The sequence below is a fragment of the Chionomys nivalis genome, chromosome 19 (genome assembly GCF_950005125.1).
Source record: "Chionomys nivalis chromosome 19, mChiNiv1.1, whole genome shotgun sequence".
Lineage (NCBI taxonomy): Eukaryota > Metazoa > Chordata > Mammalia > Rodentia > Cricetidae > Chionomys > Chionomys nivalis.
Genome location: NC_080104.1, coordinates 9,609,534 through 9,679,887, shown reverse-complemented (window position 1 = coordinate 9,679,887; position 70,354 = coordinate 9,609,534). Strand labels below are relative to the sequence as shown.

Genomic DNA, 70,354 nt, shown 5'->3' with positions numbered 1-70,354 from the left:
GGAACCCTGATAGGCTGGCTGCCTGTATCTACTCTGCAGAAACCCAGTCAACTCCCTGGTCAGTTTCGGGTCACTCCCTGTAAGTTCCTCATTTAAACATCAGACATAGGTACAGTCTGTTCACAGGTGGGGCTATGGTTGGAAGAGTTTGGCTTTCTAATGTCTTGTGTCAAAGCCCTCATTTCCTATGAACACACCCTCCCACACTCACCCACACTTCTAAATGAAAACCCAGTGAGAATATGTGTGCCGGGTCTGGGCATGTCCCTGATCCTATGTTGTTTTCTAAAATGTCACAGTGACCCACTGAACTGATTGCATGACATTTGGAAACCAAGCATATAGAATTCTGAGATTCTCTCTTCCCTAAGGATTTTTTATAGAGCTTGAAAAGTCAACACTCCTAAGCTCCAGGAGCTCTTGTTCCACTCACACAGTCGAACCTTGTTGTCCAGAACTGTCTGGAGGGCGCGTGGAGAACAAATGTGTGTGCACAGAGGGCAGAACAAAGCAGCAAAGGAGGCAGAAGCCAGCTGAAGGCCACGGAGTTCATGTGGGATTAGTGCTAAAACCCAAAACTTGGAAGACTGACAAATCCCTCAAGAACCAGAAGAAAGCTGGGTGTGGGGGTGTCACATGCCTTTTTTTATTACTTTATAAATAATACCAATCAAAATTCCCACTTCCTCCCCTCCTCTTATTTCCCTCCCACTCCCCCACACACCCTCCCCCTTCTCCAGTTCTAAGAGAGGGCAAGGCACTTTGCCCTGTGGAAAGTCCAAGGCCCTCCTCCCTATATCCAGGCTCTTGAATATCACCATAGAATAGACAGAGACCCACATCGGAGCCCTGGACTGAGCTCCCAGTTGAAGAGCAGAAGGAGGGAGAATATGAGCAAGGTGTCACGTATCTTTAATCCTGGCACACAGGAGGCAGAGGTGGGCAGATCTGAGGCCAGCCCGGTCTACACAGTGAGTTTCAGGACAGCTCGTGCTACACAGAGAAACCCTGTCTGGAAAAAAAAAAAAAAAACTTAAAAAATAAAAATCCTGAGGGAAAACAATTTTCCATTTGTACCACATTCACTTTTGGGGGTATAAGTATGTAAGTGTGAGGGGTGCATGTTCATGGGCATGTGTAAGTGTGTGCACATGTGTATAGAAGCCAAGGGACAATCCTCAGGAGCTGTCCACGTTGTTGTCCCAGTCTCTCGCTGGGACCTGCACTTGCTGTTTCAGGGAAGCTGGTGTGGAAGATGGTGAGCCTGTCTCCACCTCGCCAAGGCTGGCAGTACAAGTGTGTGTTCCGATTTCTATACAGGTGCCGGATGTCGAATTCAGGTCCTCATGTTTACACAGCAAACACTTTACCCAGTGAGCCATACCCCAGCCCCTCAATGTTTACTGAGGGCATAGTTCAGTGGTAGAGTGTGTGTTTAACATGCCTGGGGCCTTGGGTCTTTTCTTAGTACCACAAAGGGAAACATTATTGTGTATACTTTGAAATGTGTTTATGTAATAATATATATTACATTTTTGACAGAGGTTTCTGTCCCACCAGGTCCTGCAGTCCTTCAGTTCCAAAGAAATGCACAGAGGTCTACACTAATCATAAACTGGTTGGCCTATTAGCTCAAGCTTCTTGTTAATGAATTCTTACATCTTAACCCATAATTCTTGTCTGTGTCAGCCACGTGGCTTGCTACCTTTCATCAGCGAGGCATTCTTATCTGCATCCTCTAAGTCTGAATCATGACTGCAGACTGACTTTTCCTCTTCTCAGAATTCTCCTGTTCTTGTCACCCTACCTCTACTTCCTGTCTGGCTATTGGCCAATTAGCATTTTATTATAAATGATACAAGTGGCAGGATAAAAGACAATTGTCCTATAGCACTCCCCCCCCCCGTTTAAAAAAAACAAGAGCTCTGAATCTTGTTTAGCTTTTTGTCCAGACCATTATTCATAACATCTTGTAACCAACACTCTAAACAAAGATAAATATCCATAATCCATTTTGGGGAAATGTGGGCATATTTTTCCAGGCTACTTCCTGCTGGTTGGGGGCACTGATAATCCCTAAAGAAAATTTAAGATTATGGTCAAGTACTGACTGGAAAATTCTGTGAGGCGTGATCACCTCAGCCCGCAGTCTTGAAACTGTTCTGGATGCAGAACTCAGAGGAAACTCCAATAGAAATCCTCTGAAATGTTGGATATCTGGACCATCTGCTCCTATTGGAGATTCTTCAGGGGGTCTTCCTTGATCAAACCTGATTTTTCTTAGCACAGAATGAGTCCGCAGCCTCTCATTTCCTGTGGAAACAAAAGCAAAACCTCTTCTCCAAAGTAACATACCTTTTGACTTCAATTTTGAAGTCAAGGCATTTTCAAAATATATATGTTAGATTAATCCAGCAGCATTTATAATCAAATATCTTTCAGCCACTCTTGCTCCTTCCTCAGCCATCAAACAATTTAAATACAACACAATAACATACAGTATCCAGACTCTATGTGTATTTTTCATCTTTATATAGCTTTATTTTAAACTCTATTTCTTTTATGTTTATTTTTAATTTGGGCTTTTTGAGACATGATTTATCTGTGTATCTTTGGCTGTCCTGGAACTCACTTTGTAGACCAGGCTGAACTTGAATTCACAGAGCTCTGCCAACCTCTGCTTTCCAAGTGTTGGGATTAAAGGTTTGTGCCAGCAAACCAACTACTTTCTTTCTTTCTTATTTTATTTTTTATTTTTTTCTTTTTTCTCAAAAGCCTACATATATTTTTAAACACAATGTAAAGCATTTAGAGGTTTTCTTCATCTGAATCTATCTTTACTGTATATCTCTCTTTTTCTGACCACATGAGTCTTTAATTTGCTAAACAATATGGCTAGGATTAAAGCTGTGGTTTTGATGGCTGGATCCAACCCATTGCTTGCTTTCTGAGAGCCTAGTTTCATGGCATAGGTACTGGCTGGTGCCATGTTTATTGCCACAACTCTATGGAATGTCAAGGTCCCTGACACCACCAAGAAGCATGATGTCAGCAATTCATAAACACCATTTAAGTGTTTGGTGGCAGGACCTCTTAAAACAATTGCAATGTTTAGCAGCTAAAGCTGAGTCAGGAAGCCTCTCTTAAATGAAATGCGCTTGTCTCTAGCAAAGAGAGCTAACCCGAGAAATTACTGCTACTAAGAAGCCAAGCTTAATGCTGTTGTTTTTTTGTCTAGAATTGTTTTTTAAGCTCTCTCAGGTTTTCTGTGGATGCAGTTGCCCACACGTTGGGCACCAATTGTTGACAGAGGTTCTGTCCCACCAGGTCCTGCAGTCTTTCAGATCCAAAGAAATACACAGAGGTCTACATTAATCATAAACTGGTTGGCCTATTAGCTCAGGCTTCTTGTTAATTAATTCTTACATCTTAACCTATAATTCTTGTCTGTGTCAGCCACATGGCTGGGTACCTTTTATCAGCGAGGCATTCTCATCTGTATCCTCTATGCCTGGGTGATGACTGCAGACTGACTTTTCGTCTTCCTAGAATTCTCCTGTTTTTCTCATCCTGCCTCTACTTCCTGTCTGGCTATTGGCCAGTCAGCATTCTCTTAAAAATAATACAAGTGACAGGATAAAAGACCATTGTCCCACAGCATTCCATATTATATGATGCTGAATATATAATATGGTTAATAATGTAGAACAATGAATTGGCCTGCTTTTATCCCTGTTGCCAAGACAAACACCCTGACAGAAAAGCAGCTCAGGAGAGGGAAGGCTCATCTGCTAACAATTACAAGTTACAATCCATCATTTCAGGAAGAACTCAAGCAGCTAGACAAACCACACCCACAGCCAAGAGCAAAGAGAAGACACATTGTGCTTGCCTGCTCTCAGCTAACTCCTTCCTTACACTGTTTATAAGCCCCTGTGTGGGGGAATGGTGCTGCCTGCATGGTAGGTTTACCACATCAGCTAACAATCATGCTAATCCCCTCCTGCTGCAGCCATGCTTGCGGACTAACCTGATCTAGAGAGTTCTCCATTAAGACTGTCTTCCCAGGTGATTCTACATGTGTCAAGTTGACAATGAAAAACCTAACAGCACACCCGTATCCTTACTTTGACAAGAACAGTCATAAGCCACTCATGTGGCCAAAATATAGGGTATGACGTATTATTCTTACCCATAATCTTCGTGTTGTGCATTAAATCCATTGTCTCATTCACTCTGCATAGTTGCTACTTTGTATTTCTTGACCTACATACATCTCTGCATTTCCTTCCTCATACTGAGAAAGGCAAAATTTTAGAAAAATAATATGAACATGCATTTCAATATCATTAACCAGAAAATTCTTTATGTAGACTTAACAAGTCCATGCTCACAAAGTTGAAAAAAGTAGGGCCTAGAGAGATGGTTTGGAGCACTGGCTGCTCTTCAAGATAACCCAGGTTCAATTCCCAGGCCCCACACAGTAGTTGACAACTCTCTGTGACTCTAGTTTCAGGTGGTCTGAAAAGACCACCAGGTCTGCCACCTTGTGAAGGGAAAGGGAGCCAGTTGGACACTTTGCTTTTCAGGTCAGTTTCCTTGATGGGAAAAAAAAACAACATGGGCTCACCTTTCTGGGCTCTTCCTCGAGCATTCCTGAGGTACAGGACCACAAGGACAACAAATAGGAGCAGTAGCAGGACGGCCACTGCCACACCAGCAATGATGCCCTTCCACATCCAGTTATCCGGAGGGCTGTGGAAGAAGGGTTAGCGGGGTGAGGAGAGTCAGAGCCCAGAACACTGCCTGCCAGAGAACCTTGTTCCCCAGGCGCCCAGTTCCCACAGGCCCTCCCACAACCCAGCCTCTTCTGGGGCCCCCTGCTCAGCTGGTCAGGGGACAGCTTCACTGTGCAGTGAGCCTGCCTTGTAGGCCCTGCGATCTCCATTGTAGGGGAACGCTGAAAATGTCACAAGCCATTGCTCCTTTTCTGTCGCCTGCTCCTGACTTCCTTTTCAATCCTGAACTTGCCAGTTCCAGCCTCCTTCCTACAGGGATCTTTGTCCCCATCAATCACTAACTAAGAGATTGTCCTATAGGTTTACCTCTAGCCCTGTCTTCTGGAGGCATCTTCTCAGTCAAGGTTTCCTCATCTCAGGTGACTGTAGCCTGTGTCAAGTTGACATAAAACTTTGCAGCACACTTATGTAAGGCTCTAAGTTCGTTCATACAGTCAGAGCTAGGATGCTGGAGAAAGATAAAGGCTGCTGACGCACCTTCAAGGAGACATAAGGTGAGGACCAGTGATGCTTAGTCTCACCTTGGGCTATTCTAACTCTTAAACAAGCCCCCAGTCTATGGTCTGACATCCTTTAAGGGATGGGCACAAATATAATTCCAGTAAGACAAAAGCTAGGTGGCAAATGTCTTTAAAAGCTTTCAGAAGGTAGGTTTGGTGATGCCAAACTATAATTTGCAATGAGTAGTACTTTATTATGTAAATGTAACACATTTTCTTTATCCGTTTTTTGGTTGAGGGGCATCTAGGCTGTTTCCAGGTTCTAGCTACTACAAGTAATGCTGCTATGAACACAGTTGAGCAAATATCCTTGTGGTGTGAGTGTGCATCCTTTGGGTGTATGCTCAAGAGTGATATTGCTGGGCCTTGATGTAGATTGATTCCCAATTTTCTGATAAACTGCCACACTGATTTGCAAAGTGACTGTAAAAGTTTGCACTCCCACCAGCAATGGAGGAGTGTTTCCCTTACTCCACATCCTCTATAGCATAAGCTGTCATCCCTGTTTATTATCTTAGCCATTCCTACAGGTGTAAGATTGGTAGCTCAGAGTCATTTTGATTTGTGTTTTCCTGATCTCTAAGAATGTTGAGCAACTCTTTAAGTATCTTTTGGGTATTTGAGATTCTTCTGTTAAGAATTCTCTATTTAGGACTGTACCCTGTTTTTAATTGAATTATTTGATATTTTGATGTCTAGTTTCTTGAGTTCTCTTATATTTAGCCCTCTGTCCAATGTGAAGTTGGTGAAGATTTTTTTTCCCATTCTGTAGGCTGCCACTTTGTCTTACTGACTGTGTCCTTTGCTTTACAGAGGCTTCTCAGTTTCCGGAGGTCCCATTTATTAATTGTTTCTCTCTGTGTCTATGCTACTGGGGTTATATTTAGGACGTGATCATCTGTGCCCATGCATTCTAGGCTATTTCCCACTTTCTCTTCTATCAGGTTCAGTGTGGCTTGGTTTGTGCTGAGGTCTTGACCCATTTGGACTTGAGTTTGTGCATGGCGATAGATATGGATCTAATTTCATTCTTTTACATGTTGGTATGTAGTTATACCAGCACCATTTGTTGAAGATGCTTTCTTTTTTCCATTTTATAATTTTAGCTTCTTTATCAAAAATCAGGTGTTCATAGGTGAGTGGGTTGCTATCCAGATCTTCAATTCAATTCCATTGGTCCACCTGTCTGTTTTTATGCCAATAACAAGCTATTTTCATTATTATAGCTCTATAATAGAGCTTGAAGTCAGGGATGGTGATGCTTCCAGAAGTTCCTTTATTGTATGGGATTGTTTTGGCTACCATGGATTTTTTTGTTTTCGCATATAAAATTGAGTATTGTTTTTTCAAGGTCTGTAGAGAATTGTGCTGGGATTTTGAGGGTCATTGCATTGAATCTGTAGATTGCTTTTGGTAAGACTGCCATTTTTATTATGTTGATCATACCTACCCAAGAGCATGGGCAATCTTTCCATTTTCTGATATCTTCTTCAATTTCTTTCTTCAAAGACTTAAAGTTCTTGTCATACAGTCTTTCACTTCTTTGGTAAGTGTTACCTCAAGGTATTTTATTTTATGGTTTTTTGTGGCTGTTGTAAAGGCTGATGTTTCTCTGACTTCTTTCTTAGCCTTTTATCATTTGTATATAGGAGGGCTACTATTTTTTTTTTGCAGGCAAATGGATGGAACTAGAAAAGAGCCATCCTGAGTCAGGTAACACAGACCCAGAAAGACAAACACGAACTTTCATTCAGCAAGTGATGGAAGCAGATGCAGAGATTTACAGCTAAATCTGGGCTGAGCTCTCAGAGTCCAGTCAAAGAGAGGGAGGAGCAATAATGTGAACAAAGGGTTCAAGACCACACTGGGGATACCCACAAAACAGCTGACCTGAGCTAGTGGGAGCTCACAGACTCTAGATTGACAACAGGGGGAAATAGGACCAAACTAGGCCCTCTGAATGTGGGGGACAGTTATGTGGTGTGGGCAGTCTGTGGGACCACTGGCAGTGGGAATAGAATTTATTCCTAATGCATGAACTGACTTTTTGGAGCCCATTCCCTATGGAGGGATACCTTGCTCAGCCTGGATATAAGGGGGAGGACCTTGGTCCTTCCTGCCTTAAAGTGATGTGCCAGACTGTGTTGACTCCCCATGAGAAGCCTTGCCCTCTCTGAGGAGTGGATGGGGGGTGAGGTGGAGGAAAGGTTGGGGGAGAGGGAGGAGAAGAAGGAGTGGGAATTGGGATTGGTATGTAAAATGAGAAAAGATTATCTTTAAAGAATAGAAACCCAACACACACACAATATATTTGATCACGTTTTCCCCTCCCTTAACTCCTGCCAGATCGTTCCCCAAATCTCTACCCATCTGTCTCAGTTAGGGTTTCCACTGCTGTGAAGAGACACAATGACCAGGGCAACTCTCATAAATGAAAACATTTAATTGGGTGGCTTACAGTTCGTTATCATCATGGAGAACATGTGGTACATGGCCAATATGGTGCTGGAGATGGAGCTGGGAATTCTACATCATTGATCTGAAGGTGACAGAAAGTGAACTGAGACACTGGGCATGGTTTAAGCATAGATGAGATTTCAGTCTACCCTCACAACGACACACTTCCTGAACAAGGCCGCATCTACTCCAACAAAGCCACACCTCCTTATAGGGGCCAATTACATTCAAACTACCATATCACCCAACTTCATGCTTATTTTTTAAAAAAAGAAAAGAAAACAAAATGAACAAGCAAAAAAAAAATACCAAAAAACAGCTGGGCAGTGGTGGCACATGAGAGGCAGAGACAGGAGGATCTCTGAGTTCGAGACCAGCCTGGTCTACAAAGCAAGTTCCAAGACAGTCAGGGCCATTACAATGATAAACCCTGTCTCAAAAGAACTCCCTAAAAAAAATAAAACCAAGCAAACCAAAAGTAAAACAACCACAAAACCAAAACATCCCCACCAAAATAAAAACCAAAACAAGAAAAATCCAAACAACAAAAAAATGTTCCAAAAGTTTTGTTTGTTAAGATTTACTTTCCTTATAAAGCAGCAAGTCTAAACAAGCAGAGAAGTGGGTCAGGTCAAGGACATCATGACCTTGGAGGGTGTATGTCCGTCAACTTTCCTGCACATGAAACAGAACAAGTTTGCTGAGCTGCCAGAGAGACAAAGAAACTGGTCCAGGAGAAGCGGGGGAATCTTACACTTTCAAAGCAATCTAACATCCTCAAGATCTCATCACAGCTCTATTTATACAGAGAACATCTGTGCCTAGGATCAGGACTGCGTCTAGGCAAAGGTGGAAAAATGTCTGCGGTAGTGTGTGAGATGGAACACTGCTGCTTTCTACTTTCCTGCAAGCAAATGGCTTGGGAGGGGGCACAGAAGTTATTAGTAAGTTCCAAATAAGCTCTTGTTTCCTTTTCACTCCAGATACCCTGCCCTTAATATGCTGCTTCTTGAGTGAGTCTACTGGAGGCAGAGGCAGACACATATGAATAGATACTGGGGGGTAGAGCAAGAAGATGGTGAAGACAAGAGTGTGGGGTAGCATCAACCAAAACTAGGGTTGTGAGAAAATTCCACAGGAAATTGGATACTTTGTGTTGGTGTACAAAAGAGTTCCACAATAGCCTGAAATAGAGTATAACAAAGGTTTATTTATCTGGGAATAAACTCACAGAAACAGTAGTGACCCAAAGTCCTCTGAGTAAGCTGGGAACTAGAAGCAAATCCAGCAGCTAAGAGGCCCTTGTATGCTTTTCAGCCGCATTTATAGTACATGTGACAATACCCAAAGTGGGTCTCTGAGTAGTCAGTAGGGTTTTTCTGAAGTTCTTATTTGAAGTTCTGGCCAGAACATTGTAAGAAGGTGCACCATGTCAACTAGTCTTGAGCAGTTTGTAACCCCAAACTGATCTTAAAGTGATGCTATTAGCATAATGACAACGTATCAACCAGGTGGAATCGTTGTTGTGGGGACCCATCTCCTTCCTGGAAACTTCAAAGATTACTGGAGGAAAATTTATTGTTCATTGTGGAAAACTTAAACATCATTCACATACACATATATTAAAAGAAAGGTATCATAGAGACAATAATAGGTATGGGGAGAAATAAAATAGTAGTCCCTAGATTTTTTTCCCCTTCTGTCCTACACCAGATGTCTCCTGATATGAGACAGAAACTCTATTTTTTTTCTTTTAACAGCATGCTTGGATTTAGAGAATAGCCAGTGTCCAACTCCAAAGCCAGATTTGATTTTTAATAAATGAAGAGTGCTATTATATGTATGTTTAGGTATTGATATCTTACCCACAGAGGATATTGGTATCATAAGTCAGATTTCTCTTTACTTGGTGATTCTTTCTGAAGAAGATTCTTTTCTTCTCTAGGCATCCAGATGTCCAAGGTCTCTCAACATTTTGAAGATGAATATTTACCTGCAAAGACAAGAACAGAACCCTGCCCCAACCCTTATGGGGTTTCCTTACCACCTGTAGGATTGTCACCTCTGTGGATGAGCTGTCATTTCTCTTTATCAAGAAGTTTCTCTTTTCAAACTGAATCTTCATTAATTTTGATGGTACCCATAACATTAAGAAAATTCAAGGCAAATAAAGAATTGTGCAATCTATTTCTGAGAGTATTTCACATCCCTTTCTGTTGGCTTAACAGAACCTTTATAGTTCAGTTTGTTCTTTCTATAACTGCCTGAACTGTAGGATTGTGTGGTACACCTATAATATGCTTTATATTTTAATAAGCAAAAAAACTTTTATTTTCTTAGAGACATATGCTGGACCATTGTCTGCCTTTATTTGTGTGGGTATACCCATCATTTCCATAACTTCTAGTAAATGTGTGAATACCAAATCAACCTTTTCCAAACTCAAAACAGTTGACCATTGAAAACCTGAATAGGTGTCAGTGGTGTGGTGTACATATTTTAATTTTCCAAATTCTACATCCATCTGCCAAATTTTATTCCTTTGAGTACCCTTTGGATTACTTCCTTCAGGAAGTGGTATTTGGTTATAGAAAGAGCAAGTAGGACATCTCCTTATAATCTCCTTAGCTTGTTGTCATGTAATAGAAAACTCCTTTTTTATTTGTTTTGTTTTTTTGAGACAGGGTTTCTCTGTGGTTTTGGAGCCTGTCCTGGAACTAGCTCTTGTACCAGGCTGGTCTCGAACTCACAGAGAGTCACCTGCCTCTGCTTCCCGAGTGCTGGGATTAAAGGCGTGCGCCACCACCGCCCGGCTTGAAAACTCTTTTTTAAACCTTTGCCATTGATGTGATTTTTTAAATGGAATTCTAAGGACTTCAGCACATTTCCAATCAATAATCAATCAATTTCTACATTGCCTTGTGCTAGAGGACCTGGCAGACCCATATGCGATCAGATGTGCAATATGTATATTGGACAAAGCCTATTCCTGGTTATATCTTGAACCTGGATAAATAATGAAGTCAATCTGGTATAAATTAAGTGGTTTCAATATGTAAAACAACTCTTTCTACATATTGTGAATCAGTAACTACATTGAGAGGTTCTTTAAAATCCCTTAGTATCAAGAGAATAGCATATAATTCTGACTTTTGGACAGTCCAACATTTGTCTTGAGACTCAGGATGTAGATTTGTTGTGGGAAGTTCTTCTGTCTATGTGTCGCATTTACTGGTCAATGAATAAATCTGCTTCAGCCAGTGGCTTAGCAGAATAGGGCAAGGCAGGAGTCCAAGCAGCTAGAGGAGGAGAGAGTAGGCGGAGCTGGCACCTTACAGGTAGGCCACGAGCCTCATGATAAAATATAAAATAATGGAAATGGGTTAATTCTAGATGTAAGAGCTAGCTAGCAATATGCTTAAGCTATTGGCCAAACAGTATTGCAATTAATATAGTTTCTGGGTGATTATTTTGTGGTCTAGGCAGCCGGGAACAAACAAGCGGCCTCCCCCAACATAGATCTTGGATTGTCATTGACTGTTGTTCTGGTATGATAAGCACACATCAGAACAGGATCACAAGTGAATATCGCTAGCTCTGTCTAGACAACAAGGTCCCCTTCCCACTCTGTCGCTATCATGGTCTTTGCCACTCATTGTCTGGCTGTAGTAGCCTCCTGACTGGTCTCTCTTCTTCCTTCTTTGCCTGTTTCAGATTGCTCTCAATAGAGAATCCAGAATGGACTGAGGAGATGCTTATGGGGGTAAAGGACTTGCTGTGCAAGCAAGCGCGAGAACCCGAGTTCAAGCCCCCAGAATTCACGCGAAAGCTGGAGGCTGGAACAAATGCACACCTGTGATTCTAGCGTTAGTTATGATGCACACCTGTGACTCTAGTGTTAGTTATGATGCACACCTGTGACTCTAGTGTTAGTTAATATGCACACCTGTGACTCTAGTGTTAGTTAATATGCACACCTGTGACTCTAGTGTTAGTTAATATGCACACCTGTGACTCTAGTGTTAGTTAATATGCACACCTGTGACTCTAGTATTAGTTAATATGCACACCTGTGACTCTAGTGTTAGTTAATATCCATACCTGTGACTCTAGTATTAGTTAATATGCACACCTATGTGCCCAGTGTTAGTTAATATGCACACCTGTGACTCTAGTATTAGTTAATATGCACACCTGTGACTCTAGTGTTAGTTAATATCCACACCTGTGACTCTAGTACTAGTTAATATGCACACCTATGTGCCCAGTGTTAGTTAATATCCACACCAGTGATTCTAGTGTTAGTTAATAAAGTGAGATGGGAAACTGGAAAGGAGCATTGTGGACGTTCCTGGGCCAACTGCCTTGAAAGCCACAGTGACAAACAGCAAAGAGGCCCCGTGTCAAACTGGTGACGACAACACTGGGAAGCCATGGCAACACTTCCACATACAATAAAAGTAAACCTTGCTCTCTTTGTAGACTCCACCAGTGGCTTCCCATTTCTTTTAGAGCAAAAACCCAGCCCTTCAGTGTCTTAGGAGACCCACAGTATCTGCCAATCAATCCCTCCTGCTTCTTTGAGCTCATCTCCTACGCTCACCATCCCTCCTACACAGAAGGCCTGAGCATGCTGCCCCCCACAGTGTCCTCCTACACAGAAGGCCTGAGCATGCAGCCCCCCACAGTGCCCATCCATTCTCGTCCTAGACAGCCTTCATCTCTTCAGGCACTGCCTCTAACACCACTCCTCTGCGAGACATTCTCTGAGCACTTGGTTAAAACTGACTTCCCAGAATCCCACATCCCCTGTTACTACTTCATTTTTATCCTCCATGTTTATTACCACCTAACATACATGTGCTTTCCTATATCCTAACATGCTCCAGGGTTCCGCAGAGCCACAACCAGTGTCTGGCATCAGGGTGCTTTTATAAAACACAGACTGGCCGGTGAAAGGTAATGGTGGCCACTAAAACTAGAACAGCCTATTTCCTTTCCTTTTCCCTAAGTTAGTTCCTTTTAAGAAGACGGACTCTAGGTGAAAGCTTTGATTTCCCTCAACAAGGGCTCCTTTTTATTAGCCCATGTGTTGATGGGATGCTTCAAGGCATTTGGTGTTTGATTGTTACAGTTTGTGTAAAGCATCTCTTGGATACATTTTTTTTTTTCCCCAAGCCGCCATCCCTACCCAGCTTTGATGTGAGTGGTGGGAATTTCACAGCCAGGGCTCCTACCTGCTGAGCCATCTCCCTTATCTCCTACATCCTGGACATGAATCTTGTACACTGGACAGAGACTTTCTCCTCATTCTGAAGGCTGTCTCTTCATCCTGGTGACATTTTCCTTTGTTGGGCAGACAGCTATGCTTTGTTGACATGGTTACTTACAATACATATAGTCAGACTGAATAACTGAATATCTCCCATCATTCCCTTCCTTCTAATAGAGTCTCCACCATGTATAGCCAAAGCCTTCCCCAAATGCTCTTTTGAAAACACACACACACACACACACGAAAGCCCATCTGTGAGCTGTGAACGAGAAACCCTACTCAGACACATGAGAAATGGTGTCCAGTTAAGACTAGTTTATTGGAAATCCAAGCTAGTACAGGAGCATGGCATCATTTGGCACCATTCTCCCTAGTGCTCCATGTTTCTGAGAAATGCCTAGGATGGCTCACTCTCACTTCTGCATCAGAGGAACCATGCAGATAAATTTGTGACTGTTGCTGTGGTCTCCAAGCGACGGTGTCCAGACAATATACCCAGTTTCTCTCTGCTGTGAAGCACAGGTGGTCACAGTCTACCCCTCTGCTGTGAAGCACACACAGGTGGTCACAGCCTACCCCTCTGCTGGGAAGCACACACAGGTGGTCACAGCCTACCCCTCTGCTGGGAAGCACACACAGGTGGTCACAGCTACCCCTCTGCTGTGAAGCACAGGTGGTCACAGCCTACCCCTTTGCTGTGAAGCACACACAGGTGGTCACAGCCTACCCCTCTGCTGTGAAGCACACACAGGTGGTCACAGCCTACCCCTCTGCTGGGAAGCACACACAGGTGGTCACAGCTACCCCTCTGCTGTGAAGCACAGGTGGTCACAGCCTACCCCTTTGCTGTGAAGCACACACAGGTGGTCACAGCCTACCCCTCTGCTGTGAAGCACACACAGGTGGTCATAGCCTACTCCTCTGCTGTGAAGCACAGGTGGTCACAGCCTACTCTGCCAGTGTCCAATTTTCCTTCCCCTGAAAAAAAAATCTACTCTCATGGGACCACGATAGTCTTTCAATCCCAGAAATGTCTCAAGCTTCCTGCTTTGAACCCCGTGTATCATCTTAAGCCATTTCTGTCAATTAGGAAACAATATTTTTCAGTGTTCAGTCTACGGTGGTGGTTTAGTGGCTCAAGTGCCTGCTGTGACATCAGGAGGGCCCGAGTTTGGATCCCCAACGCCCATGTAAAAACCCAGGCATGGAGGTGCACACCTGTGATCCAGCAATGGGAGGCAGAGGCGGGGGGATCCCTGGAGCTCACTGGCCAGTTAGTTAGTCTATGGCCCTTAGGAGAACCATGACAATTTGGCTAGGCTTCTCATTTCTCCTGGGGGTTGTTAGAAGGCTAGCTCAGGAAACAGGACTACTGAATTTTTCCAGAAATGTTTGAAAAAGACACCAGACCAGGTCCAGAGGAAATTCCTTTTCAGAAGTTGAAAGGTTTGCATAGCAAATTGTAGACAGATTTTTCTTTGGGCTGCCAGTTCACAAAAAAACGACATGGACATTAATTATGAAAGCTCGGCCTTAGCTTAAGTTTGTTCCTAACTAGTTCTTATAACTTGTATTAACCCATATCTTTTAATCTGCATTCTTTTATGTGGCTCAGTTACCTTTATTCTGTTCCTGCCCATCCTGTTTCAACTTATGGCTGGCAACTCTGCCTTCTTCTCAGCTTTCTCTCTCTGCTAAAGTTCCGCCTATCTCTCCTGCCTAGCTATTGGCTGTCCAGCTTTTTATTACACCAATTCACAGCCATACACCTTCACAGAGTAGAGTTGAGAGCATGAGAGTTCTGCAAAGGTGGCTGGGAGCGTGGAGAAGGTCTGGACACAGCCTGTGACTCCTTGGCTATGAACTGTGAGGCTGTGATACGGTCAGATTTTCTCCACTCATTTAAGAAAAGCAAGGTCTCAATACCAATTTTGTTGTGACACACAACACACTCTCCCCATACAGGATTTGGGCACAGAGGGTAGTAGAGGGGAACTGTTAACTATGTCTGAATCTGAGGGTTGGGGCTCCCTTATCTTTAGAGGTGGTATGGGTTCCCATTCTCCCTCTGAATTGGGATATCCCCAGGGATTGGGTTGTCCAAAGGGGGAAGCTGATTGGCCCTGAGACAGGAGCCCATCAGTGGGAAATTTTACACACACACACATACACACACACACAGTGTGTGTGGGGGCACATCATAGTCTTGAAGAACTGGCCTTCTTACATGTTTAAGTGGAAAATACACTAACCTGCCTGAGCATTTTTTCCCTGCCTGCATTGGGTGGGAGGAGCTATCTGACTCTTAGCCCCTCAGCTGGGGTCACCTTGGTGCCAGAGGGAGCTGAGTACAGCATGCCTATCAGGCATGTCACAGTGGCTCTGTGTGCAGGAACGACAGAGACAAGAGCTACAGAGAAAGCAGTCTTGTCTCTCCGCACCCAGACATCTGTGGGCAGCAGAGGAAGGCTGTGAGCCTAGATGCAGAGGCTCAGCTTCCTGGGAGCACTGAATCTCACTAAGCCCTTCACCGCTCCTTCCTAAGACATGGAGGTGCATGCTGAAATTATCCTGTACCGTCACATTCTAAAGTTAAGTCCTAAGTGTGGTGGGGGGTCATTGCTCTGCGACTGTAGTGGCCTGGAGTGGGGGAAGGGAAAGCGAGCAGGGAGCGTGCTGTAAATCGCCTTCCTGAGCTCAGGTAACTAGCCGGGAAAGGTGGAGCTTGCGCCCCCCCTGTGCCGGGTCGGGGGTAAAATAGCCCCACGTTGGGCGCCAAATGTGGTGGCGCAAATGAATGTAGACAGATTATATAGATATATAAAGCTTTAATAAGGAAATAGACTTACAGGACCACAGGTTCCCGCGGAGCACTGGAAAAGCGGAGCAAAAGAAAAGGGCTGCTGGGCTCACGCCCGGCAGATTTATCCGTAAACATTAGCCCGAGGCAAACACGCCCCCAATGGGTGGGGCTATGTCCCTACACCTAAGAGGGTAAGTCTGATTCTGGAACAAACCTTAATTGCATGGGGAGTGGGTGGGTGGGCTTCCCACACCCAATCCAACCCTCATGGGCTTTCTAGAAGCCACACTCAAGGAACACAGCATCATGTTGGTTCCTGAAATGTAAAACAATCATTTCCTAAGAAGGGAGCACACCCAGGAGAAACTGGTCCTCTGGAGCACGATTTATAACTTGCTGAATGACCTTGGCGGAGACACTGGAGTTCTTTTGGTGAAAGAGGCTATTTCTACTCAGATGATTACTTATTTTGATGTCCACTTCAGGGGGAAATTAGGAGACCACAAAGCAGAGAAGCCTGGCACCTGGTATCTTTATGTCTAAAGCCACAACTTCACCATGAATGTGTTTCCAGGCACAGGTTCTGCAGATTCCTCAGATGTCATCCATGCTGGGAGTGGGGGTGCACACCTGGCAAGGCAGGAAGATCTTGAGTTGGAGGCCAGCCTGGGCTACAAAGCCAGTTCAGATCTCAGAAAACAAAACCAAAAAGCACCTCCACCAACACAATAAAAACCAAACCAATAGCAACAACCCCTCCCCCCAAAAGCCAAACAAAATAAAGTCAAACCAGTTTTTAGTATTTTTATAAATTTATTAAAAAACAGTTGCAATGACATCGATGATCATCTGTATTCCCCTTGCTGGTGGGGAGACCTACATAGTTGAGTCCCAAAGGAAAATCAAGACATTATTATCAGGCACCCTGTAGCCAGGAAAGGCTACTGGTGCAGTGTCTAGACACTGGTGTGTCCCATTACCAGTGCAATTAAAATATATACACTTAGTTATTCTGCAACAGAAGCCCTCAGGAAGTACAGAGATGCAGAGACCAGCAGCCCACTCCCCGACTCACTCTGTGTCTTTGAAGCCATCACTACAATTCCAAGAACAAGTAAAAAGAACTAAATTAAACAAACAAAAATCCATAAAAATGAGTCCCCCCATGGGTTATTACATTGTGCTAGAATAACCACAATGAAAGGGTCATGGGCTAACTGCAATGCAGTGAAAACATGAAACCCAAGCATCTATTTCAAAGGAAATAAAACTCAAATTTGCCTTCCTCAAAATGAAACTCAGCAACAATATGAGGTTAAGATTATGTACAAACTTACAGACACAAATAAATAGCGTTCTACAAGTGCTGGCTTAAACACTAGACATTAGGTCTGAGGAATCCCTGAACCCTTCCTTCCTTTAGAATCCTTACCACCACAAAGGCAGAAATCCCTCATGGAATAGCCAATAGCTCATGTCAAGAGCCAGAAGTTTTTAGTGAATTTACTAAAAAAGGATTAGTCCCCTCTTACATCTGGAAGCCAGGAGAAATGGCAAGATTCCTGGGAGAAGGGAATGATGGCTTACTTCCTGCTTCTCCGATTAAACTGGTCTACCTGTGATGTTCCTTTATAAGGTTAAAATCTTTCCCATTTTTAACACAGAACAAAGTCAAAGAGCCAGTCTTTAGACTTGACTGGTATTTTAACCAACCCCCAAAGTCTTTGGAATGACTGTTTGACTTTGATTGCAGAGCATATAGCTAACTCTTCTGAAATGTCAACCATGGCTTTCTCCTCCAGGCCTCAGCATGCACAGCAGATTCCGGGCTGGGTGTGTGTGGCTCAGTGGTAGAGTGCTTGTCCAGAAAAGATTACTGAGGCCCAACTCACCCCAGGGACTGTGAATTCCTGACCCTGCAGGAATCTTCTTCCCGATCTGTAGCTGAACCCTACAGCACAGATGTGTGTGCAATCTTGCTGCAAGGCCTCAGGGAAAGGAGAAAACAGTGGAAACTGGCACCAAGGAAATCAGCTGCCATGGGAAGAGCATTCACCCTCGGGGCCAGCACAGAGGAAGGGTGGAGCCCAGTCTCCTTCACTCTGAGCTCCAGCAGTGTTCAGTCTGTGTTCAGGACAGCTGCCTAAACAGTGCTTTTCAGACAATATAAGGAGCACACCTCCAACTTCCCTCTTATGCACGCCAGAAGGTTGTCAGTGTGAATGTGGTTTCTTCAGCTTAAGAGCCATGCCTGGTGTCCAGCCACTGGACAATCATGCTCCGTGACAGCACTCGGGCAGGCAGGACACTTGTTCTCTACACTGAAATGCACAGATCCTTCCATTCCCTGCTCACTGTCATAAAGCCCATGATTAAAAATCCTACGTTTGCCTCTGTTGAACAACTGTAAATGTCGATCCTTCAGCACAGATGTTGCAAAGTTCTCTACCTGGAAAATCTGCTGCAAGGTCCACTTACTCTCTAAACTGTCTTTAAAGTGGCCCCAGGACAAACGATAGCCCAGATGGCCTGTTAACAGGGATGAACAGACCACTGTCAGAGCTAGAAAGATTCAGTGATGTACCTTTTAGATCCTCGAGGTCTTCTATCCTTTTATCCTGAGTCCATATTATCCTCTTTGGACTTTCTTGCCGAAGTGAAAAACACTAACCTGGCATGTGGGCAGACAGGCTCTCATCACACGGACAGAAGACGGCAGCTCAGTCTGTTGCTCCATGTCGTAACATGAAGGAAACTTCTCTGCTTGGGAGCCACCCAAGTGCAAAGTGCCCATGCATCAGCCAGCCCGACATCCCACCAGGGGATGGATGCTGGTAGACTCCACAGAAAGGCATGGGCTATGGCTGCTTTGACCACAGACCAGGCTGCTCTCCCCTACTGCAATGGCTGACTGGCTGGCCTTATACCACTCAAGTGCTTGTGTACGTATCGCTTGGCTGGTAAATACCTCCTTGTATCATCCAAATTCACAAAAGATCAGTGTCACCAACAGTCTGAAACAGGTCCTGAATGAAAGGTTGAGACAAAGGCTTGCAACTTCAGTTCATCAGCCATCACTGCAGCTGTAATACTGAGCTAAGCAGTATCTGTCCTGAGAAAGGGCAGAGTGCAATCATCATTGTCCCATTTGAAGTCGGTCCATTTCCAGGAGCAGTGGAAAGAGTGGAGAGGAACTTGACTTATCAGCTCTACCACCCTCCTGTGGTTAGGAAACTCGGATGATCTGTGTCATGGCTTCTTCATCAGCTTGGTTTGGATCCTACAAAGACAGCACAACAATCCTTTACACCAGTAATAGGAGTTCCTGACTCACAACTTAACCCCCAGGGAAGCCATACAACTTTTGAGTAAACAGAAGCTCCAAAATGATCTCTATTTCTGCACACACAGTTTAAATACAACTCTCTCAGCCTAGAAGAGGCCAGCAGACCCAGTCCCTAAAAGCACTAAGACCTGGTCTGGCTCCCCATCAAGCACTGCATGGTTAATAGAGTGCCGCTTTCATAAGCATCCTGACCTGTGCTACCCTTAAGGGCATACCCAGATCAAACACTATGATATGCTGTATTTTTGGGTCATTATTTTATATATGATGATCTCAAAATAATGGAATCCTAACTACTCCACAGGTGAAGAGATGGACTAAAAGACTGAGGAACTTACCAAGATCCTCCAGTCAGCTTGGGGAATGAGAGCCTTTAACACAATGGCCTACAGCTGGCAGTTCATAATCAGCCAGGCACAGACAGCAACAAGAACAGAGAGGCTGTCATGCTGTAGGGGAATACTGGCAGTGTCACCTGTGGACAGGCCAGGCAATCCAGGCTGCCATGAGTAGACTACAAAAGCCTCACTATCTGATACAGAACAACTGAAGAGACAGTAAGAACACGGAGAATCCATGCTGATGATAGTGAAGTGAGCCAACAAAAGAAATCCATTAACTCAACCAGTATTTACTGAGCATTTGTTCAGATCTGGATCTTAAGCTACGTGTGGGGCGGGGTGTGTGTGTGAGTTGCCTTAAATGTAGGAGTTTATCGCTGCTAAAAAGAAGGCAGGCAGCAGAGAAAGAAAGGTTCTCCTTACCTGCATATGAGGACTGTCCTTTTCTTTCGGAGAGAAGAACCGTCCCCCTTCACCACGCTTCCGTGCCATGGCATGTCGATGCCGAGACTCATGAAGGTATTTCTGAAGAAAGAAAATAAGATCGTTAACAGTGAGAGCTAGCAGTTACCAAGTGCATGGATCAATTGTTAAAAGTTTCAGACAGAGGCAAAGTCAAAGGAACAATGAAGACTGAACGATGGAGAAAGCTCTGGAGAAGAGTACGGTAGCTGCTGGCCATATAACCTCTGTAAGAACATGAATGTTAAAAGAACTGGAGGGAAATAATTGTTATCGTCCTCCTACCATTGACCATTCCTCTGCTTCAGCAACAGACCGAGGTTTGCTCGAGTAAATGGCAGGTCAGGAGGAGACACCGTTTCTGTGCTATCTGTAGGTATGTTAGACTGGGTTATCAGATGTTGGCTAACGTGACAGATGGGTTCCTTTATAAAGAGAGGGCCCCTTTCCTATACCCTTTGCCTCAACAGCCATTACAGACTACAACCCACACGAGCACTGCAGCTGTAGATAAGAGAAAGTCCCGAGGACAAGTTACCTCTAGATTGCTTTTCAGGAGAAAGGGGGAAAGCCCCCTGCTTATATGCCACTATGTGTCACTGTTCTCACAGAAAATCTGTCTGCATTCTGTTGTTTGGAAGGGACAGGGAAACACACCATATTCAAGGCAATGTTACAGGCAGAACAATTGTGCTGTTTTCTGCCTGCCTGGCACTTCCCATGACATACACACCCTTCTTTCCTTTGGAATTTTCCCTTCTGCCTCTAGCTTAGCCCGTGCTTGTCTCCTCTTAAGGATGCGGTGATACTGTTTGGCATTCACATACAGTGGTTCTTCCTCCAGCATCTCTGCTCCAGGTAAAGGGATTCTTTGGATAGCAGGCACAGAGCCTGCTCCTGGCACCATCTACATGAACAAGAGACCGGACCTTATTAGTAACATAAAAATTCTAAATAAAATTACACATTCACACCTATCTTCTGCTGTATCTCCAGTGTCTAGAACAGCCTGAGACACTGGTAGGCATTAGAATGAATTATACATCTTGTGAGTGAGGCCCACTGTTAGTGCCTGAAGGATAGAGTTCAACTACAAGAAGTTAAAACCATAAGCAACTTCACAAGAAACAACAACTTACAATTCAGAGACAGAACCTATGGAAAGTTTCAGTGTCAGAGAACAGAAATGGGGAACCACTTTCCTTACCATGACCATTCCTCCTGAGTTGACCACATTGCCTGCCACTGGCAGTGTCACAGTGACAGTCCCTTGTCCACTGCTGGTTGTGTTGGTATTGGCTCCTGTCTGAACAATCTGTGCTCCTGCCAAACTGGCTGCTGGGATGGTGATCATGCCTGAAACAGGGACTGTAACTTTAAGAAAACAAAAAACAAAACAAAACAAAACAAAAAACCAAACCAAACAAAACAAAAAAAACAGGCACACGGGAACAGAAAGAAGGGAAGACAGTTAGTCCCTTCCACCTGGCTCTCGTATACTCTCCTGGAAAAATGCACTAACAAACACCAGAGAGAAAGCAAACAGCCTCTCCTGCCCCTTTACTCCATTTTGCTAATGCAGTCTGTGTGAGTTCATTTTTGGAAGTCTCTGTTAATGGCCTAGGACCCAGGTCTATATAAATTATACTTCAACCTCCCATACTGTACATCCCAACAAGGGTATCAAAAGGGCACGAAGATGTGGAGGCCTCCCTACTGCAGCACCATTCCCACTACCAACACAGCTGCCACTGCTGCTTTTCTATGCTCTTCCTTCCACACGGGAAGAGGCCTCGCCAGGGCTCAGTCCAGCCTGGCTCCCTCCTATATGAATAACACACAGCTAGTGCACCCTCTGCATCTAGTACACTGCAAAGTCTTGGTCTCGACCAAACCATTGTGGAATCTGACTGAGATGACTTCTCTGGACTTAAAGTATTGCAGTCTATTGTGAGCATGACTCTGCCCAAGCCAAGTCTAGACTTCTTATGTGTATGCATCTCTTCCTAGGGCACACTTCTGTGTGTTTACATGGCCTTAGCTAGGAGAGAGGTCCTCTTAAACAACTATATGATCAGATCAGAGGCCTAGAACTAAACTGTAGGAATGCTGACCAATAAGCATCAATGGGTTGGTCATATATGGTGACAAGAACTGACAATCACCGGAGGTGGTGGGAACCCTGCTGTTTAAATGTGGTGTGGACTTCACAACAACTCTGAAGCACTCACAGGTCTCTAAGGCTCAAACGAATGCCCTGCAAAGTTCCAGGGCAATAACAGCAGCTTACCTTGCTGGAGAATTGTGCCATCTGCATTAACTGGCTGGTAGACAATAGTCTGCCCTTCAGCAGTCTGGGCCACTTGCTGTCCCTGGACAGCAATTTGCTGCTGTGTCTGTAGAAAACAATGACATACTCAACAGATGCCAAAGACTCAAGAGAACCCAAGCATGTTTTTGATAGCTTTCTTCTGCATTCATGTTTTTTTTTTCAAGACAGGGTTTCTCTGTGACCTTGAAGCCTGTCCTGAAACTAGTTCTTGTAAACCAGGCTGGCCTCCAACTCACTGAGATCCGCCTGCCTTTGCCTCTCGAGTGCTGGGATTAAAGGCATGTACCACCATCACCCAGCCCCTGCATTCACATTTGATGTGAACTAGGTAGCTTACTGCTCAACTCACCTGAGTCTGCCCCGCAGTGACTGCAGTCTGTGGCTGCTGAATGATAATCTGCTGGGTCTGACCCTGCTGTCCTTGTACCTGCACAGCCTGCCCACCCTGGATCTGGATCTGACCAGGAGGGACCAACTGTATCTGTGGAATACAATACACAAAAAGATTGGCATCAACATGACTCCTTTGGTTCCTTATTTTTGCTTTTATTTTTAATTTTTATTTTATGTATATGGATGTTTGGTCTGCATGCATATATTCACCATGTACGTGCCTAGTGCCACTGAGGCCAGAAGAGGGAGTCAGATACTCTGGAAATGGAATTACAGATAGTTATGAGCCACTATGTGGGTACTGGAAATCAAATCTGAGTCCTCTGGAAGAACACCTAGTATTCATTCCTGCTGAGCCATCTCTCAGACTCACACATTAGGTTTCTGCAAACTAGCTGAATAAATTCCTGTAGAGACCAGGAAGTATGTGGAGGCACACGCCTGTAATTCTACAACTTGGGAGGCAGAAGCAAAATGATCAGGAATACAAGGCCAGCCTCAGGATCACAGTGAGTTTGAGGCTAGTGTTTGAGCTACACGAGACCCTATCTCCCAAAATTACAACAGAGTAATAAATACTTTGAAGGACAGGAGTCTTGTTCTAATATCAGCTATCAATTATTGAAAAGTTTATTTCTATTTTTCTGATTATCAAATAATATTGAACACTGTTTGGGATATCAATAATTACAGAATTGGTATTCATTAAAAAAAATGTTGGCATGGTTATTTTTTTTAAAAGTACATTTGCTTAAATACTTCAGTGCTCTACAAATGAATAAAAGAACTTTCAAAAATATATTCTTTCCAAGGCAAGTGTTAAGCTAATGGCAGTCAAGGTCAACACTTTGATCAGGTTCTTAAGAGAGACAGAGATAGGCTGTCAAGATTCTTGATCCACAGAAACTGAAATGTACAATCATTAATTTGATTGGATAAAGAATCACTATGGAAACAAGCACTACGCATGCCGCTTAAGGGATTTCTAGCTTAGATTAACTGAGGTGGGAAAACCTATCCTAACTGCAAGTGGCATTCCATGAGTTGGGGTCCTGAACTGAGTGAAAACAGAATAAAGTCAGCTGACCAACAGCATCCATTACTCTGCCTCCCGACTGCAGATGCTACATAAGGCGTTTTTGTGCTCCTGCTGCCATGTCTTCCCCACCATGGACTGGTACCCTTAAACTGTGAGCCAGAAAAAGGTGACAAAATGCTTCTTGTTGTAATCATTGTGTTACACGGCAGTAGATAGATAAGGTGATGTGACATATTATATTCCTATTCAGTTCCAAACCCCTCACCATCACTTAGCACTGCCATTAGTTCATCTACCTCTTCCCGCTTTCTTTGCTTACAGGTTTTGGAGTGCCAGACCTCACAGAGCAAATATGGAAAGCACAAGATCATATGTGGTACCTGAACCTAGTTCCCCTTCTTAACTGCTATCGTCACTTACCAAGAGTATTATCAGAAACTTGACAAGTTTTAAAAGGTTTTCTTTGAAATCTTGTAAATTGACAAAAGGGGAAAAAGCCTTAACAGTTTGCTCAATGTACAGAATCCTATTTTCCTTGACTACTGGATACAAAACCTCTAAAGATTCAATGAGAAAGCATTTAGGAATGCCCTACAACTCAAAATTTCAAGTACTTTATACTCAAGAATACCCCCAACCCAAAAGTCAGAGTGCCCAGATACTTAAACCAAGTTATCACCCTGGCCCACCTGCAGACCCCATCTCCCTTCCCACCAGCTTTGTTATCATTCGGTCACTGTTCCTTGACCTCTTGAGCTTTGCTTCACAGATCTAGCAGCCGGGAAGTTACTTTCAGCTAGGTGGGTTTCAGTTTCTACCCACTGAGTCTGTAAAGGACATGCCTACAGCCTCAAGTTTCCGCAACTCTCCAGGTGACTAACTGCTGAACACAGCCCCCGTCTTAGAGACATTCTTGGATCTTTCTGTTAGGCTATATACTGCCCAAGTTTTCTTAAGGACTCTCAAATACTACAAAACTCAGTTAAAAACGTTGGAAGCTGGCTAAACCAATGTGAAGACACGTGACACTGACCCCTGGCCCCCATTCGTAATGTAAACCTGTACACACACAGATATATACACCACCCATAGTCATACCAGACTTCACTGGTGTACAGTCTAAGTACTTTAAAAAGACCCTCACCTGCTGTAAACCTTGTGTTCCAGACACAGGTACCTGCATGATAGTTTGGCCTTGTCCACCCGGCACAGCCTGGACCATGATGGGCTGGCCAGTTGATGTAATTAGCTGGCCTCCACTGACTTGTACCATTAATGGCTGCCCCTGAACCTAGAATGGAATAAAACACCAACAATGAAACAGTGCAAGACACAACTGGCTTTACCAAGACAATCACTGTCACTGGAACTGTCCTGTTTGGCAAGACAGACTTAGGAAAATCAGTTCTTTTTTTCTTCCCAAGGCAGGGTCTTTCTATGTAGTGCTAGCTGGCCTTGAACTCAGATCCTCCTGCCTCTGACTTCCAAGTAGAGATTAAGCCTGGTCCTGAAAGTCAGCCTTTTTTACCCACCCCCCCCCGCCAGCCCCACCATGTCTGTTTGAATGTGAGTGTGAGTATAGATTATATGCATATGCTGCAGAGGGTGGGGTGTGAGATCCCCGGGGCTTGAGTTCCAGGTGATTAAGAGCTGCCACGTGGGCGCTAGAACTAACTTCAGACGCTCTGCTTAATGGAACCTATCTATAGAGTCTGGAAAATCTCAATAAATCAGGTATTAATCACCAAAACCAGGCTGAATTTAAAACCAAGACTAGTTTTCCTTCTCAAACAGATACCCAGGAATGGTTTCTGGTAAAGGCTGGGAAAGCAGCAATGAGAGAGGTAATGATGGTGAGAACTGAGAAGTGAATCAAAGTACAGCCTCTAGAGACTGAATAGGAAGAGTTCTGAAAGCTCACTTGAAGGTTCCTCCTGGGCCTCACACAAAAGGGAAACCTAAACACTCACCTTCACTTGACTCCAAGGAGCCCAAGAATGGCTGCTACTTAAGGAGTCTACTACTAAAGACTCATGGACTGGGCAGGCTAGTAATTCCAGCACTCAGGAAGCTGAGGCAGAAGCATGGGTTTGAGAACAGATGAGTTGCACAGTAAGCTCTAGGTAAGCCTGATAAAAGACCCTGCCTCAAAATCAAGCCAAGCAAGACTCTCCAGAAATAGGTTCTAGTCAGTCTGTGATCATCATAGTAGAGTTCTGCATCTTAAATATCTGCATACTTATTTTAATTATCAGAAGCAATGAGACTGAAATCAGATAGCTATGGTGTGTGATGATTTCCACTCTTCAAGTCTTCTGCTTCAAAAGACCACTCCAGAAAGAAGTCACTGCACGTGCTGTCACCTCTTGAACCCCAATGTGTAAACTCAGAGAGAACGGTCCAGACAGAAGTTGCTTTGGAATTGGGGATGAGTAACAGGACAAACTCAAAAACTCTTGCTGCAGACTGTCTTTGCTTGAAGGAACTATTGTAACCCAGCAGACTAAAATACTCGTTCTTAGTTCCAGTAGCAGTCCATTCCAACAGTATCAGTGAACTGTTCAGTTGATTAATCTGCCCTAGATAAAATGGTTAGGCTCTCCCACTACCAATCTCCATCAGAACCATCAGGAGTAGTTCAACCTCAGGGCTATCCCCTGAGAAACTGGTGATTTTTAAAGACTTTATGGCTTATCTGCTCACATTCTCTTCTATTAATTCCCCATTTAAAACCCCCTTTGCTACACCAATGCTGTCAGGTGCTGTGTTATGAAATGTATCAGAAGCCTTACTGGAGGAGTAAGAGAGAGAACTATTTAAAATCCTTCTAAAATGATGAGACTTACAGAGGAAAATTCCCATCACTTCCATTGCAATGCAATCTAGAGCTTCTTTAGCCGACATGGCTGTGCTGTTACTGTGGGCTGTTCCCCTGTGTGAAAGTGGATGCCACAAGCTGACACTGGTTATCATCTCTTACTGCATGCCACCTTGTTGCTTTGAGACAGTCTCCCCTGATTTAGCCAGCTAGCCCCAGGTTCTGCCTGTTTCTGCCACCCAGTTCTTGGGTTATAGGGGCAAACTCACATATTTATGTGAATTCTATGGATCCAAACTTATGTCTCTACACTTGCATAGCCAACAATCCCCAAAGGTGACATAAATTTAAGACAATAAATTTCTGATTATCCATCACCCCCCCCCCACTAACATGCTATATATGCATGCGATAAAGGATTTGAGACTCTGAAGAGCTCACTGTGTCTACAACAGATAATCACAAGGACTCATGCATGAGACAGAAGCCACACAGTTAAGAGCATGTCACATTCCCATTCTATGGTAGTTAATGACAATCCCAGACACCATTTCATGTATTACAAGGATGAAGCAAGCAGGAATAGAAAGCTGCTACACCCACTGAAATTCAACTGTTCAGGAAGACAGACAAAATCAACTTCTTAATTTATGTGTAGAACTGGCCACGTGACATCACCAAACACTACTAAGTGGCAGGGTTGAAAGGGTCAAGTCCTTACAGCAGTGGCTCTCAACTTGTGGGGTCACGACCCCATGGGGTCAAATGACTTTCACAGAGGTCACGTAAGACTATCAGAAAACACAGATATTTACATTATGATTCATAGTAGTAATAAAGTTACAGTTATGAAGTAGCAACAAAATAATTTTATGGTTGGGGTCACCATAGCTTGAGGAGCTATAGTAAAGGTCACAGCATCAGGAAGTTGAGAACCACTGGTTTACAGGAAGGAGTGGTCATCTCCAAAAGGATCTCAGCAGCACTTGCTATAAAGTGAGATGCTAGTTTGACTTTGGAAGTCCCACTTAAGTCATTCCAATTCCGGGAAGGAAGACAGGGAAAGCAGGCATCTGAATCTTGCCAACTTCTCAAAACCTTCAGCTCTCAATGGACCCAAAAGCGACCAATGCTGCTACTCTCAAAAGAATCTGGGCTATTTAATTGACCATGCATGGTGTTGAAGAACAGCATCAGCATTGGTTAACTCCAGTCTGTTTTAGATTTTTAGCTTATCAATGTAACCTGTGCTTTGTTTTTTTTAAAAGAGCCCAACCTGGTCCCAAACTCTCACTCTTTCTGCCTCCATATCCCAAGCACTGGGACAGGAGGCATTACCACCATGACCTATGCTAGCACTTAAATATGCCCATCAAAAAGATAAGCAATCATCTCTGCAGAGCTCCTAATGATACAGGAAAGGTTATTCAGTTCTCAGAAAAACTTTGCTCAGTGCAATGGATGTTTAACAGTCAAGCTGCACTTTTAACGAAAACAAAACATAATAGTGCAGTCAAGTCTGTCCATGTGTGTACCCACTTCTCCAGTGCAGTACAATCCATGAAACTTTACCAAGTGGTGGGATAGGCATCTGAGTATTGAGTAAGCTCCAAAGCCACCTGTATAAGGCCTTCCTGTTGCTTGCTTCCTGGTACTTCTAAAGCAACACACTTAGCACATACTTCTCAGAAAACAGACACAGCAGTCACCAGACTTATCTTGGCATGGGACACTGGCATGCTGGCCCGAGAGACAGGTTAGCAGCACAAAAGGCATGCGACTTTGCCATTCAACTTGAGATCCAAACATAAACAGCAGCAGACAGGCAATGTTCATGCAGTGCTCACAGAGAATCAGAGAGGGCACCACTACCTGGAGGGTCTGGACTTGCTGGCCTGAGGCGGATGCCACTTGGGCCTCAGTCTGCAACTGGACAGCAGTGACACCACCCTGCTGCTGAGAACAGGAACATGAAGAGCTTGAAATGTATCAGAATGGGAACGTACAGCTCAAGACTTGAGATCACTTGAGGGAGGGGGAAGTGTCTCTGAAAAGCTTCACCCCACATAGGAGCTTTCAGAGTTCTAGACTCTTCAAGCTGTCCCCAGAGTGGGTCTTACAACACACTTCTGTGACTTACAATACAAATTTATAATGCAGTCCTTCTTCCCAGAAACAGGAACTCTACCACATTGCTAGACATTTATGTTAAATATTTCTACATTTTCTTAGGGTCACAAGAACAAAACCAGCAGGTCTTAAAGGCTTGAAACTACAACAAAGAATTTCAGGTGCTATTAAAGTTATTAAAGCATCACCAAGGAAGAACTAGTCATGGTGATCCAAATTCTAGTCTTGGTAAGCTACTCTTCTACATCCCCAAACGAAGACTTATTCCCACTCAACTGACTGACCACTTTACAGGCAATGTTTTCAGAAAGCCACCTCACTTCCTTCTTATCCTGGGGAATGCCTCCCAGGAAGAAAGCCACCAAAAACCACCCTGCCCCTGAAGAAGGCCTCACCAAGACCCATTTCCTAAGGAGGCTGCCAGTGCCTCAGCAGACTGAGGACAAGGAGGAGGCTAGCAAGGCTGGGGAGCTACCAGGCTCAGCTAATCTCCGCAATGTGGAGGAGCCCCCCCGCCAACCAGTGGGTTGGAACTCACCACCAATACTTCCTCTATTCTGTCTTAGTGAACCTCTATTCTGAGGAAAAAACACGCCCAGGACAACAGTATTTGGCTTGTGATCAAATAAAAACAATATCTTTTTTTCCCCAAAGCTCAGGAATGGGGAGAAAAAGAGAAGGTTCGCTATTATAAACCCAGATAAAAGCACGGCAAATGCTTTATGTGCACTAATTCAAACATCTGGTAGACTGTACTGTGGGAAAAGGCAGCAGCAGGAGCTCCTTTTCAATATGTACTCACCCAGAGTATCACACCAAATATTATTCTAATATTAAACTACAGCTGTCCAGAATAAACTCTGGCAGAACAGGCCAGCAGACTGCCTGAAACCTGACTATTGGTGTGTCTATTGTGACACACCTTTGCTTTACCACAAGTCAGCATAAACAAGGGGAACAGTAGACTGAACCCAGGGTAAAGCAGGTGTCCTGACTTTCCTTCAGTAAGTTACAAAGGGCCAATCTACTTTTAAAGTGATCTTCACAAAGAAGAGATGCCAAGGGGCAACAGACTGGTTCCCAGTACAGCACAAGTCATGAGATCTAGACTTACAGGGTTTGATAGGGCCCACAGAGTAACCAGAGAAAACCCGCCGCTGCACCACCAGCCGCAGTACTGTGATGGTCAAAGCACACTCGCTCCCATACCTGCTGCTGAATCTGGCCAGCCTGCACCACGATCTGCTCTGTGGAACTATTGCTGTTTGTTGTATACTGCTCCATGGCCCGGCCACGTTAAGAGTTCTGTAGCTTCACTCTACAGATTCCAGGCAGCTGCAGGTAAGGACTCCTATTACAAAGGGAAGGAGAAAACCTAAATGAGTCAATTAGTAAAGGCTCTCTTATGACACAATAATTTATTTTCTAACTATATGCCACATTAATATGAAAGTCAACAAAAGATGTTTATATATTCAATTTAAAAAAGAGGACTATATAGCACAGTCATAAAACATTATAGTTAGGCTGGTGGTAAACATCTGCCATCCCAGCACTGAAGAGGCTGAGGCAGAAGGCTGAGAGTTTGAACTAGCTAGCCTGGGCTATAAAAAATTTCCTCAAAAAGACTAACCAACCAAACAAACAAAACACATGGTATTGTATTTTCACATTTAAAAAATGCTTCTACTTATTTTTTCCTGGCAACTTACCTTGTATATTAGACATCTCTGTGATGCTGTGACCGAAAATTAGTTTTTTAGGCCCAGTTTTAGTGGATTTTAGTCCACTGTGGGTGTGTGTGAGGTTGAGAAGCATATTTCACACCATGGTGGACAGGACACAGAAATGAATACTCTTAAAAGGCCAGGGTAAGATATAGTTCCCAAGAACACATACTCCCCTCAGTAACCCACTTCTTCCAACTAGGCCCCATCTACCAATAATGGCATCATATAAATGTACCAAGAGCCCTTAGGATGCAATCCCCTATAAGCAACACGCCCAGACACACTAATTTGTTGTTTCTCAATCCAGTTAAGCATGTAAAAGTGATCACCTTTCAATATTACCAGAGTAATGCTGTCTGAGGTTTTCTGTCCTGCCTGGATCCTGCAATTGTTAAGTCCCAAAGAAATCACACAGAGGTCTACATTAGTTATAAACTGATTGGCCCTTTAGCTCAGGCTTCTGATTTCCTCTTATAACTTATATTAGCCCAACATTCTTGTCTATGCTAGCCATGTAGCTCAGTACCTTTTCCAGCAAGGTAGTCACATCTTGCTTCTTCTGTGGCTGAGTAAGGAAACTGCAGAAAGAACTTTCCTTTACCTAGAATTCTCGTTGCCCCACCTCTACTTCCTGCCTGGCTACTGGCCAATCAGCGTTAATTTAGAATATAATTGACAGGACACAGACCATTGTCCCACAGCAGAGTAACACTCAGAAGCACTGTTAAGCCATCTTTTGTTGCAAGGCCTGCTCTCAAGGCAGCAGATCAACCTTAGAGAATTTGTATCACACACTTGCATCCAAATATGCTACTCTCCTGAGCTACATATACCAAAAACGACCTCAAGCTGGAGGTTTGTTACTTACTGAGAAAGTAGTTCAAATATTTTGCTTACCAAAATCTCCACTGAGGTAAGACTACTGATGTCTTACATAGTATATTCCAGGACAACCTAGCTAGAGTGAGACTGGCTACAAACAAACACATAAACATATACAGCATCATGACTACTAAAAACATAATCTCAAAACTTCCTGGGCACCATGATGCCTTTAACCCAGCAGATAGGTTTGAGTTCAAGGACAGGTGTTCTCTTTTCAGAATTCCAGCCAGGATACACAGTGAGACCCTGTTTCAAACTCCATCAAGTAGCACTAAGTAGGAAAGCTCTAGCAAAGCTTTGAGAGTTATGCTGTAGTCCATAATTAACACAAAGAAATGGTACCACCACAACAGTTTAAAAATTGGTATAGCAGAGCCTATTTACATGGGGTGTTCCATGGCCTATACCAGTGTCTAAAACTTCTTTAGCACCAAATCCTATATATACTATTCTTTGTATACTCATTCTGCAGCACAGCCTAAATGGTTAGCCCGAACGACCCTTTCCTGGCTCATTACTTCAGGAGTTTCTTAGAAACGGAACAGTACCTAACAATATTCAGTGTGCCCAAATGCTGACATTTAGCACCGCTTCTACCCCTCTTGTGCCCTTCCCAGTTATATGATCTCTACCCACACAAACATTCTCTTATCCATATTCACAAGCAAAGGTAGGACTGCCTACGGTCTAGGACGGAGAACGTATGGGTTTTCTTGAGTTAGACTTCTCTTGTGTAATGCATTAGTCAGGTTTCTCTGGAGAACAGAGTGGAACGAATCCATACATGGTAGGAGGTTTATTAGAGTGGCTTATAGGTCGTGGCCCAATTAGTCCAACAATGGTTGTCTACCAACAAGAAGCCCAAGAATCTAGTAGTTACTCAGTCCATGAGGATGGACATCTCAGCTGGTCTTCAGTATAGGTTAGGAATTTTAGAGAAGTAGACTCCATGTCAGCGAAGGAGCAAGAGCAAGCAGGCAAAGAACAGGCAAAAGCTCCCTTCTTCCATGTCCTTTATATAGGCTACCACCAGCAGAAGGTGTGGCCTAGATTGAAGTTGGCTCTTCCTACCTCAAAAGATCTGGATTTCAAATGATTCAGGCAAGAAAAATTCCTAACAGGTGTACCCACTCACTTGGGTTTTAGTTAATTCTAGACACAGTCAAGTTGATAAACAAGAATATCCATCACAAAACACTTTCCAGATTTATCTGCTTTTCTTGCAGATTTCATTTTTTTATTGCTGCATAAAATTCTATGCTGCATATGCATGGGATTTTCATTATCCATTCTGTTGGTGGCCCATCTAGGTTGGTTTCATTTCCTTGTTATTATACACAGAACAGCAGTAAATATGAATGTGCAAGTATCTCTGAGATAGCATAGAGTCCTTTGGTCCATGCCTAGAAGTGGTATAGCTGGGACACATGCTAGATCTTTTTAATCCTGAGATACCCCCACACTCATTTCCACAAACAGCAGTGTCAATAAATAAGGTTCTTCTTCCCTATATCCTCAAGGGCATTTGTGGGTCTTTATTTTCTGGATGTGAGCCATTCTGACTCAGGTGAGAAGGAGGGATGGGGTAAGTTTTAATTTACATTACCCTGGTGGCTAAGGAAACTGTTGGTCACGTTGAAAAACCTTGGCCCTCTGTTCTGAGAACTGTAGAGACTACCTACTGACTGGCAGTTCTTTTCTTCTGGTGTTTAATTGTTGTAACTCTTGGGCTGGGGAGAGGGTTCAGTTGGTAAAGTATTGGCCTCATGAGCATGAGACCTGAGCTTGATCCCAGAATGTCCAGAACTCTGGGTGTGGTGGTGAGTTTATAAAGCCAGAGCTGGGAAGGCAGGGACAGCACAACCCCTGGGGCTCTAGTCCAGCCTAATTGGTGAGCCCTATACCAATGAGAGACCTTGCCTCAAAGGAGGACAGCAACCCTAAGGATGAGCAATTGCCTCTGACAAACAAATAATTTTGCAGATATTAACCCCCTATCTGAAGTAGTATGCTAAAACTTTCATTCTGCAGGGTATTTACTTTGCTAAACCTTAATTTCACATAACCCCATTTGTCAATTCTTAAGATTACTTCCAATGCCACTGGGGTCCTATTCAGAATGTTCTTATCCATACCGGTAGCCCTGGACATACCTGATCTTGTCTGATCTCAGAAGGCAAGCAAGGTTGGGACTGATCAGTCCCCAGTACTTAGTAATGGAAAGCCATTCTTTTCTATGTCTATATCCTAAGTGTTTTCCTCCAGTAGTAACTTACTCAAAAGAATAAGCCAGGTGGCTGGTGGCACATGCCTTAATACCAGCACTCGGAGGCAGAGGCAGGCGGATTTCTGTGAGTACAAAGCCAGCCTGGCTTGCAGAGTGGGTTCCAGGCTGTTACAGAGAAACCCTATCTCAAAAAAGAAACTAACAAAATAGGTGGAAATGACTCAGCATTTAATACGGCAGATGCTAATGATAGAATGTAAGTAATAGGTACACGAGTATTCATCATAATACTCTTCCAATTTACTGTCTAGAAATTTCAACACTAGAATGTTGGGGAAAATACTCAACATATAATCAGGCATACACCTTTAATCCCAGTGCTCAAGAGACTGAAGCAGGCGGAGCTCGTGAGTTCGAGGACAGCCTGGTTTACAGAGCCGAGTTCCAGGACAGTCAGAACTGTTACACACAGAAACTCTGTCTCGAAAAACCAAGGAATAACCAAAATAGAGCACTTACGCCTTTAGTGTGGGTTACAGTGGACTTACAATGGGAATATAAATAGCAACTTAACTAAATTTAATCCCTACTTTATTAGCATGTGTTCATTGTATAAAACAATGGTTTTTAAACACTGACCCCATGTTTCTCTTTACAAATAATCCCCCTCTTTTTGTCTTTGACTTTATCTAGAGTATGCACATGAGAGAACATATTTGGTATTTGTGGTTCTGAATATGCCTTCTTTCCCTTACTGTGATGTTCCAATTCCAGTCATTTCCTTTAAAACATAATTCTGTTCTTAATGTATAATATTCTATTGAGTATACAAACGCTTTTCTTTATCCAATTACTCACTGATTGGCACCTACAGGGATTCCTTAACTTGGAGGTTGTGAAAGAAGGCACAGCAATAAAGTACAGCGCCTTTAGTATCTGCCGATTCTGCTTTCTTCAGGTGTACCCCCAAGAGTGGTATAGCAGGATCATGTAGTTCTATTCTTAGTTTTTCAAGAACTTACACACTGTGATAGCTATTCTTTGCATCAACTTGATTACATCTGGCATTAACTAAAATCAAAGCAACTGGGTACATCTGTGAGATTTCTAAATTAAATCATTTGAAGTGGGAAGAGCCACCTTTAATCTGGACCACACCTTCTAGTGGCAGCCTATATGAATGACACGGAAGAAGAAAGCTTTGTTCTTTGTCTGCTTGGCCTTGCTAGCAAGTCCATTCCTTCATTGGCGTTACAGCCTACTTCTCGGAGATTCTGGCATATATGAAGCCCATCTGAAATGCAGCTTTGAGGACTCACTAACCCCACTGGTAGGCAGTCATTGTTGGACTAGCTGGACTACCTGTAAGCCCACCTTCTCACATACTCTCTCACACGCACAGACACATCTCTCAGTGGCTGAATTAGTTTATATTCCCATCTATGATGTTTAAGAGCTGCTCCCATCCTCAACATTCTCTTCTTTTCCTTTTTTTTTTTTTTTTTTTTTGAGACAGGGTTCCCAGGCTGTCCCGGAACTCACTCTATAGACGAGGCTGGCTTCCGCTGGCCTCTGCCTCCCGAGTGCTGGGATTAAAGGTGCATGGTAGCATCCTCTATTTTCTTCGTTGACAGCTACTCTGATTGGAGTGAAAAGATTTTTTTTTTTTCTTTCTCGAGACAGGGTTTCTCTGTAGCTTTGGAGCCTGTCCTGGAACTAGCTTTTGTAGACCAGGTTGGTCTCGAACTCACAGAGATCCACCTGCCTCTGTCTCCTTGAGTGCTGGGATTAAAGGTGTGCGCCACCACCGCCCGGCTCGGAGTGAAAGAAATTACAGTATAGTTTTGATCTGCATTTTCCTGGCAGCTCAGTATGGTTTTTGTTTTGTTTTTTTATGCATACAGCATACATCTACAGGCTATTTGTAATCTTTGGAGAACTATATCTTAGATTATTTTGGTTTTTAATTTCTGAGTTCTTTCTACATTCAGGATATTGATGTCATCAGATGAAAAGATGTTTACATTTGCAGATTTTTACACCAGGCTTTTCTGAGCCAGTTGAATGAGTTGTTTCTTTAGAGACCTCAGGCGCAATAGGAAATCAGTCAAAATAAGTGGCTCTACTAGGGAAAGTGACATTTCCCCTTTTGGTATGTGTGCATGCACTTGTGTGTGTAGAGCTTTTAAAACTCACCAAAAATATAGACATATACGGTGCTTACACTTTGATGTGGAAAACAGAGATATTAACATTCTCTGTATTTCAATACATCCACTGGCCCTAAATCCCCTTCCCATAAGGCTTTCTTCTTGGCTAAGTATCCATAAATCTTCATCTTATCAGATTAAAATGCAAAACAGAGCTTTGATGGGCAAGAATGGTTAACAAGTATCATTCAGACCTCACTAGTTTATCCTGCTGATACAAATGCTTCCCTCTTAAGCCATTGGAGCCTACTGTACTTTGAAGGGCAAAAGCAGATGAGGCTCCAAATATAGTAGCCATTCTGCATTAATAAGGGAGCAATGGAGCTTGGAGCATGACATTCAGGCTGCGCATGGTGTCTGCTTCCTGGCCCCAGTGGAGCTTCAGGCACCTGCTTTTGCCACTTCAGCCAGCAGAACTGTTCTGCAATCTGACACACTACCTTCCTCAAGCACTTCTTTGCCCAAGATTATGACAAAAGTGAGCCAGCTGGATTTAGTCTGTCTAGCTCTTCCACAAAATTTTGAATGTGTTTTTGAAAGTGAGAATATAAATGAATATGGATGAGAATGGATTCATTCTGGTCTCTGAAGCATTCTTCCATAGCATATACCCTGCCCATTTAGAAGGCAAAGATGCAGTTGGCCAGCACTTAGAAAGGTAATCTATCTGAAGTTATTCAAAAGCTGAAACATTCAGAAATGCAACTACAATAAGCATAACATCAACACAGGCCGTGAGACTTGACAATCACAGGCAAAGACCAGACTAAGGCCTTTGAAGGCTCCAAATATGCTCCTTTTCTCCACTAACAATATACCATGAACTTAGATAATAAAACATGATTCTAACTTTGAGTCTTGACTTCCCTTCATGGACTGGGAAATGAAATAAGCCTCCCCAGGCTGCTTTTGGTGTGGTGCTTATCACAGTAATAGAAAAGCCGACTAGAACATAAAGAAATAAACAACTTAAACAAAGAAAAACTTCCTCGAAAGTGAATTACAGGTTGTTTCACTTCAGAAGGAAGACTCAAACCCACCAGTTAAGAGCTCAGCAAATGTGCTAAAGAAGCCACACCCAGAAGGCTGGCTCCACCTAAGCTAAGAACAACTGATGTTTGGCCTGAGTAAGAACGTCCCTCTCCCAGAGAAAAATTTCCTTTTCTTCCCCATCCGCTCCCCAGCCCCAATCAGTTATTATTATGAGATTAAATCATTAGGTCGGGAACGTTTTCTCCCCAACGTTGGGGAGAAAAGTCCCTCTCCAACACTTCTAAGCTCCAGTCAGAAGTGTTTCCAAAGACTCCTTTGTGATATCTGCAAGAGCTTTACAAACTGGACTTTCCCGCCTAAACTCTCAGTGCTACTGGCCCTTTCTTCACCCAACAGCACTATCTGCTGCCTGCATACGCTCTCCTAGCGGAGGACAACCCTCCACCGCCCAACCAAAGCGTGCGGATGAAAACTGGCTGGCTTCTTCGTGCAAACAGCATTTCCCGGTATTGCACTAGACCCCGACAGAACACTAACCCCTAAGTATTGATTTTCACCAGCCAATCTCCGCCGAGCGGGCGTGCTTCCTACCTCTCCCCTCTCTCCCTTATAGTACTTGGGTGATGCCCGCCAAAGACTACAGGCTGGCAGCACACCGAAGACTGCTGCCCGATGGAAAAATAATCGGCATGTAAGTTTTTAAACAACTGTTGAGAAAACGTTCACACGGGATTCGAAAGTGTGGTAGAAAAACCAGACACAAATGGGCTGAGCTGAGTGGACCCTCACACGAACTGCCACAAAAGGCTAAAGAAAATCGGAACCAGAGAGCATCAAAGGGAGGGAGCTCACAGGACACACGGACGTGGGTCCGGTCATTAAGAATGCATGAGGTTGTCAGTCTCACAAGAGCGAGGTTCCAAACACTAAGGCGCCAAGCGAAAAGAGGAAGAGCGCTTGGTCAGGCTCCAGCACGAAGGTGTGCCGGCACGGGCAGCCGAGCGGGGCGGGAGGAGAGGAAATGACGAGCAGAAAGGGGTGGTAACGGCGGCGGGCCGGAGCCCCGGGGTGGCGGGCCGGGAGGAGGGGCGCGGCGAGCGCGCTAACGGCCCCGGGAAGGGTCTCGGAGGCCGCGCTGCGCGTCCCCGACTGGCCGCGCTCAGACCTGCCGTCCCGACCGCCTCGGGGCTCAGGGGATGCGGGCCTCACCGGGGCCCGGAACGTGGGGACACAAGGACGGGTAGTAGGATAAGGCTGGAACGACCCGTAGAAACTGCCACGGACCGTGGCGGGTCGGTCGGCCACCTGCCCTCCCGGGACCCGAGGATCGGGGAGCAGCGGTGCATCCGCCACCCGCACCCGGAGAGGAGCCTGGCTCCAAGGTGCCATCCCTACGCCAGGCCGCCCCTGCGGGCCTCCACCGGCTCCGAGCCGGGGCTGCCGGCTGCCCAGCTCCGGCAGCCTCGGCTCGACTCCCGGGCTCGGCGGACGCCTGGGCCTCTCCTGAGTGGTCAGCGAGACCCGCCAATCGGGGCGCTGGGGCCGGCTCTGGGCCGCTGGATATTGGCTCCTCATACTCACCGTGCCTCGCTCCCCCGGTTCGCTGCCCGCGCTGATTGGCTCCAGTACCGGACCCCGAAACCCAATCAGAGGCTCCAGCCGCCGCCGCCGCCGCCACTGCCGCTGCCTCGCAAAATGGCGAATCTGAACAAAGGGGAATCGGGCCTCCCTCCAACCGCCTTCGCGCAAGCGCCTTCGAGACCACGCCCCATAACCCCGGCCAGCCTGGCCCCGCCCCCTAGAGGGAGCACTGCGCAGGCGTCCCAGGGACCACACTCACTTCCTAGCTTGGACTCCGCCTTCCGCTGGAGGACTACGCAAGCGCGTTCTAGAGGCGCCATACTCGTTTCTCAAACACTGCCCTGAGTGGTGTACCACGCAGGCGCTAATACGCCCCCCTTTTCTTTCCCCCAACTGCAAACCCATTTCTAAGCGGCTACCGGGACACACCCCCTGAGGCCAAATGCGCAAGCGCTCCTCTTCTCAAGGCGGGGTCGGCTTCTTGGTACGCACGCCTGAGCGGCGGCGGCGGACTACGGAGATAACCGCCGGAAATTCTGAAACCTTTACCATTGAGAGCGGGCTCGGCTAGCTAGCTAGCTAGAGAGGCTCACTTCCGCCCCGTTAAAGGGTGGGGGCCGCCATCTTGTGTGCGTGCAAAGTCCTTGGCGGGATTGGTTCCGCGTGCGGGTTCTTCTGTAACTCCCCACCTACCAGGGTTTCATCTCAGACACTTCCCTGCGTGCAGGAGGGCCTGCTGACGGCCGATTCCTTTGCAGGTGAAGGATGGCCCCTGCCCTCTCCTACGGGATCCCAGGGTAGGAGGAGAGGATGGGTAGCTCGTTGCAGACTTCCTGCACCTCTAGGAGAGGTGATCTTTCACTGAGCGGCTGTCCTCTCCGCCTGCGCTCAGCACACCTCAGTTCGGTTCACTCTGATTGCAGCTCAGTGGAACTGTGCCAAAGTCCCTCCTATCTTATTCTAAGCCATATCCCCTGGGAAAATACCAGACTCTGCTAAACCTACCGTGATAGGAGAGGGTTTGGAGTAAGGAGGTGTGTCTTGGGATCTCCCTGGAAAGCTATTTCTGTGTTGCCTCTTAAAGGCTGAGTGAACTCACAGTCAGAGGTACAAGTAGAGGAGGTGGGGGAAACTAAGTGGGTTGGCAGGGTGATCTGAACGTGCTGTGCTCAGGCTGCCTGAGCGTTTTTACTTGCTTTCCCTTTTAGCAGAAGAAACTCTTTAAATTTTGGAAATAGCGACTCAGTAGCATGGCCGGCCGCCTTAATGAAGATCCAGAAGGAAGTCGAGTGCGTGACTGCTATTAACTTTATCGGTGAAGTGAAATTCAGAATAATTGAGGTCAAAAGCATAAACACTTTCTAATTAAACCAATAATTGGATTGTCGCACCCCCTTCCCCCGCTTGTTTATTTCTAGCCAATTTACTTAGGAAAGGCTAATACAATCTTAGCAGAGATCATCCGTCGCTTTCCCTTTACAGAGGATATATATATATATATATATATATATATATATATATATGTTAATTCTGTAAAGTAGGAAGGTTTGGATTTAATTCCGAGTGGTGGAGAAGCAGGGAAGAGGCGGGGTAGGGGGTTTTATTGAAGATCTGAAAGGCGTACTCTTTTTCTGTTTTTAACAAACGGGTTGTTTCCCTTTGAACGTTTTAGATCACTTATGTGAAAGGAGATCTTTTCGAATGTTCCAAAACCGACTCTCTAGCCCACTGTATCAGTGAAGACTGTCGGATGGGTGCTGGAATAGCTGTTCTCTTCAAGAAGAAATTTGGAGGGGTGCAGGAACTGTTAAACCAACGTGAGTTCTGAGTTTCTATCGCAGCCTAGTTCGTCCTGGTGGAGCATAATTTGCTCTTCATTGTACCCTGTTTACTTGTCCATTAAACTAGATTTCTCACCGAGTACCTTTAACTTTTTCTCACAAGAATGGCCTCTGGTTTGAATCTTTACCACACCAAATCAGAGTTCTTGTAAAAGTTTCCAGTCTCTTTGTCTTGTGTGTGTGTGTGTGTGTGTGTGTGTGTGTGAGAGAGAGAGAGAGAGAGAGAGAGAGAGAGAGAGAGAGAGAGAGAGAGTCAAGGTGCAGATACATGTGTGGAGGCCAGAGATTGACTTTATCTGACTTTAAGTATAGAGCTTTCCCATTTAGCTCCATTAGCTGACCATCTGGTCCCCGGCACCCTCCTATCTCTATTTTTCCAGTTTGGGGTATACAATGTGTACCCTGACACCCAGGTTTTATGTGGGTACTAGGGATCAAACTCAGATCCCCATGTTTGTGCAGTAAACACTTTACTGATTAATTCATCTCCCAAACACTCAAAAATTTCCTTCCTAATTTTTCACTTCTCTCAAACCTTAGCTGAAGGGCTTTTCAGGTTCCTTATATATTGCTTGGAAGTCAAGATCTGAAGCATGATAAACAAAAACAGAAACTGGGGTTCAACTTGAAGGTCAGAAAAGCAAAACAGCCAGCCACTGGCTCATACCTCTACCTCAGTTCAAAATAGTGATCCTGCCTCCAGGGATCTCAGAATGAGACTGAGAGCTGTCTCCTCCGCTTTTATAATCCTCTAGTTCTGGGATTAAAGGCATGTGTACTGCCTGGTTTCTTTGGCAAACTGGTGTGGCTACTGGGATTAAAGGTGCGTGTCATTGCTGCCTGGTCTGTAAGGCTGGCCAGTGTGGCTGTTTTACTTTTCTGATCCTCAGGCAAACTTTATTTATTAAATGCAGTGAAAATGCCACTGCAAAGATCCTGGACTAAATATTCTATTTCTTCCTTCTTTGAAGCAGAGGCTCACTGTGTAGCCTGGCACCTGCTGAATAACCTAAGCTGGTCTTGAATTCCAAGCAGTCCTGGCTCAGTCCTCCTAAATGCTGCTGACATTAAAGGCATGAACCACTACACCAGGCTTTCTCAGCTTATTCTTCAACTGTTTGTACTGGGAGTGGTATCAGACAACTTTAACCCAGTTTAACATAGGGAGTTGCAGGCCGGCCAATGGAGAGCAGTTTGCAAATGGCTTCTTCCACCTCCACCACTCGACCAGTGGCTTTGAATCAGAACAGCTTTACAGTCCACATTCTAGGCCCATCCCCTTTCTGAACAGCTATCTTTTCAGACTTGTAAGATAATAACCAAGGACCTTAAGAAATGTTTCTTACAGCTGGGCAGGCAGCTCTCTGTGAGTTCAAGGCCAGCCTGGTCTACAAAGCAAGTTCCAGAACAGCCAAGGTTACACAGAGAAGCCGAGGAGGTGGGGAGGATGAAGCCCAGGAGGTGGGAGGATGTTCCTCATAATGCTCAATACAGCACCGTGAAAGGTCTCTGTTGGGATGGGGGACAGGGTGCCGTCTTGTAAAGAACTTGCTGAACAAACCCGAGGGAGTCAGCTCCATCCCCGAACCCATGTGTTTTATTTTGTTTTGTTTTATCTTTTTAAAGTTAAGTACAGACATATCAGACATGTTTTCTCCTTCCTGGAGAGGTGGAGGTAAGTGAGTCTCTGAGACTCACTGGCCAGTCAGTTAGCTGATTCAGGGAGCTCCAGTTTCAGTGAGAGACCCTGTCTCAGAGAGAGAGAGAGAGAGAGAGAAATTAAAATATAAAATGGTATAAGTTGGGGGTAGGGGGTTCTGGAGAGATGGCTCAGTGATTAAAAGTATATAATGCTTTTGAATAAGACCTGAATTTGATTCTTAACCTCCACATTGAGTATCTCATAATTGCCTATAACTCTGGTCCCAGGGAATCTCTGGCCTCCACAGGTACCTGTACTTATGTGCGCGCGCACACACACACAAAGATCTTGTTGAATAAACATGTTTGACCGATTTTGAATGGTGGCACGTTTTAAGACACTTTCAAGACAGTTAGCATTAACGTTTTTTAAATGGACAGGTGACCGTGCATTTGGAATTTGGATAGTTATACTCAGGTCTATGGGAATTTTTTTAGCGTAAGTGTAAAGATGAATGTTTCGGTTTTCTTTTTCCTTTTTACTATTAAATAACTTCTTCTTAGAAAAGAAGTCTGGAGAAGTGGCTGTTCTGAAGAGAGATGGACGATATATATATTACTTGGTAAGATGGGGCCAAATCTTGACCTTGTATAGAGTGGCAAATAGACTTCCCTGCGTTGATCACGATGCTCCATCCGAGACAGTAAAGGGTGCCAAACAGCTTCCACTTTGACACCAGCTCAGCTCCAGAGGAACTGGCTGCTTGGAGCACTGAGTTAGGTATATCAGGTTATGCCGCAGCTCCGGCGTGAGGCTCCTGTGCCATCTACCATAGGCCTGTGGTCTAAGAGTGGCAGACATTGGGAGACCCACTGCCCTTTCTCAGACACCTTGTCTCGAGAGAGTTCCCTGAGGAACTCATCTTCCCTGTCCTCTCCTGTCTGCTGTGGGGATGTGGGATTTTTACCTTCCACACCATCTTTGGCCCCAGAAGAGGTGTTGGCGATTTAGAGCCAACCCACTCCAAACCTTTTCTAGTCAGCATGCAGAGTCAGGAGACACGCTGACCCGAGAGTGCTGTCCTGAAAACCAAGAATGATTTTCCGTTGGAAGAACTACCTCTTGCTGCTGCTTTTGTAGAGAAACAAAAAGCAGGGAGTGTGATTGCGTAACGAACAGACTTGGAGAGGCGCTACCCAGCAGTATGGGTACCTTGGCACAAGTGTGTCGCTTATCTGGCACAGATCCAGTGCCTCACTTAGGCATGGCAACAGGCACTGCTTTCCTATGTTGTGGTTTTCCTTGTCACACAGCAGAGTGTTTCTCAGCCATTGGTGGGCTCTCCTGTGGCTGCAGGACACTGTCATCCCTGCTCTAGACGAATTCAGGGATTAATCTATTTTTAAAAAGCGCTTATTCTTTCAGGTTGAGGATGTAGAGGAATCTGGTGGCTTCTTCATTGACACTTTTTTGGGGGTGGAACTAATGAGAGTTTGAATGCTTCCTTTTGTGTCCAGATTACAAAGAAACGGGCCTCACACAAGCCAACTTACGAGAACCTGCAGAAGAGTTTAGAGGCTATGAAGTCCCATTGCCTGAAGAATGGAGTCACTGACCTCTCCATGCCCAGGCAAGGAAATGGAAAACTGAATTGGTTGGTGAGGTTTGGTCTCAGAACTCCCTTCCTATAGGCTGTGAGGCCGTAGCACAGCTGTTTTCTAGCTGGAGTTGAACGATTCAGAGTGAGTAATGAGAGGCATTCACCTGCTTCAGCTCCTACGTGGGGAGCGTCCTTGGCGTTCAGACACAGCTGTTGAATTCCTGAGTTGTGTTAAAGCAGTGTCCTCTCCTCTTGAGGCTGTGGAATCCCAGAACGGAGACTGAGCCATTGCACCGCCCTCCAGTTGGCTTTGTGCCAGGAAAGCTGTCAGTGCTCTCTTGCCTTTCATGCTTGCCTGACCTGTCCCTGCTGTCCTTTGGAGGACTCAAATGACACTGGATATCCAGTGGCCCTTTGCTTCCTCAGGAACTGGTCCGTACCCTTCTCTCTATTACCCTAGTAGTTTTCAGTCAGTGCTGACCAAGCTCAAGCAACTTTGGGTGTGACTACAACATCAATTCTTTTTTCTTTTTAAATGTGCATTAGTGTTTTACCTACATGTATGTCTGTGTGAGGATGTCAGATCCCCTGGAACTGTAGTTACAATTGTGAGCTGCCATGTGGGTGCTGGGAATTGAAGCTGGGTCCTTTGGAAGAACAGTCAGTGCTCTTAACCACTGAGCCATCATTTCCAGCCCATCATCCCTTCTTTAGTATACTCAAGGCTTATGTATCAGAAACTCTTTTTTTTAGAAAAAAAAAATCACTATTCTTGCGGAAGTTGAGTGTCTTGCTATTGTATGAAATTTGAAATTGGCAGTTTTGAGCTTCCCTTTGTCCCTAGGGCAGGTGAGGATCAGTACAGTGACACAGACTTCCCTTGGGCCACAGCCAGCATTCTGGGCATCCCGTTGTTTCCTTCCTTCTGCAGAGGACCTCCTCTCCCTTGCAGCCTCCTTAACATTCCACTGGTGTAAGTGTGTTTTAAATGTACGTACATTTTCCATCCACTGAAGTTAGTCTTCATCAGAAGTGGGTAACTGAGCTAGTGACCTTGTGCCAAAGAATGAAATAATTGGAAAGTAATAAGAAATGATTGGAAAGCAAAGAGATATGACGGCTGCCTCACAACTGGCGAGTGGCTTCACAATAGGAACTGGCTATAGATTCTTCACTCTGGCTGTCTGTACATGTGAGCCCAGGGAACTGTGCCTCGGATAGAGCCCAAAGAAAGAGGGAAGGAGGGGCAGTCTCCTAAATATGTCTACGCAACCAGTGGAGGGGTTTGTTTGGTTGGTTGATTTTCAGACTTGATCTTAACCAAAAGACCAGGAAAAGATAAGATCTTTTTTGTTTTGTTTTCAGGATCGGATGTGGTTTGGATCGTCTGCAGTGGGAAAATGTATCTGCGATAATCGAAGAGGTGTTTGAGGCGACAGACATCAAAATTACTGTGTATACACTCTGAGCAGATGGAGGTTTGGGATGAGCTCATGGTCTTTGTGTCATCTCTACTTGGCTGTAGGACTGAGCAACTGTAGGACCTCAAAATGGGCAGAGGACAGTGTGTAAGGGAATCTGTCACAGGCCAGATGTGGGATTTTGTATTCTAAGAAGACTGGAGGGCACTACGCCCAAACTGTGGAGGAGGCTGAGGCCTGTCAGCAGGCCAGGAAACCAGCTAAGGAAAGCCCACCTCACCTGTTTGCTTGTCCACTACTGGATTTGTTTGGCTGGCCACTAGGTGGCAGCATTGATTCTAACTCTCTTGTTTTTAGGGAGAAGTTGTGGGAGACTTAGTAAACTGTTGAGATTCTTTGGTGTCTTGTGTTTGTGCACTTGGTGCTAGTCTGATTCATCAACGTCATCCTAGGGAAAAACTGCTTGTTTTGTAGTTACACATGTAGTTCTCCACGGTCACGAGCTTATTGGGACAGGAGCGTAACAATAAACCTTTCTGTCGGAGTCACTGAAGTTTTCGCACATGCACATCTATTTTCTGGGTTTTGGGGGCAGGCTGAGCCTCTGACTTAATTTTGAAGAGCCGGGTTCACTTGTTTGAGAGCAACAAGGTCAGAGGTAAGTGTGACCAGGATTGTGTCCACCTGGTTAGGAGGCGGGGCTGGAGTGTTTGTGGGGACCATTGGCTGTCTACTGCATGGTTGACATGACCGGCCATTTCTGAATTTAGTGAGGAGGCCGGTGAAATTCCTCTAAAGACTCAGTGGTGTTCTAGGTCGTGTTTCTACCTTAACACAGTAATGTGCAACTAACTGCAGTAATTATTGGGCCCACTTCAGAAACTAAGGCCAAATGGCATGTCTGCGGAGGGAGAGGAAAGCCAGTGTTGTTATTAGAACTATTGGGGGGCTAGGACCCTTCTGCCCCGCCGTGGTCACACTGAGAGACTGCACAGCAAGGCATATGCAGATTTTACTCCAACGTGAATGCTGGTTGCTCAGGAACAGGTGGTTTTTTCCAGTGTAAAAAAACAACGAAGTTTTACAAAAGCCTTGTGGAAGTACCAGGGAAGCGAGCGCTGGTGATGCACTCTTGGTACTTTAGACATGTGTTCTTATCACACTGCAGCCTGCTAGGAGGCAGCTGTTCAGAAAGTGTTTCACTTTTATATCTGGGGACAGTTTCTGCATGTTGCTATTGGGGGGCGTGCGTTACAAACGGAGACCAAAGCTTTTATTGGGACCTTGCTGAGTCTGTACACCTGTAGGGAGAAAAGTCTTGAGAGCAGGGTACTGGGCAGGTTACCTTGTCTCGCTCTGTGGCAAATCTTTACTCTCTTTCCCTCCAGTGGGTTCAGTCTGCATGCTTTCATGTTAGACTGTTCCCCACCACCTCCAGCCCCCACGGAAACCTCTTAAATGCTCAGTCGGATTGCTAGCTCCTAGCTTCTCTTGCTTTAGGGAGATTATAGCTCATTTTTGCAGGGCTCTTGATTGACTGTTGGTGACATCCTGGGCCTTAGTGGGGGTGTGATCAAGTGCCTTGGGGTCAAATTCCAGTGATTAATCGCAGATGAAGCCCGAGGCGAGGAGACCCGGCCTGACAATAGATGAGCACAACCTTCTTGGAAAGCCAGGTAGAGTGTGGCTGGCACCCAGGCATGAACCTTTTGGGAAATGACACTTGCTACCGTCCTATCGTGGTTTCCAGTGCTGCCCTTTGGAATCTCACAGTGTCTGAACATTAACCTGGTACTTTGGACCCTCTCTAGTGAGGAGAAAATTGTTTATTGCTTGGCCATCGAGGTGTGGATATCTCAAAATTCCAAGCCTTGTGATCCCCACCATATTATCTCCAAAGAAGCTACCATTTAGAAATAATTCCAGGGAAAAGTGTTTTCTTGATTTTACAGTAGTGCTGGGGATGGAGTGAGGGCCTTGTAGATGCTAGGCAAGTACTCTACTGGAGAACTAGATCTTCAGAAGAAATGCACATGGGGGTGAGAGGACCCATGGTGGCTGTCTTCACCTTCCACCTTGTGTGAATCAGTCTCCTGGTTGCCATTGGGTATACCAGGCTGGCTAGCACATCTGCAGGGATGCTCGTTCATTTTTTATTATGTGCTAAGCTTAAGGACTCATGCTACTGCATTCTTTGCATGGGTTCTGGGGATTTGAACCCTGGTTCTCATGCCTACAGCAAGAGCTTTATACAGTGAGTCATTGCCATTTCCCCAGTCCTCAGAAAAAAATGGAAGGTCAGGACCATGGTGAGAAGTGAGTCTTAGAGAGTTAGATCCTCATTGCCAAGACCTGGCTTTCCCTTCCTAATGTCACGGCTTGGTTCTTAGCCTACAATGTCCCTGTGCCCCATCTCCACTCACTCAATGGGAACTTTCCATTGCCCAACTTTCTTAAAAGAACAGGCCAGAAAAACCACACTGTTTCCTTTATTAATGATACTATTTTGCCTTTTAAAAAACCAACAACACCAGCCCAACTCAGAACACTTCTCGATGTATTGCAAAGGTCTGTCCTTGAACCCGAGGATCTTTGTCTCAGAGAACACCCCTGGGAGGCAGTGAGACCCTCCACCCCAGGTGCCTGGTGCCACTTTACAAAAGGCACAGTTGAGTGAATGACAGCCTGAGGTGTGCTTCGAGTTCTCGGAGGGAGGGCCTTCTCCAGCACAACTGCTTGGTGTCAAATGTCCAGCTCCAAGTATAATTGGGAAGACAGGCATGTCCTGGACGCCATCCATGTCACTGCTTCTCTGGGTGGCAGCGGACAGACCTTCATGGAAAACAGAGTGTGTCACTGACACCCTGGCTGACCCCCGACAGCCAACCCTCTGAGATAACGAAGGCTTCTTTGTACCTTCCCTAAACAGACCCTGAATGTTTCCTCCAGGGCCTCCTGTGGTTCCTGGCTGAGCTCACTGGGATTGTTTCCTTTGCTGCTTTGGTGTGGAGATCTGCTTGGATTCTGTTCTCTAGTTAAATACAGGGTACAAAGATTCTGCCTTGCTTTGCTTTGCTTGACACAGGGTTCCGCTGTGTAGCTGTGGCCTAGAACTTACTACACAAACCAGGCTTGTCTCAATCACAAAGCTGTTTACCTCTGCCTCCCTGTGCTGGTCTAGCATTTCTTAAAGCAGAAAATGATAGACATTTATTTAGTGAATGCTTTTTAGTGGACTTTAAGAAGGGCTATTCTTTAGGGTCATTTAGGCTCAGCCACAGCTTTTTTGTTACCTTTGATCTTCCCCTCGGGAACCTGGAAGACTCAGATATGCACAGCGAAGTGCTAATGCGTTCAAGAATACTGGTTGAATCTGTATACACAAGGAAGAGTAATGTTCTTTTTAAAAATACATTTATGTGTATGGAGGGGTGTGTGCATGTTTGGAGGTTGAAGAATACTTTTTGGGTCCCATGGATCAAACTCAGGACTTCAGGATTGGTGGCAAGCACCTTTACTCAGTGAGCCATAGAGCCAGCCCAGAGGATTTTAAAACAAGCTGATTTAGGCAGTACTTACCACTCATACTGAATTGTTTACTGAGTATCAGTTAAAATGCTCAGCGTGATCCCAGATTAAAACTTTTTAATCAGCTGTGAAATTCATAATTTTAATGAAAACTAAAATCCCTAAAGACTTGATAGTTCGGTAGCTGGCAGAAGTGGCCTGTAAAAGTCTTCAGAGGGACTGGCAAGACAGCTTAGCTCAGGCTCCTGCTGCCAATTCCCACCCCCAGAACCCACGTGGTGGACACAGAAGACATCTCTGGCAAGTTGTCCTTTGACCTACCTACACGTGTATGTTCTGAGATGTGCCCCTCCCATACACAAATAACTAAAAATTAAACTTTATAAAAAGTGTGACATTTTGTGGGAGCTGCTGCTGCTGTTTTGGGGGTAAAGTAGCATTCTCTTCAGTCTACCTATTGGTTCTGGGAACTCAGGCATATAATAACAATACTTAGTTTTTATTATTGTTACTGTCAGTGGCATTGGGTTGAATCCAATAGGTATGCTTGGATTTCACAACCAACCTTGCCCCAGCATAAATTTTTGGGCTTTGTAAGCATTCTACCACTGAACACACTCCCACTCCAAATTCTTGGGGTTTTGACTTGTTTTGAGACAAGTTCTCCTTAGTTAGCTTAGGTTAGTCTGAGAATTGGTATAACCCAAGATAGCCTCTAACTCATGATCCTCCTGTCTCTGCCTCTGGAGTGCTGAGAATTATAGGCACACACCACCATATCCCTCTCTCCCATGAAGACCGCAATAAAGTTGAGCTGGTAGTCACCATTTTGGTGAGTCTTGTGCTGGCTGTACAGTTACAATAGTTGGGCCTACACTAACAAAGATCTTTGGGGGATTGTTAGAGTAAGTTCTGTATTTTCAGGGGTTACTTTATAGCATGAACCTACCTCATGACTGCCCACTGTCCTTTTGCTAAAAAGGACAGACTGAAAATGTGTCGGCTGGTCAGGAAGATGCTCAGCCTGCATGCCTGATAACAAACACCTGCCTACCCGTGGCTCCGGAACATCGGGATTCCAGAGCGTGGCTGTGAAGCAGCATCTTCGAGAAACATCAAACATAAATTGAATGATCTTCATGGACACGTGCTGCGTCCATGTTTTATGAATATAGGAGTCATTCCAGAATTAAAGTCGGGTAGGAGTGCAGTGAAGAGAGCCTTCACCATTACTAGATTTTGATTAGTAACTCTGGCCTTGGAAAGGGGCTCAGTCACAGTGGTTCCATAGAGGCAAACTAGATCAGACCAAATTCAAAAGATAGTGAAGGACCTTCTTTCCTGAGGATAATTGGCCTGTTTCTGTGAGAGTCTAATTTACCCTCAGCAAGAGGCCAAACTGGCCTTAATTGTGTCCTAATTATTTGCCTAAACAGCTCGTCTTTATTTCCAGTTCTCCTATCACCTCTTGACATCTGTAGGAGGCTACTTCTGAGCTGCTGTTTCAGCTACAGGCATCTCTTAACCCTTTAGACGTCTGGCATAAACTAGCTCACTACTCTCACCCGATCACATTTGACTCTTCAGGAGTTCCCTGGACTGTTCTCAAGAAGAAGAAAGCCCTGGCCTTATGCATCCACTCAGTAACCACCGGGCAACTCAAAGAACAGCCCTCTGAAAGCAGGATAGCAGATCTGGCTAAAATCAAAAGATGAATACAGGCCTGGAGAGATGGTTCAAACTTAGGAGCTCTCGGTGCTCTTCCAGAGGACTTGGGTTTGATTCCCAGCACCACATGGTGCCTCACAACTGCATGAAACTCCAGTTCCAGGGGATCCCATGCCCTCTTCTGCTCTCCTTGGGGACCAAACATGCACACGGTACACAAACGTACATACAAACAAAACACCCACACCCATAAATTTTTTTGAAAGAATAAAATGTCAAAAAAAAAGGGGGGGGGCTGGAGAGATGGCTCAGCGGTCAAGAGCACTGACTGCTCCTCCTGAGGACCTGGGTTCAAATTCCAGCGCCCACATGGCAGCTCACAACTGTCTGAAAATCCAGTTCCAGGGGATCTGACACCTTCACACCAATGCACATAAAATAAAGCTAAATAAACCATAAAAAATTTTAAAAAAAAAGGATGACAAAAGAAAAATAAAGGAATAAATTGTTCCCAAGAATGAGAACTCTGCATTACAGAACAGAGGTTGTGAATTTGGAAACAGGGACCTAGAAAGGTCACAGTAAGGGTCTTGGAGTCCCAGGAACTGGAGTTATGGGTGGTTGGAAGCTGCCACGTGGACGCTAAGAGTTAAACCTGGGTCCTCTGCAAGAATGACAGTGCTCAGAATCACTAAAACCATCCCTCCGGCCCTAATGTTTATGTACATTTGTGTACGTCTCTGTGAGTATGAGCAAGTGCATTCAGAGTACAGAAGGTGGTAGGTCCCCTGGAGCGGGAGTTACAGGCAGTTGTGAGCCACCCAATATGGGTGCTGGGAACCGTACAAGAGCACCAGTGCTCTTAATGGCGGAGCCCTGTCTCCAACCCCACGATGTGGGTGTAGGCAGAGGGATTCAGAGGACAGAAAACAATGTTTGAGAATGTTTCTACAATCCATTAATACAGAGGAGTGCACTCCCTTCAAATTATATTTCCTCCCACCTGACCTCAAGTCTTCTACCCAAGTAAATACAGAGTTGGCGCCAGGGCACCAGGAAAACTCACAGAAGGCTGAGCTTGGCTGCCTACTTCAGGATGTCTGCCAGCTTCTCCTCATAATATAGGAAGTTCTCCTGAATGTCCTCCCAGGGCTGAAAGGCCTTGGATTCACCCTCTTCCTGCTCCACAAAATTCTGCCAGACGTACTCGAAGTCCTGGGGCTTCATGATGCGCAGTTTGCAGCCGGCCTCCTTCAACTTTTTTAGAGCGGCCTGGACCTCTGGCTCCTCCCACATGAAGAGCCGGCCCACCAAGATAAGCAGGCGCAGGTTCTTGGCCTTGCTGAGGGTTTTGAGAATTCGGTCAGCGCAGGCTGCACAGGGGCTGGAGGACACATACCAGGTGACATTGTACTTCAGGGCCGGGTCGAAGGCCGGTAGGATGGTGTTAAAGAAAGCCTCCTCGGCATGGGCACCTGCATGTTCATCCTCCAGGTAGCCCCGAGAGGCCTGCACTTGGCCTCCCTTGTTCTGGGCTTCAACCACATAGCAGAGGAAGGTCTTGTTCCGCCCAGAACTGTATTCCACGTTCCGGAACTGAAATTTAAAGTAGTTGACAGGCAGTCTCTCCCTGTGGGTCAAGGAGACAAGGCAGGGAAGAAGGGAATGATGAGTCCTTGTTTCTAGGGCCTAGGTCGAGCAGCTCTCCTTGCCTATGCTCACACCATGTGGAGGGGAGCACAGTTAGGACAGCGTGCTGCTCTTCTAGGGGACGTGAGTTTGGTTCCCAGTATCCATGTTCAGGGACTCACAACCACCTGGAACTCCAGGAACTCTAGTTCCAAGAACTCTGACACCCTCTTTCTGGCTTCCAAAGCCACCTGCACACTATCCAGTGACTTATACACATCTATATAAAAATACCCAGCTCTTAGAAACAACAAAGGCCTTTTTATGTCGCCCTGGCTGTCCTGGAACTATATAACTCACAGAGATCCTCCTGCCTTTGCCTCCTGAGTGCTGGGATTAAAGGTGTGGACCACCATGCTTGGCTCAAAAATTTACTGGGGGGGTGGGGCAGAGATAATCTGGATTTGAGTGTGTTTTCTGGTTACTCTACCAGGAAGTATCCCCAGTATTTTCACTGTTGACCCAACTTCCCTCTCTCTTTCCTCTCATTTCTTTCTCTAATGAGGTCTAGTTAGCCCAGCTGCCCCAAAACTTCAGATTATCTTGCCTCAGCCTGCCTGCCAAGTTCTGGATGGCAGGTGTGTGCCGCCCCCACTCCATCATGGTGAGCTTTCAAGTCACACAGAGAATAGCAATTTTGTTTTTGTTTGGGGACAGGGTTTCACTGTGTAGTCTTGGCTGTCCTGGAACTTGCTCTCAGGCTGAATAGAAAGGGAAAGAGAAAGTGAGCAGGCCAGCATTCAGTGCTTCCAGCTCCCTGATGGGATGCGGTGTGACCAGCTCCTCACTCATGCCCTCCCCATGCTTGGAAGGGTATCTCCTCAGATTGGGAACCCAAAAACTCCTCTTTAGTTGCATCTTGCCAGGCATTTGGTTACAGCAATAAGGACAGGCTTTGGACAATATATGGAGGTCCTGAAAGTTAAACCTTGATTCTGGAGGCAGTACAGAATGTTTTTAGTTCTCGAAGAAAAGCGTGACACCCAGGGCGGACCACAGTGGTGACACCAGGGTGATGCAGCACAGCCTGAGAGGAAAAGACCCCACTAGATGTCTTCCGACCGAGGACTTGGTACATGGAAGATTTAAATGGAGAGTTATATCAGGTAGTAAATCGAACAGGTGTAGCTGGGCATTTTAAAGAACAGCATGGCGTTAATAAAAAGAGAAGGGGTCAGAGATGACGTGGTATTCTCTTAAAATTACATACATACATTTGTTTATGTTTGTTTGTTTCTGTATGTGGAGGAAACACATGTGCTACATTGTGTGTGGAGGTCAGAGGACAATTTGTGAGAGAAGTTTCTCTCCTTCCACCCCGTGGGTCAGAGGATCGGGGTCAGGTCATCAGGACTGACAGCAAGCACCCTTACCTGCTGAGCCATAATTTTTGTGGGTCTCAAAAATTGCTTTTACTTAAGCCGGGCGGTGGTGGCGCACGCCTTTAATCCCAGCACTCGGGAGGCAGAGACAGGCGGATCTCTGTGAGTTCGAGACCAGCCTGGTCTACAAGAGCTAGTTCCAGGACAGACTCCAAAACCACAGAGAAACCCTGTCTCGAAAAACCAAAAAAAAAAAAAAAAAAAAAATTGCTTTTACTTTTCTTATTTGAGAGTGTTTTTCTAAAATGTAGGCCCATATAGGTTTGGAGGCCAAAGAAAAATGGGAGTTTTCAAAGTCAGGAGTGGGAAGGAGAAGTGCCAGCCAGAGGGGCTACTCTCCTTGTACCTGTCACTGGGGCTGCCGTGTGGCTCTGTGAGAGGCTTGCCCAGCGTGCGAGACCCCAGCACCACAGGAAAAATGTATACTCTCAGCACCTGCTGCAGGACGCACCCCTGCACCACTGATTCCCTAGCTGCCTCCTCTCCCCTTTCCCCAGAAAGGTCAGCAGACTCCAAATCGCAGGGGAATCCCTAATGTCCCGGGAACATGGCTGCGTGAGGAATTGCCGAGAAAGCCTGAGTGATTGACCTCCTTGCCTCGTCACAGAATGTGTCCACCCATGTCCCCACGTCTCTTGCTGTCAAGTTTCCAACATGGATATGGATCTGTCTGAGGACCCAACCCCAGGATTCCTTCAGGGCTATGTTCAGCTCTCTGGCTGGAAGTATTTATTATTTACCTAATATTTCAGCGGGAGCAACCCATCTGCTGTTTTACCTTTCCTCTTTTGAACACTGATGGAATACTCCCGATTGCATAGTTTCCCTCTCCCACAAACCACCCTCCAGCTCTACCTCTTTCTCGGGGTCCCCTCATTTCCTGAGAATCCTGTTTCTGAGAACACAGAGCCGATGCGTTGGTACTGGGACTTTTGTTAGACTCCTTGTCTCCCTAACTGGAGTCACCCTCTATGATGGATCCTGGGGGGCAGGGTTTGGAAGTATTTATGACTACTTGGTAAACTTTTGGCACTAGCTGCCCCATGTGGTCCTTCAGTTTGTTTGTTTGTTTGTTTCTTGAGCCCCTCTTCCACACATATACCCCATGCCCAAATCGTTTTTCCAGCTTTGGCCAGTGTAGCCTCACTAAAAGCAAGAATTTGGCTCAGCCAACAGTAGCAAGCTGACTGAATGGAGAACTGACTTCTTCTTGATGCCCCTCCCTCATGAACTCTGACATTTGTCCCCCTTCCCCTCCCACCCCCCGGGCATGAAGAGAGGATCCAGGAACCCTAAACCCATGGGAGTGGAAGAAAGGTCACCTCACTATAAATACCCTTTCTAGTCCAGTCCTGCCTTCAGTCCTGGAGCCCACCCCGCCCCTCTCCCTCGAAGTCCGGGAGCCCACCCCGCCCCTCTCCCTCTCAATCCCAGAGCCCACCCCGCCCCTCCTCCTCTCCCTCTCAGTACCAGAGCCCAGCCAGTCCTTCTGGTCTAGCTGCTTAAGGAAGACCCACTGCCTATGCTTTTCTTTGGCTTGCCTAGAGCTTGGGCTTGCTTGGCTCCTCTGGCACCTCCGTGGGCTTCTTGGTCAGAAGGAGCACAAAGGTCAAAATGAGGGTTTGTTTGTTTGTTTTTGGTATCCTATGGACTGCCTCAACCAGGAAAGAGCTGACCGAGGCCTGAAATTATTGTAGAAATCTGGATAACACGACTCTCGGGCAACTGTGGAAAGGCAGGATAAGCCAACACTGTTTAGCCCCAGAGGGGACGGAAGGAAGCAGGGACATCTAATTTCTCAGTTGTAAACCTTTTTCCTATTAACACAACATGGCTAAATATTACTCTCAACCTCAGGAGATTTCACCCTTAAAGGAGTGAACACGCTGTCTCTCTGTGTGCAGTTGTGCATATGTGTGCATGTGTGTTGGAGGGAAGGCTGGAGAGCGACCATGGTGGGAGGTCTTGTTCCTCTACATTTAGCCACTCATTCAGTGACCCAGGAGTGTGATTCCGGGTCCCTTTAAAAGGCACCACTCACACTGGGCATTGCAAGGAGCCGCTAGAGAAACACTGAATCCCTATATCTACATATATATATGTTGAATGAAGGAGAACTAATGTGAACATATGTAGTGTGTACTTTTTTCTAAGGTGTATGCTTTAAACATCTGTATTTCCTAAGTACAAATATACAACTAAAGGGGGCAACATTGGAGTCCCTAGAAGCTGGTCAGAGCCGAAATATTTGCTACAAAGTAACCCATGGACTTTCACTCCGGATGGAATGCTGACTTGTTTCGGTTTCCCCTGCGCAGACTACCAGTCTGTAACTCCGATGAGCCACAGAGTTGCTGCTTCAATAGCGCCTTTCTCTGACCTGCTTCAGTGTCGATGCCAAGAGTGAGCGCTGGAAATCAGGAGCTCCTCCAGCTTGCCTTCAGGGACACTGCCGGCAGCTACATCATCATCATCACAGATCACCCTCTTGTTCTGTCCCTCTTGCTCTCTCTCTATCTGTGTCTCCGTCTCTCATATACCCACCCTGAGAGAGCCTTTTGCTTCTCCCACCCCCAATAAATCTCTTGCATAAGATCTGTTGTGTGATCTTTGTGGCACACCTTGGTCTGGAGATCCACCAAGACAGCCTGCCTCATAAATTCTAATAGTGAGCCTAGTCCTAGTCAGGAGGAGGAGTGTAGAGCAAAACAGATTTGCAGGACTAAGTTCTGCCTACGGCAAACAGGAAGCCAGGGCTTTCTCCACAGGACACCCTCTTTCCATACAGCTTTGACCTCCCTGAAGGCCAGGGTGGTGGCTGGTGGGCCGTTTTCTGTTTTTAGTAGTTCCTCCCCAGCATGTTCCAGAGACCAGTGGCATTACGAACAATGTTGAGGGGGCTGGTTATGGTGACACATGCCTTTAACCCCAGCACTGGGAGACAGAGATGGGCAGAGCTCTATGGATTTGAAACCAGTCTGGTCCACATACTTGGTTTCAGGATAGCCAGAGCCGTATAGTGAGACCCTGCTTCAAAATACCTAACGTTCAGTGGCGAAAGTGCTTGCTGTGCATGAGTCAGGACTGGACTTTGAATCAAAACCTAAGTGAAGAGCTAGATGTGGTTGTACCTTGTCTGTAGCCCTGGCATTCCTGTGCTAATGAGGGAGGCAGGGACAAAAGACTCCCTGGCAGCCACGGGGCCAGCTAGCTGGACAGACATAGTGCAAAACAAGAGAGCCTGCCTCAAACAAGGTGAAGGTGGGGATCGACCCTCAAAGGAGTTCTGTGACTGCCACATATACACCATGGTATGCAAGCTCCCACACTCTCACAAATGTGTACACACAAATATACTTGCATACATATACACACAATGGTTTTACACACATACAAACACACACACACCACGGTGTTGAAGGGTCACTCACTTTACAGACATACAGCTAAGTAAAATATTCATACATATACATACAGTAAAAAAGTAATCTAGAAGAATGAGGACGACATGGTTAAGAGAAACTCATTCTGCCCTTTGTCTTCAGTCCACCGTAACCCTTGTGATAGCAGGCCATGCTTTCTACAGAAACATACATGATGCCACACTTAGAAGGGTGGTGCTAGGTAGGGCCAGGACCACTCTTGGCAGAGATGGAAAGATGGGTGTCATGTTGCCCTAGAGCACGCCTGTGCTTGCTGCAAGGGCATGCCTGGAAAATTCTGTCCATGCTAAGAACAGCAAGGCTCTTTATAGTCTGATCTTCTCTGCATTAGAAACTTTCCCTCCAGCTCACTTCCTGTTACAGTGACTGGCAGAAAGCCTAACATGCGGAAGTGCTCACTCAGTCTATTCATTTATCCTACAAATATTTATTGAGTACCAGTTGAGAGCTACGATAAAGCTGTGAAAGAGAGGCCTTCCTCCTCTCATGCAGGAGAGCTATTCTGATGAAAGCCAGCAGAAAGTGCACAGTTCATGGGTGGCAAACACTGTGAACATAAAAGTCTTTATCACTTGCTTTGGGTAGTGCTATGCTTTAAGGTCATGAGGTTCATGCCCTGTGATTCTGACCACCCTTGAGCAAAGTTCCTGTCCCTCTGACGTTTATTTTCTGTATGCAAATGATGGAGTGATCCAACCTCTCTGATTTTGAACGGTAGTAGACACTTAGTAATTTACAGCTGGTATTGAGGGACGGTGCCTTCTCCAAGCCTCAAGTTATACCTTTCAAAGAGTAATCCTTAACTTAGCCAAACCACAGAAAGAAAAACTTCTGGAACTGAGACAAATAGACCCAGCTCTCTGAGAGAAAGAGATAAAAAAATACCCAAGTTGTAATATGTGCTATTTTTTTCTTTTTACATAATAATCATCTCTGTATATGTATGTATATATGTGTATATGTATGTGTGTGGGGGGGGTGTTGCACATGATGTGTGATGCGGACACTAGTCTGTGCATGTCATGCCGCCTGTTTGGAGTCCAGAGACAATTTTGTGGAGTCAGTTCTCTCCTTCCACCTTTACGTGGGTTCTGGGAATGGAACTCGGGTTACCAGGCTTGCATGTCAAGCTCCTTTACCTGCTGAGCATTTTGCAAGCCCAACATTTGTTGATTTCTCTCATATAAACCCTGCACTCTGGAGATTCCAAAGTCTACATGGAGATCACTGGATACAGGACAGGGAAGAGATGGGCCGAATCTACTCTCCAGAAGGGAGGGTCTGGCTTTGACACCCACTGTGGTTTTAGACCCTTTTCCAGAATCTTTTACCATCTTTCTTGGTTCTTCTGCTCAGGTCTGCTTTCTGTCTGTCTATCTGAAGCACCCCATGTAAACAAAACCACCACAAATCGCTCTCCTCACTTCTCTGCAAACCCTCTTTGTTTCAGATTGTGCCCCCCAAAACATCCCCTGCTCTTCTGCTAGCTTCAGTCCAAATCTAAGGAACATTTTAGACCCATTCCCTGTGGAGTCTAGACTAGGGAAAGAGCGGCTTCATGGATCTTCGGACAGGGAAGGAAAGGCCAGCCATCTTTCCTGACCCTGTGAAGGCAAGGCCACACCCCTGGGCTATTTTAAGTGTCTGTTTATCCAGAGAGGCCTAGGCGACAGATCAGCGCAGCTGTTGCCTGTGTCCAGGAAACACTCAGAGCTCCACCTCCATCCAGAAGTGATCATGGGGCCCCAGAACCGAGTCCCTCTTTGGCCCTTTCTCCAAGCCTTGAGTCATGGAAAGCCTGTAACTCATTGCCATGGAGACCTGTAGGCAAGATACTTGGCTAGGAGTCCAGAGGCCGGACACTTCCTGGTTCTTTGATCTTAGGTATACTGTTCAGTCTCTCTGAGTCTCTGTTCTCTCTCTCTCTCTCTCTCTCTCTCTCTCTCTCTCTCTCTCTCTCTGCACAATGCTGAGAGTGAATAAACACATTCTCTTGACTGTGTGTTGTGAAGCCTTAGAAAAATGTCATTTACTTCAGAGACCCTTCAGGCTCCACTGCCCTGGGAGCCAGTGCATGTTCAAGTCAGCAATCTAATTTTGATGTTGACTCACCTTGCCCCGGTACCTGGGAGATCAAAAGCTGCATAGAGGGGAAAGTATGTGTGTAACCCAGGCCAACATGGCCCAGCATGCTCAGGTGTCAGTAAAAGGATCCTCGGCCATAGGCAAGCCCCTGGAATTGAGGACCCTGCTGGCCTGTTTGCCCTAGGCTTTCCCTGTGTCTATATTAGTCTGTGCCCAGCTGTTCCCTTAATCCTGGGAGGAGAGCAGGATTATCTGGGTGAGCAAGAGTGAATGGGAGCTCAGTGGCTCCTCACGTCTCAGGAACCCAGCTCCACTTCCCCCTGGGCTCTCTCAGAAGGCAGAATATATCTGAGCAGGAAGGGACATTAAGAATCAAGTCGGGTGAGCTTCCTCATGTTAGAAATAAGAAAGCGGAGGCCAGGCCTAGGGCATTTCTTTTTACATAATTACTCATCAAGTGTAAAGCAGCAAGTCCCAACTATACCCGGGTCAGCTTCTCCCCATGAGAATATCCTTGCCTTTCCCCCTGAGACTCATCGTGCCTCCAGCCAGCCTTTGCATGTTGCTGGAGACTGCCGTGAGGAGAACCCGGCCCAGGGAGGAAGCCTGCCACCAGTCCCTTCTCACTCTCTGACTTGAGTTTAGCAGAGTCTTCCCTTCTCGGAATAGGGAGGGATGGGGAAGGCCACTATTGTTTATTTCTGGTGATGGTACGATCTGGGCAAGAGGGGACTTGAACGTGACTCTCTCCCTCAGGGACCTGTAGACTGTTTGATCTGGGCACAGTTGCTCGAGGCTGTGCAGCTCTTGTGGGAAGCTTCCTCTGTGGATAAGCTCCTAATGCCTGCAGTCTGAGAGGTGACTGTCTCGCTGGGACCATCTTTAATGTACCATTTTCAACAAGCTCCTTGGGAGTAGTGGGCTGGATGCACAGGTGCAGGCGATGCCCAATACCTGCAGGCAAGCCCAGAGGGCTCCCGGGGCTCTGTCTCCCTCTCCACAGTACCCACCCCACCATCATTCCTCCTGAAGTCTCTCAAGAATGCACCATTCTTTGTTTGCACACATCAGAAACTGCCTTGAAGAAACCCCATGTACTTTCGCTCTGTGGGTCCCTTCCTCGGGGGCACTCCCCTCCCACCTCCTACTGATTACAGAGTCCAGAGTGTCACCTCATGAAGTCAAGAGTTCCTGGACCTGGTGATGCATGCCTTTAATCCCAACACCCAACACGGAAGAGGAAGGGGCAGGAGTAGCTCTGTGAGTTCAAGGCCAGCCTGGTCTACGTAGTAAGATCCAGGTCAGTCAGAGTTAGGTGGTGAAACCCTGCCCCCCACCCCCCAAAAGTAGAAAAGGTCGGGAGGCATTTGCTGCCCTGAAGCCCCCTGCTAGGCTGCTGCGCAGCTGGTGTCTGACCTTGGAGCTGCTATTCTCGCCCTAATCTTCCATAGCCTGCTCAGACTCCATGCTCTCCCAGGCAGGAGGCCTCAGCCCCCGCACAAGGCTCACCCTGTGACGATCTCGAAGGGTGGCAGGTCAATGAGCTCCTTCAGCTTCTCAGGGTCTTCTAGGTTCTCCAAATCGTCTCCATTCTGGGAGGCGGGCGCTGCGGCCTCAGCGGCCTCTTCTTTCTGAGCCATGGGGGAAGTGTGGCTGAGAAGTAGAAGGGTTGCAAAGCCAACTGGGGCCTGGCGGCAGAGTCCCAAGCAGCTGTCAGCAGCTAAACCTGGCGGAGGATGACAGCAAGAGGACCAGCCTGGTGCTCTGGCCCTCAGCGGTAGGCTTTATAACCAGGGCCCCCACCCCTCCTCTGGAGCTGACTCCCTCATCTTTTTTTTTTTTTTTTAAACTGAATGACTGGCGGGTGACAAGGGTGGGGGAATGGAAAGTCTGGCCATGTTTCTCCCCCTATTTATCAGTAGGCAGACAGGAAGCTGGCAGGTGGAGAGGGCTGGGCCAACTCTTCCCCACCTCTCTCCTCTCACCCTGTGTTCTCAAGTGGCTCCTACCCAGACTCAACTGAGCATTTGAGGAGAAGCCCTCACAGTGTCTTAAACAGCGTGAGGCCTGTGATGGTGGAGGGAATTGTAGCGACCCCAGGCATTCCTGTTCGGGACCAGCGTCAGGACAGGAGGGTCTCGGAGGGCACGAGATAGAAACCAATGGTTTGAAATGGGAATGTTTGTTGCTGCTTCGTGCTGCGTGTGCTTGTTGTGAGTTCAGGTTGTGGTAGCAACTGACTTTTAAAGGTGTGTGTGTGGTCTGTGGGAGCATATGCTCACCTATGTGTATGGTGACCAGAAGAGGAAACCAGCAGGAATCTTCCTTTATTGCTGTTTCTTTGAGGCGGGATACCTCCCTAAACCTGTGCCTCACATTGTCTTGAGATGTACTAGAAGCCAGTAAGCCCCAGCCATCCTCAGATTTCTGTCCTGGTCCAAGCTGGTTTACAGGTGTCTCAAGACCACCCAGCTTTTTCTGCAGGTGCTGGGATCCAAACTCTGGTTTTCACGATTGAGGATCAACTTCAACCACCGCTCCAGCTGCCTACCACTAATCCTATAGCCTTAGGCGTGCTCAGTTTACTGAGATCCAAAATTTCTAAATGGGCGTGGTAGCGAGTTGAGCTGTTTACCTGTAAACGTGTATTTAAGGCTCTCCATAGCTCCGGCAGGCAACATGTGCTCTTGCCGCACTAAACGTGGGGACACTGAGACTCACAAAGAGTTAGGGTATTTGCTTGAGGTCAAGTGGCGTTGGTAGGATTAAAATCCCATTTAGTGCAAAGGGCAAATGCTCAGCCTTCCTCCCCTTCATCAGTCCTGTGCTCATCTGACAAATGTGAGAGCAGATGTTCTCTGCCAGGAACTGTGCTAGGCATGGAGGTGCAGAACAGCCCAAAGAACGGAGCAAAGCAGAGCCCTGCTCTCTTGGAGCTCACAGTGGTCACCTGCCAAATGAGCTAAGCAAAATAGGTGATATATTTTTGGCAAGTGCTAGGGGGAAAAATGACAAAGGGTGAGATTAAATTTTTAAAAGGTGTTTCCTTTTTATTTAATTATTTGTTTGCTTATTTTTATAGACAGAACCTCCTATGTAGCCATGGCTGTCCTAGAACTCTCTCTGTAGACCAGGCTGGCCTCAGATTCACAGAGATCCACCTGGCTCTGCCTTATAAGTGCTTGAATTAAAGGCATGCACTACTATGCCTGGCCTTTATTATTATTTATTTATTTGATTTTTTTTTTTAAAGACAAGATTTCTCTGTGTAACCACTCTCGCTGTCCTGGAACTTGCTCTGTAGACCAGGATGGCCTCAGACTCACAGAGATCTTCCTGCCTCTGCCTTCTAAGTGCTGGGATTCAATGCACATACCACCATGCCCAGCTTGGCCCTTATTTTTTATTTTTAATTGTGTGTTTGTGTGTATGTCTCTCTGTGTGTATATGTGCATGTGAGTGCAGGTGCCTGCAGAGGCCAGAAGAGGGCATCAGATGCAATGGAGGTGTACTTGCGGGAAGTTATGAGCTACCAGTATGGGTAATGGGAACTGAACTCAGGTCCTCTGCAAGAGCAATATATGCTCTTAGCAATCTCTCTAGCCCCAAGATTAGATTTTAATAGGGAAGGACTTTGGAAAGAAACAGGGAGCACTGTGAAGGAGACAAAGGAAGCATTCATTTGCCTATCTAAAGGGAAAGTGTTCCCAGCAGAGGTAGAGGGGGTGGGGGAGGAGCTAGGGAAAGGTGTATGCAAGGGAACAAAGTCTCTGAGATTTCTTGCTGTGTTTGAGGAAATAGCAAGGACACTTGAGTGGTTGGAGAGTTTTAGGAGGGAAGCCAGAGGGAGAGCAGGTATGGAGGAGCCGTTGTCACTAAGCTGATGAGCTACATATCCCACTTCGGTTTCTGCAGGACCAGTGTAGTGGAGCACACCTGTGATCCCAACATTTCGGAGAAGGAGGCAGAAAAACTAGGAGTTCAAGGTCAGCACTGACTATGTACTGAGTATGAGACCAGCTTGGGCTTTTAAGCTATAATATATCATATATACTATACTGTACTATGCTATATACTATACTATACTATAGTATACTATACTATTCTATACTGAGGGACCTATTAGAAGGCCAGTCAAACCAGACAGAGAAGGAATTGAGCTAGGATGGCATTGGAGGACAGCTGGGAAGTGTATAGCTCATGTGTTGAGTGCTTAGCAGGGCCCCCAAGTCTCTTTATTTGGGGTGGTTCAAATGCTCTAGAATTCTCAAGAAAACGAAAAAGTGGCCAAGACCACCTGCTGGTTGAAATGAGGATCCTAAAATATTGGTTGGAGGTAGGGAGGCTGGGTACATAACTTGGTAGAGTGCTTGCTTAGCATGCTAAAGCCCCAAGTTTGTTCCCAGCACCAAATAAACCAAGCATGAATCCACCACTGAGGAGGTATAGGCAAGAGAACTGGAAGTTTAAGATCATCTTTGGCTAGGTAGCAAGACTAAAGCCAGCCTTACCTACATGAGATCGTCTAAAAAAAAAAAAAAAAGAAAGGTATTCTATGGAAGTGGTCTGGGGGTCAGACTAGAGAAGAGGAGTCAGGATGGGTGGGATATGGAACTCCCTTTTCCAGAGAGTTCTGAGCTACATAGTGTGCCATTCGTGCGGGTTCTGCGCATTTATAGTACCCAGGATGGCCCTGTTGCCTCTTTGCTATACGTGTTATCTGCGGCTTTCTAGTCAGATGACAAATTACATGTTTGTCTTACTTAATAAATTGATTACTGATAGTATTTGCATCCAGAGATCAAAACATAAAATTTCTCAGGAGACTCAAAAACAGGGCGGAGGGAAGTGCCCAGTCCACACCTCAATGCCAGTAACAACTGATAAATAGCCGAGAGCGTTTGCTATGTCATAAGCACACAGCATTTAGATGCAAAGCATTTGCTCCATTCTTCGATTTTATCAACATTTAGTGAGGGCTTCTCTGTGCCAGGTGCATATCAAGAATGTAGAGATGAATATGTAGGGCTTAAGTTGACAACATCTGGGACATTAATCAGGCACTCAAGGTTGCCTCATCTCAGGTAGTCTCAAGCGAGTTATTGGGCTCACTTGGCAAGTTACGGGACTGAGTGCTTGGAAGGGAAATTGATTTGTGTAAGATCAACATGGTCTTGTGTTCAGGGCTTCTGATTAGGTCCAGTCTCATTTCTAAGGTTGCGTCCTCAACATCTCTAAAGTGGGGAAGACGGCTCAGTAGTTAAAGGGATTGCCACCAGCCTGAGGACCAGAGTGTGTGTCCTCATGACACACAGCAATGCCAGGTGTGCGTCTTGGCTTGCCTGTAGTTCCAGCCTCAGAAGGCAGACATGGGATCCCCAGAACCATACCAAGCTTAGCCACATCTTCAGTTCTGTGTTTGATTGAGAGGCCTGCCTCCGTGGAAGAGCAATGGAGGCTGACTCCTGATCCCAGCTCTGGCTTCCACAGCATGCACATGAGTATACACGTCCACACATATTTTAAAAAACCTCATAAACACGTACATATATACTATACACACACACAAGACATGGGGAAAAATAAAGCATTGTAAATATGAGTCCCTCACCCTCTTTTCAGCTAAGGCGATGTGGAAGAGGAAGAACCCCCGTCCTAGGAGGACACTCTTAGCTGTTCACTGGTCCTCAGGGAAGGACTTTGTCCCAAAGGACTTATTCTTACATCTTGGTTCTCCACATGTAACCTTGGACTAGGAAGGGAATGAATCCCATTCACGGTTTCATTTTAGCCTGAGCCACGGAGGGCTCTCAGACAACTACTTCACATCTCTGGACCTCGGTCTCCCTCTCAAGATACTGAGCTGTTGCTCTAAGGGATGGAGGTGATGGCTTAGGGTGGGTGGGCAAAGCTCACGGGGTGCTGATGATGAGCTCTGGCAAGAATTTCCTGACCCTCCCCATGGCTCTGAGTGACTCTGGGGAAAAGTGAAGAGGTGGCCTAGGCTGGCCCTTGCTTCTATGGTTCCTATAGATAATTTTCCCTTAGACTTCTTCAGGGGAGTGTCCTGGGGCTTCCCCCAGACTGAGGACGGGCAGTTTGCTTTTCCAGCCTCCACCCCCAGAGGCCCTCTAGCAGTGCTGGCTATTTATAGCACCTCCTAGGGACCTGAATTCCTCCCTGGTCCCTGGCTCTCCTTTCCAAATCAGGCCAGTTTCTCTGGCAGGCCCAGAGTGCATCAGCTAATCTGGGGGGAGGGGGGCAAGTGCCAGGAAGCTGGCTTCTCTCCATGAAGTGGCCCCTATACTCTTCTTCTGGGCTAGCACACCCTGTCCTCTTTGAAGCCTGTGGAGGGACAGGTCTATCAGTCCTCTTTTGGCATAGCTGGGCATTTGATTCAAGGTCACACAAGGAGTTTAGTGGGGCGCAGAGATTTGGTGCCAGCCAAGGCTTTTCCCACTATGTCATGATGCCTGGAATTCAGTAAACACGGAATGATGGCGTTCATACTCCCTGGCTGCTAGCCTGGCACCCCCCGAACACCTGCAGATGAACTAATTTATTCCTCGCCAGGATATTTCCTGCTACTCTTGTTTCGGGTGCCTGTTTTACTGACAAGGAAACTGAGTCCTGAAGGTTGAGATGGTACCTCTAGGGAAGGCAGAACTCTTGGCTTCAGAGCCACGCTCTTAGCCTTTTTCAATCAGTTACTCCCGCTGCCAGGCCTTCAGGCCAGTTGAGGGATGTGGTGGTGGGAGAGGAAGGGGGGAGCTGGAGAGTTCAGGGGTTCTTGCTGAGAAAGCATGCTCTGAGACATATTTGGTACTGAGCAGCAGGGTGTGTAGGGGTTACAGGTATGGAGACACCCCACAGTTTGGATAGAAACCCAAAGTGGGACATTGCTGGCCTGTCTCCATAGGCTCTTCTGCTAGTGGCGTGGCTTGAAGGAACTGGTTACACAGAGGAAAAGGTGCAGACTTCCCTCCACGGCTCACATTCAGAAAACACCCAGGGTTTTTCTGGTGGCTGAGGAGTGGCCAGGGCCAGGCGCAGAACTCTGTTCACTGGGTCTTGGAGGCATATAGAGCTGCTGCCACTAGGAAGGGGAGCTGCCAGCAGAGGGGCAGGCGGAAAATAGAAACCCCATCAGGGGAAACTTTAAATTCTTACTCTGTGAAAGAAGATACCGCAGGAGTGTGTTGACAGAGCGTGTGTTTTATGTGTGGGGACAGCTGGGACCCTAACAGCGTGTTGCCCAGAGACTCGGTCCAGGCGTGCTGCCCCTCTGGTCACTACTGAGACAAGAAACACAAACAACTGGCTGGGCTGGGCACCAGACACCCCCTGGCGGGCAGGAGCCTGTCTTCTCTGGTAACCACTCTGTTGACATAAACATGAGGCTTCCAAGGCTTTGAGCTGGGGACAGGGGTGGAAGGCCAAGGGTCTCCCAGAGTCTGAGGCTGGGCTTGGGGAAGAGACCAAAATCACAGGTGCAGGCTGGGTGTGTGTTCTGCTGCACAAAACACAATAGTTGCCTTATTTTGAGGAACACACTGTCTTGGGCAAACAGGGGCAGTGGAGGACTGGTCCTGGTCACCATGGTCTTCCATTTGGGTGACCATTCCTGGCACCACTCAAGCTGCCTGGCCTTGCCCAGCTGGAGTCTTTGAGGAAAGTGATCTGATAAGAAATGTCCATTAGAGTGACTAAGAGTGCCCTCTTTGAAGGGTGCTTGTAAGGCCAACAGTGACCACTTGGAAGAAGCTGTGAGCTTAACAACCAACATTTGGGCAGAGAATTTAGCCCTTAGTGGGGGAAAGGTTTTAGAATGGATGCAGGTAGAAAGGGCTTGGGCCTTTCCTGGTGCTCCTCTGAGCACTGGTTCCTCCATGAGGTGGAGGACTCAGCCATCTAACCCTAGATAATGACTGGGGCCCTGGGGAGATGCCTCTGAGGCAGCGTAGCCAAGATGGAGCCATTCTGCTTTTGTGCCATGAGAGGTAACTTAAGTGTGTGGAGTATAATGAATGTTTTCAAAATTAGGGTTCTGAAAAAATAAAGTCATCCTGGGGTGCAGAAGTGGCTCTGTTAGGAACACATACTATTGCAGGGGACCCCAGTCCAGGTGCCAGCACCCACACCAGAGTGTGGAACTCCAGTTCCAGGGAAATAGATCTCTGGCCTCCAAGAGAACTGGCATTTACACACACATACGTAACTTAAAACCAAATTTTTAAAAGTTATCTTTTTATTTTTCAATTGGTGATCCCCATAGGAAATTTGTGAGAGAAGAGACCCTTGCGCCTTGGTTCCCACTCAAGGGACCTGCTCTCTGCTGCTAAGGAACCCGAAGACACAGCACTTGGTCGAGCACTTGCCTCCCTTACAGGAAGGCCTGGACTCCATGCCCTGCACCACATAGATTCACGAGGTGGTTTACTCCTAGTCCAGCACCCTGGAGGTGGCAGTAGGCGGGTCAACAGTTTAAGGCCATCCTTGACCACACAGCATATTTGCAGCAGGTTCTTCCTTTCCTTTTGCATAAACACTCTTTTTTAATAGTGAAGACAGAGGCTGCAGACAGCTTAGCTGGTAGGGTGCTTGCCTAACATACGTGAAGCCTGGGGCTCCACCCTCATGCTGTACAATCCAAGCCTGGTGGACCATGAGCCTGCAATCCCAGTAATGGGGAAGTGGAGGCGAGAGAGTCAGGAGTTCAAGGTCATCCTTCTAATCCTGGACTACATAGAGAGATCAGGGCTACCCTAGGGTACATGAGCTCCTGCCTCAACACATAGACACACATAGACACATACATACACAGACACACATACGGACACACATACAGAGACACATGCACATGCAGACACACACACACAGACACATGCACACACAGACACACACAGACAGATGCAGATACACATACAGACATGGAGACAGACACACACACACTTATACACACACTTTCTGGTCTTTTTCTTACCTTTCTGTTTGGATTGAATATAGAACGTTGCCTGTAGTCTCCCTGTTGAACTCTTGGTCTCCAGCAGGTGGTGCTGCTTGGGGAGGTTCTGGAAACTTGAGGAAGCAGGGCCTGACCTCTAAGCTGTTAGTGGAAATGTACCTCCCTCTTCCAGTTGTTGGTCATAGCAGTGAGAACACTAATTGAAAATACTCCAGTTTTCTGCAAGGGCATCGAGTGCTCTTAGGGGCTGAACCATTTCCCCAGCCCATTTTGTATATTTTATATTGTTTTTCTATAGATTAGGAAGTGCTTCAGGACTCAGAACCAGTTTTTTTTTTTTTTTTTTTTTTTTTTTTTTTTTTTGTGAATTTTCGAGACAGGGTTTCTCTGTAGCTTTTGGTTCCTGTCCTGGAACTAGCTCTTGTAGACCAGGCTGGCCTCGAACTCACAGAGATCCGCCTGCCTCTGCCTCCCAAGTGCTGGGATTAAAGGCGTGCGCCACCACCGCCCGGCTCTGAGCCAGTTTTTTGTTTGTTTTGCTTTTTGTTTTTTGGTGAGAAATCCAGCAACAGAGTCCTCAAAAGGTGATAAGCTCAAACTGAGCTTCCGTAGCTGGTAAGGTGTCCAAAACCAGAGCATCTAAACCCCAGACTTGTGTCTTCTTGAAGCACGATCAATAAAAACCCAGAGACAGAAATTGGGATTTAATATGAAGGTCAGAAAAGGAAAACAATCAGTCACTGACTCTTACCTCTACCTCAGTCTGAAATGGCGATCCTGCCTCCAGGAATCTCAGAATGAGACTGTCTGTGAGCTGTCCCCTCCCGTCTTATATCCCTCTCTAGGGCTGGGATTAAAGGCGTGCACCACTACTGCCTGGTTTCTATGGCAGGCTAGTGTAGCTACTGGGATTAAAGGTGTGTGTCACCACTGCCTGGCCTGTAAGGCTGACCGGTGCAGCTGTTCCACTGATCTTCAGGCAAGCTTTATTTATTAAAATACAAATGAAATGTCAATACGTCTTCTGCCTGTTCTGAGTTAGATCATAGGTAGGCTGCATCTTGGAGGGTCAACGTGATATCTATACTAGCAAATATTATAATGTCTGTGTGAGGTGATGGTGATGAGGACAAGGGCAAGCCATTCCCAGCTATTCACTTGTGCAGGGTCGCTCGGTGAGAATGGACCTGGGATAAGGGTCGTTGTTTTGGTCTGGTGAGGCGGCTCAGTGGGTAAAGTTTTTTGCTTGCCACCAAATCTGATGACCCTACTTCTATATCCAAAACCCACACTGGAAGGAGGGGATCAGCTCTCAAAGTTACTCTCTGACCCCCGCAAGCATCCCAAATACATAAAGAAATGTAATAAAAATATTTTTTAAAAATTAAAAATGTAATGTTTTTCCCAGGCCTACTCTCTGTCAATCAGTGTTTCTAGCTAAGTTTTGTGTTTGGTTGCTATCCTTGGGAAGCCTGCTCTTTTCTGAAGGGAACCGAGGAGCAGTAGATGTGGGGAGAGGAGAAGAGAGGTGGGGAGGAACTGGGAGGAGTGGAGGGAGAAGGCTGTATTGTATGAGAGAAGGACAAATAAAAAGAACAAAACCAAAAATAACTATTGTTTCCATTTTAATTATATTTATTTGTGTGTGTGTGTGTACACATGTGTGTATGTGTGGGGGTATCTTATCACAGTGTGCATGTGGGAGTCAGTTCTTTCCTTCTACCATGTGGGCCTGAGGATCAAACTCAGATCATGGAGCTCGGCAGTAATCGTCTTTACCTGAGCCATGATACTGGCCTGATTTAAAACTAGTTTGAAAAGTTACATGTGGGACTGGGCAGATGCCTCAGCCACTGAAAGTGTGTACCTGCTCTTGCAGAGAACCCAAATTCAGTTCCTGGCATGCATGTCAGGTGTCTCCTAAACACCTGTAATTCCAATTCCGGGGGATCCAGAGCTTCCATAGGCACTTGCATGCAAGTGGTGTGCTTGAACTCACACAGGCACACACATGTATGCATACATTCAAATCAATAACTCTTTAATAAGTTACATGTATAATAAAGCAACGAGCAAAACAAAGTTGTTAGATTTTCAGGGTGGGATTTTCCTGGCCTCATGCTAGGCAGGTCCTCACTACTGAGCTAGCCCCAGCCCAGGTTTTAATAATAGCTCTCCTGGTGTACAGACAAACCCACACAAATGTAGACTATCAGAAGCCAGCCATTTTGGTCCTGTCAGTCAGGCTGGCTCCCCCATCCGAGGAGGCAACTCTTGAGGAGGTGATTCCTCGTTTGGGACGTACAGCCGCTACCTCAGAGCAGCCTGGCGCCGTAGCTCAAAACTCCGGCTGTTTATGAAATGGTGCTTCCTGAGTTCTGTGCTAGAGCGGCTCACATAGATTGAATCCTCTCTCTGCGCCTCACGCTCTTTCCCCCATCATTCCATTCGCTCTTCTCCACAAAGCTGCGAGGTCCCAGTTTTACAAAATGAGAGTGTGAAGGCCGGCTGCTGCGAAGTCATGCTGGCCAAGTTAATGAACGATCGAGTTGGATTCCGTGTATTAATTAGCTTCCATCACCCGAGGAAACACCTGTGAAGTCAACTTCAAAGGGGGGCAGGCTGCTTTTGGCTCTCTGCTTTGGAGGCTCCGGCGTGTGGCTGGCCGGCTCCGTTACCACGGGCCCATGGTGAAGCTGAACATCATGGCAGTAGTGTATGATGGTGAAGGCCGCTCGCCTCATAACAGAAAGTAATGGGGGGGGGGGC

At 46.0% G+C, this 70,354-nt stretch overlaps 3 protein-coding genes across 17 annotated transcripts; 1 reads left to right on the top strand and 2 right to left on the bottom strand.

The window, feature by feature from the left end:
• Positions 1-16,635: 16,635 nt before the first annotated feature.
• Nfya (nuclear transcription factor Y subunit alpha) lies at positions 16,636-38,456 on the bottom strand. Of its 10 annotated transcripts, none has more exons than XM_057751650.1 (10): positions 38,322-38,456; positions 29,905-30,046; positions 28,435-28,521; positions 24,892-25,038; positions 22,665-22,796; positions 22,274-22,379; positions 21,191-21,357; positions 20,717-20,890; positions 19,945-20,046; positions 16,636-19,114 (listed from the first exon to the last, which is right to left on the bottom strand). In XM_057751650.1, exons 2-10 carry the CDS (start codon positions 29,977-29,979, stop codon positions 19,061-19,063), a joined length of 1,044 nt encoding a protein of 347 aa, XP_057607633.1. In that variant the 5' UTR covers positions 29,980-30,046; positions 38,322-38,456; the 3' UTR covers positions 16,636-19,060. The 10 variants fall into 10 exon arrangements, with proteins under 10 accessions (XP_057607633.1, XP_057607638.1, XP_057607635.1 ...); XM_057751655.1 differs by having other exon boundaries at positions 21,191-21,339; XM_057751652.1 differs by having other exon boundaries at positions 28,438-28,521.
• Positions 38,457-38,919: 463 nt separating this feature from the next.
• Oard1 (O-acyl-ADP-ribose deacylase 1) lies at positions 38,920-45,362 on the top strand. Of its 6 annotated transcripts, none has more exons than XM_057751445.1 (6): positions 38,920-39,079; positions 39,533-39,610; positions 39,994-40,138; positions 42,368-42,426; positions 43,322-43,434; positions 44,770-45,362. In XM_057751445.1, the coding sequence occupies exons 2-6, from the start codon at positions 39,572-39,574 to the stop codon at positions 44,870-44,872; spliced, it is 459 nt and encodes a 152-aa protein (XP_057607428.1). In that variant the 5' UTR covers positions 38,920-39,079; positions 39,533-39,571; the 3' UTR covers positions 44,873-45,362. The 6 variants fall into 6 exon arrangements, with proteins under 6 accessions (XP_057607428.1, XP_057607425.1, XP_057607427.1 ...); XM_057751442.1 differs by having other exon boundaries at positions 39,533-39,662; XM_057751444.1 differs by having other exon boundaries at positions 39,530-39,610.
• A 1,944-nt stretch (positions 45,363-47,306) lies between these two features.
• Apobec2 (apolipoprotein B mRNA editing enzyme catalytic subunit 2) lies at positions 47,307-60,411 on the bottom strand. The gene is made up of 3 exons (XM_057751725.1): positions 60,130-60,411; positions 51,088-51,651; positions 47,307-47,657 (listed from the first exon to the last, which is right to left on the bottom strand). The coding sequence occupies exons 1-2, from the start codon at positions 60,258-60,260 to the stop codon at positions 51,108-51,110; spliced, it is 675 nt and encodes a 224-aa protein (XP_057607708.1). The 5' UTR covers positions 60,261-60,411; the 3' UTR covers positions 47,307-47,657; positions 51,088-51,107.
• Positions 60,412-70,354: the final 9,943 nt, after the last annotated feature.

Bases quoted from the DNA above. Each gene is read 5' to 3' on its own strand.
- Nfya (XM_057751650.1), bottom strand. From the start codon at position 29,979: ATGGAGCAGTATACAACAAACAGCAATAGTTCCACAGAGCAGATCGTG. The intron at 22,380-22,664 runs GTGAGTTGAGCA...TGTTTTCTACAG, and splicing joins TCACTGCGGGGCAGACTCAG to ACACAGCAGCAAATTGCTGT. The intron at 19,115-19,944 runs GTAAGGAGAACC...CTGTCTTTGTAG, and splicing joins AGGACAGTCCTCATATGCAG to GATCCAAACCAAGCTGATGA.
- Oard1 (XM_057751442.1), top strand. From the start codon at position 39,588: ATGAAGATCCAGAAGGAAGTCGAGTGCGTGACTGCTATTAACTTTATC. The intron at 39,663-39,993 runs GTCAAAAGCATA...TGAACGTTTTAG, and splicing joins TGAAATTCAGAATAATTGAG to ATCACTTATGTGAAAGGAGA. The intron at 43,435-44,769 runs GCAAGGAAATGG...TTTTGTTTTCAG, and splicing joins ACTGACCTCTCCATGCCCAG to GATCGGATGTGGTTTGGATC.
- Apobec2 (XM_057751725.1), bottom strand. From the start codon at position 60,260: ATGGCTCAGAAAGAAGAGGCCGCTGAGGCCGCAGCGCCCGCCTCCCAG. The intron at 51,652-60,129 runs GTGAGCCTTGTG...CTTGACCCACAG, and splicing joins CCCTTCGAGATCGTCACAGG to GGAGAGACTGCCTGTCAACT.